We start from the raw sequence: 72,089 nt of genomic DNA, 5'->3' as shown, positions 1-72,089 counted from the left end.
TCCAGTCACGTACCCGTGCTCTTCAAGTGAAAGGATGACCAATTTCTACAGTTATTCTCTTGAAGGTACACAGTTTTCCCACTGCAATGTTTCATTATAGTCTTGAGTGTTGATATTCTCCTCTTGATGTTCTATTGTTGTACTTATATCCATTGAACGTGTGTTGTTGTAGGTTGCTACAAGTGATGTTGGTGTGATGTGGTACCGGATGTGGGCTGCTACTATCTGAACAATATAAAAGAGAGTATGGAAAATGCTTTATATTAATTTATATGTTTTGTAAAATGACGTGTATGGAATATGCAACAAATCAGCCTATCTATGATCAATTGGCTTCACTTCACGAGTGGATTTTTGAAGCTTCATAAAAGAAGACAAGCCAGAGTAATCTACTATGTTTTATTTTTTTACTTATTATTTTTTTTCGATAATCTGAGTGATCTACTATGTAGTATATAATAATACGTAGTATATAATAATTTGAGTTAATGCTTTTTGGCATATATTTAATCTCATATGCGGTGTCAGTATGAACTTTTATGATATAGGCTCATAAAACCAACATCAATAATTAGTTTGACTATGGTCTGAAAACTGAAGCTACAATTTGCCATTTAACTTTTGTCTACATTTACCATTTTTCTATTTGTGTGCGTCATAGATATGTAGAATAAAATAACCAAAGATGTGTATCATGGTGCAAAAGATACACTAAATTTAAACAATGCACGAGAAATTTAGCATGCATTACGAAAAATAATTTAACATGTTGAGATTTTTCAATATTTTTTGGTAACTATTTATCTTTGGACCGTTTGAATGTCAATTTGTTTTAATTATTGATTTATTATTATTATTAAGTTTCTTCTAAATTTATCTCACTAAGCAACTGATTTTTATCATATTTTGTTTTATTAATTTTGGTAGGAACAATAGCTTCTGTATCACCTGATATGGCTATTTAAAAGCAAACTTCACGACCAAATAAATAAAACTCAACAATGTAACAATCCCGGCCATAAGCCGGGCGAAATGCTAGTACTAATAGTCCAAAAGGTGAAACTAATCCTGCCAGTTTCCACGCTGACTTTGCACAGTAAGGGCGTTGCAATGTAAATAGTCCGACGTGAGATCACTGTCTTCAGCGTCCCTTGGGCATGCAAGTTAGCGTAGTAGTCTTAATTAGTACAACAATATATTAGATCTTGACCATCTTGATTACAAGAAGAGTGTTATTGCGTGACTCAAGTATGGAGACGGGGAGGGGAGAGTAGGCAGGAAAAATTGGGTCGCGTCCGAAGGCCGGATTCGGTTAAATTTTCATACCCAATTTTATTCAGATTAATTTTACTAATCTGATGAGGTTCAGATAGGTAGCTTAAAACCGCAACTCCAAATGTATATCCAAATATTTTTTTTCTTTTCTTTTATTTTTCCCTTGTTGTGTATTACATAAACAACCTATCTAATCAATATTTGACTTGGGAATCTCAATACAATACAACTGTGCTACTGCTGTCACGAGAAAAAAAAATTAGGTGAAATATCAAAACCAAATAGATCGATAATAATGAGATGTGTTTCGACCAAATATGATAAGAACACAAAATGGTGATGAAAGAGATGAATAATGTAGAAAAGTAGTGAGAAAAATGATGATGATCGAGAGAATTATAAGATTGTACATTTTTTGTTTTCTTATGGTGAAGTCCCGTGAGGAATTCACAAGCTCTATAATTCATTCATTATTTAGAAATTAGTTTAAAAAACTATTACAAACTTCCAGTTCAATAGTAAACTCTCTATACCATGCCCATTTTGCAAGTTTATGAGCAGAAACATTACAAGTTTTGAGAGTAAATCTAAACAAAAGAGAATTGAAAACTACTTGAAACAGAAGAAATATATAGCAGAGTTTGGTTTCAGGTTCAAGAGGATGCTTCTGTTATGTCTCCACAAGCTTGGATTACAGTTTTGGCATCACCTTCTAAAATGGCTTCCTTCTATTGCTTCTGCATTGCAAACTTTACTGCTAACTCTACTGCAAGAACTTCTACTTCACCAGGAGAAGTTGCTTTGACTTTGCTGACCATTCCTCCCAAAAGAAAACCTTCACTATTCCTGCCAACCATAACTAAACAAGCATGAGAACTCTCTCTATTAAAGATAGCATCAAAGTTTAGTTTCACCCATCTAGGGGGTGGCTTTATCCAACTCAAATCAGAAGTAGTAGGATTAGTATCATCTTCCATGATATATGGGTATATCATCTTCTTCAGAGAAAGCTAGATTCCAATCCTGATAAGTATAATAAGCTTGATGCAAAACTGGCTGTTTACTAAGCATAGCTCCTTGAAATCTCTTCTTATTTATGGCTTGCCATATAGCATCCAAGATGGCACAGAAAAGCACTGAAGGATTAAAATGGGTTTATCACATATATGAGTGGGTTTCTTTAAATCCATGCAGAAGGATAACCAGTTTATCACATCAAAAATCTTCCACTTCACTTCTAAGACCAAAACTAGATAAAACCCATATTCCTCTAGACCATGAACACAAGAAGAAAAAGTGGTATAGATCCTCTGAAGTATTGTTACAAAAACAACACATGGGTTCAATATTTAAGTGGTGAGCCACAAGGACTTCACCTGTAGGAGGGATGTTATGAGAAGCTTTCCATATAAAATTTTGAACTCTCAAAGGGACTTTGAGCTTCCAAATCTGAGTATATATCTTAGGATTGAAATCACTGGAAGAGGCGTTTGATGCCTTATTCCTGATGGTGAGGGCAGTCTGATAAGCTGACTTCATTGTAAAATTGCCCTTTTTAGTGAATTGTCATATAAGGTTATCTGGGAGACTTGGTCTTGCTTTAATGGATATGATGACACTCTTTATAGGTAGAGGCAGACTTTCGAGAAGAGCTATATTCCAATCACCATCAGGGAGAAGGGCATCCTAAACAATCACAATTGAATAATTAATACTCTCTACCCAATGCTTCAGAGGCTTATACTCTCCCAAGAAGAGCACCCATGGATCATTCCAAAAACTTATAACTCTTCCATTGCCAACTTGCCATGCCATACCTATGGCCAATACTTCCTTAGCCTTAGAGATACTACTGAACATGAAAGAAGAATTATAAGGTCTAGAAGTATCATCTGACATGGGCTTAAGAAATTTCTCATATTTGGCTCGCATCAGTTTTGTCCACAAACAATCCTCTCTTGTTAGAACCTTCCAATACAACTTAGCTAAAAGTGCTAAATTGACTTCCTTGAAAAATCTCAACCCTAGCTCTCCCTCTTCTTTCCTTTAACAAATCTTATCCCATTTACAAGTGTGAATGGCCTTGGAATTTGGGGAGCTCTTCCACCAGAAATCTCTGCAAATCTTATCCAATCTCTCAGAAATTGTAATGGGAATAGCAAAGGTGGACATGGTATAAATGGGAATAGCTTGGGTAACAGATTTGATCAAGGTTGTTCTGCCAGCTTGGGAAAGAAGGCTGGCTTGCCAACCATCTATAGCTTTAGAAACTTTGTCTGCTAGGAAAGAGAAATCTTGAACTTTGGATTTTGAGAAAGATAAAGGAGAACCCAAGTATAAATCCTTCAAACCAACAGAGTTAATACAGAGAATAGATTTAATGATTTTTTGTTGGTGAACATGAGTATTTGGGCTAAAAGAAACACTTGACTTGTCATAATTCACTAGTTGCCCAGATGCTTCACAATACTCATCTATAATATCACTCACAACCTCCACATCTTTAATACAAGTTTGACAAAAGATTATCAAATTATCAGCATAGGCCATATGGGTAATACCAGGAGCCCCTCTAGAGACTTTCAAACTTGTCATGAGGTCAGTTTGTTCAGCTTTAAAGAAAATTCTTGACAAAAATTTCGATACCAAAATGAAGAGGTAGGGTGACAAAGGATCCCCTTATCTGATGCCACGAGAGGGAATAATGGTTTTTAAGGGAATCCTATTAACAATAATGTTATATTGGGCAGTGGAGAGGCAAAAATTAATGAGTTTTATCCATTTGGTAGAGAAACCTAGGCTGTGAAAGATTTGGGCAATAAAAGTCCACTCAACCCTGTCATAGGCCTTGGCCATATCCAGTTTGATGGCACACCAACATTTTTTTTGTTTTCTCATAGACTTGATCTTATAAAGGACCTCATGAACAACCCCAACATTGTCTCCAATATCTCTTTTAGGTGCAAAGGCTCCTTGGTGAGGGGAAATGATCAGTGAAAGGAGAGGTTTGAGTCTATTTGCTAATATCTTAGAGAGAATCTTATATATAACATTGCAAAGACTTGTGGGTATGAAGTGTTGGATTTTGGTTGGATTTGAGATTTTGGGGATGAGAGAAATGAAAGTCTTATTGAGAATAGTTCCAAACTGCTCTGCCCTAAAAAAGGTTTGAACTATCTCTATAATATCTGTTTTGACCACATTCCAAAATTTCTTATAGAAAAAAATGAAAGCGATCGAGTCCCTGGAGCCTTTAGATTACTCATTTTTTATGACTTCAAAAAATCTCAAAGGGAGAGGGAATGGAGATAAGATTATCATTTTGTGACTCATAAATGCATGGATTAAAAAGAAAGATAATGTTTTGGTTGGGAGAAGGTTTAGAAGAAGTAAACATCTCAATATAATACTCATTAACAGCCTTCTCAATGATATTATGATCACTATACCAAGTTCCATTATCTAGAAGAAGCCTATCTATATAATTCTTACTCCTCCTATATGAAGTATAGGTATGAAAGAACCTTGTATTTTTATCCCCACACTTAATGTCACACTCCGAATTTCAACAAAATCAAAAAAACAATATTTGTTCCCGACTCTTCGATTTTCGAGGTGTGATGCACTCTCCACTTCCAAAAACCCATCATCTATTTAATTATTTTAATAATTTGAAACCAATAAAATTTTTAAATAAACAAAAGTCATCTTCATTACAAAAATTCACAAATATGATTAAGTTACAAATCTCCTTTCAACAACTCTTTAATTATAATTACAACTGAAAATACAAAAACATTGTCTTAATTAAAAATCTATTGCACCTCAAGGGAAAACCAAAAATATCTTGTAATGAGACGATACGCGAACCACAAGCAGCACCCAACCTTCTTCCACACTAATCCTGTCAAGACTTATCAACTATGTTCATTTAATGAATACACCCGATAAGCAAACATGCAAATCGGGTCAGCATTATAAACAATGTTGGTATGAGTAGCCCTAAAATACAAAATATATTTATACATATACATACGCAATTAATAAGGCAGTTAGTTCATCCACCGATGCGCCTGAACTTTCAACAACTAATACAGCGTTCTTAAATACAATAATTAAGGCAGGTAGTTCCTCCACCGAGGCACCTTAGCTCCCAATCCAATAATAACAAGGCATTTAGTTCTTCCACCGAGGCGCCTTAGCTTCAAACCGTACTATATCAACTACATTTAATAATAAAATAACAAAACTAAAACTTACTCTATACTTATACGGGTGTAAGCTTAATCACAGAGTGGGTCACACCTATATAAATAATCAATCTAACCCACCCTTCTGCCAACCCATTGTGAATACAAAATAAATTACAATAGAACAAGCATATCATAAACTTAATTCCAAACAACTCATTCGAACCAACAAGAACCGTCTCAAAGACCAATTTCACAACCACAATAAATCATTTATTATCAATTTAGCATACGCTTCGATATATCATCACAATTATTGTTTAGAGTTTCTTCAAGTGTCTCTAGAATCATGTCGTCTCTATGTCTTACCTAGTTTCCCTGACTACCACAATCGCTTCCCATCGCCGAACATGTACATCCACATGCCTCCCCTCACATAATGAACCACTCCGTGCGTAGCTACCTTAAGCGGGATATCGCATACCAGGTAACCCTCACACGAAAGTCATTATGTGAGTACTGTGACTATTCAGCATAAAATATCGTGCGTCTCGTTCTAATTTTGCAAACGGAATAATCAAGCCACTATTCAGCTACGCCAGAAGGGTCATTCAGATTCACTGAAATGCCAGAAGGGCCAATCAAATTACACATGCCCTACACAGGGGCTAATCACATGAGTTGTGGTAGCTAAGTTCTAGGATTTTCATTACATAATTTATTTAGGTGTCACACATTCATGTCTCATAATAATTCTTGTTCTATCTCATGCCATTATACTTAATTGTATTGAAGCTCAACGTTTCTCGTTAATACTACAATTCATTACATGATATCAATTGTTCCATATTATCATGTTCCAATACTATTCATTACATGATATCCAAGCATCTCTATATCAAATCTCAAAACTTATTATTTCCGCGTGCCAATCATATATTGCACTACACCATATGGAATATATCAAGCCTTCATAAATACTACAATTCATTTAAGTAGCAACTCATAATAGTAATCAATCATGTAATGTATTCATTCAATATATTTATGTGAACTCAATTCACCATCAAAGGCACGCATTATTTCCATTTGTGCACAATATAAATAGTAAATAAATAATCAAAATATATGTCCATTCTACCAATGTCAAAATGAAATGACTTTAAAAAGAAAGAATAACTCAAGTCCAAATATCATGTATAATTATTCGAGTCCAAATCACAAGTCAAGTCAAACTGATCAACCGTCAAAAGCCCAATACTAAAGTCCATAAATCTAAGTCCGTATGTAGTTTAATTCTCATAAAAACGTATATATCTAAGTCTTATAAGAATTTCACTCTTGTTACGTGCCAATATTTATATGTTTTACACACTACTCACGTCAAATCTTAATTAGATAATGACAAACAAGGTTATACAATTTTTCGACAACATTTTATTATTACAATTGTCCATAAAATTAAATATGTGAAAATCTGGAAAAAGTCAACATTCCACAGTCAACGGTCAACGGTCAATGTCAAAGTCAACATGTCATTTCCATGTTCAACAGGTTCATGGTCATAGCTATGGTTTATGGCTAAGGTCATAGTTCATGTCATGGCTAAGGTAAAGATGCATGGCTCATGGGCTCATGGCTAAGGTCATGGTTCGGACCCAACTAGCCAAGCCCATGACTCAAACAAAAGATTCAAATAATGTTAGCCAGACACATAACTAAACATAAAGCCCAAACCAGAAACCGGCCTAAAAACAGATTTAGCCCAACTAGAAATATCTAACAGAAACAGATCCACTTAAAACAATAATAACCCCCACAAAAATAAAAGGAAACCCGCCCATGCTCAAAAGAATAGAATCCGGCCCAACAACTTAAACCAAACTGACTCAAAGAAAACTAATCTAAACTGGCCCAACCCAAACAAACCAACTTAGGTCTGGCCCAAGGCCCAACAGAGAGGTCATCTTCCTCCCCTCACCACCAGCCTCTCCTCCACCACTAGCCACCACGAATTCCACCTACCACCACTCCAAACCTAACCGAAATTACTCCAAATCAAAACCCCTACCACTTTAATTAAGGCAAAAACTCTAATTAATAAACTCGAAATCACTGTACAAGATCTCGACCTCCATTCACCACCGTCCGACTGCTTCCCACAACCCCACTCGACAGCTAACAACCAAACATCCATCCCTAAACAATCAAATCTCTATTCACCAAACACAGTTCAATCAACACACACTTCACCCATACACCCCGACAGTTAAACCACCGATTTTTAAACCCGACAATCCCCCATAAACTAATAACCCACAATCAATACAATATACCCAACACTTCACAACAATAGGAATTTAAAACCACAACAAAAAGAGTTAAAAACTATGCAGGACGATTTCTTTCTCCTGGGCTTGCGCTACCATTAACGAGCCCAATCAAGCTTCGACAGTTCAAAATAATATACAGTAAGATGTTTGGCTCGCGTCGCTATTAACACACATATCCGAGTTTCAGCAGTTCAAAATTCAGAGTTTCAATCAGGTTTAGTTTCGGTAAATCGAAATAGCAATAGTGAACCATTTTTAACTATTCGAAAGTATTGCAGAATGACTACAGAAGAAATAAACATAGAAAAATACAAAGCAAAAACCTTTGACAGTAAAACTATTTCTGTACACACGTGAAATAGAAAAACAAAATAACTACTCACATTAATTAAAAGCTCAATGAATCCTTCATAGTCTGAATCATTGCGCTCCAACTCTCTATCAAGCGAGTTTTTTTTTATCTCCGCCTCCATTTTATTTTATTTTTATCCAAAAACCCTATTCTCTGGAAAAATATGAATATATATACCTGGGTTTGAAACCTAAGCCCAACACAGACTCGGGCCCAGAAATCAGGCCCACACATCCCAAATCCAATCCAACAAATTTTAAATAAATAAAATTAATTAATTAATAAATAAATAAATAAATACATATTACAAATATGGGCGTTACACTTAATACTGGTAGTCCTAGAATTATGTCTCCAATAATGCTCTTCTCAGAGCAAAAGTTCTTCCAAGGTTGCCCTAATGCTAATGGTGGACAGATGAATAGCATCGAAAGGATTAAGATCATTGAGTGAAGCTAGAATTTTGTCTATATAATTCTAGAAAAAGCCTATCTATATAATTCTTACTCCTCCTATATGAAGCATAGGTATTGTTCCGGCCCCCACAAATGTGGCCCAATAAAAGCCCAATTCAATACAAGCCCATGCTCAGAGCCTATCTATAAAAAAGCCCACGCTCAGAGCCCATGCTCAAAGCTTATCTACAAAAAAGTCCATGCTCAGAGCTCATCTATAAAAAAGCTCATGCTCAGAGCCCATCTATAAAAAGCCCACGCCGAGCCCATGCTCAAAGCTTATCTACAAAAAGTCCATGCTCGAGCTCATCTATAAAAGCCCATGCTTTCGAGCCCATACTTTCGAAGCTTATCTACAAAAAGTCCACGCCAGAGCCCATGCTCTTATCTATGAAAAAGCCCACGCCAAAGCCTACATCCCACGCGGTTCTCCAACTTCATCCCACGGTGACGGATGTCCCGCCAGGTTCTCCAACTTCATTCCACGAAATGAGATATCCCGCCCGGTTCTCCAACTTCATCCCATCGAAATGCCGTTTGTCCCGCCATTCTCGACTTCATCCCACGAGTGACGGTTGTCCCGCCATTCTCGAACTTCATTCCACGAAATGGCGGATATCCGCCAGGTTCTCCAACTTCATCCCACGAAATGACGGTTCTCCCGCCCAGTTCTCAACTTCATCCCACGAAATGACGGTTGTCCCGCCAGTTCTCAACTTCATCCCATTTAGGTGACAATTTGTCCGCCAGGCTCTCCAACTTCATCCCATGATTGGACAGTTCTCCCACCAGTTCTCCAACTTCATCCCACGATTGGAATATTGGAGAACGAGGAAGTAACTATCACCAATGCTACCTATAAAATCCAACCTTCGTCATTTTTCCAAAACTACGCAATCGAGACTTGATCCCAAGCAATATCTTTGGGTACGTAGGCAACTTCAAAACCGAAGTCTAGTCTCATCTTTCCCCAATCACCATGTCACAGCCCGAATTTCTAAACAATTAAAAAAAATGAATATTTGAAATATAAATATCTCAAACATCACTCGGTTCAATTGTCTAAAAACCCAGGCAACGACGGGGGATACAACACATGTCAAAACCTAAAACCCACATCACAACAGGATCAACTTAACAACAAAAATCTCCAAATCCTCAACTATCACTTTATTAAAAACTTTCTTCCATCCCAATACAAACCTAAACAAACTTTAAGAATAACAATTTCCAACATCGTATTCTCATGTCATATAAAAATGTAACCTACGTTATTACATCCTTCCAATAAGATCAGGCCTAAAAGAAAACTAACGGACTGCTCCAGGCACGAATCCCAATCACACGCCGTGGTTCCACTCCCTTTCACCTATGTTCCCAAGAACACACCCACGTTGCCAAAACAAAGCAAACATGGGTCAGCAAAATGGAATTTACTGGTATGAGTAGACTAACCACATATAAACATTATCATACTTTAATTATCCAAACAATCACTTTATATTTTTCCATAACTTAATCATTCACAGCTTGGAAGATAGGTAGTTCCGTCATTTCAACCGGCATAGCTTCTTCCCAAGCAAGACTTCCATCTTATTAACTCATTCCAATAACTTGTTTTAATACTAAGTCATTTAATTTAAAACTTACTGATATCCACTGCTGTATAAGGGTAGAACCGCGTCCCTGCGTCTCTGCACAAAATGTTATTAAGTCCTACCCTCCTGCAAAAGAAAGTTAGAACTTCTAACATTTGTCGATATCCTATAGGTATTCAAAAGTAAATCCAAGCACACTCGCACAATCAAAGAAATTTCTCTTATTAATTAATCAATTACTTTTCTTATACACATATTTCACAACCTATGTACCTCAGGTCATTCCCGCCACATTCAAGGAATACCCAACCCTACATTCCAATACACTCAAGGAATACAACTAACCCGCAAGGCGAATACCTTAGTTCCTCTTTAGGGTAGTCCAAACAATCTGGTCATTCATGGCACATTCAATGAATGAATACCCATATATAACGCTAATGGGCCATTTATGGCACATTCAATAAATGCCCACCTAACCTATGACATCAACAGTCATAAAACTCAATTCCAAACTTTGGTGGAGAGTTCTAAAAGAGTCGGTAACTTTATTTTACGCGTTATTGAACTTTTATTTTATATATCATTTCAGAGAACGAATGAGTATCTTGATTCCTGTATTTTTTTATTTACGCGTTATTAATTTCAGGGATGTCTCAGTATCATAACGTTGCACATCATAAAATACTGCAAAATCACATAGTAGTTAATATACATACACACGTATATATAGAGGTCTTAGCCTAAAGTCAAGTATGCTAAAAATCCCTAGACCCATCCTAATAACCCAAATCATAATCCAAGTTAAAAAGTCAAATTGGGTCAACTGGTCAAAGTCAACCCTGGTCAACAGTCAACTCTGGTCAAAGTCAACACCTCATTGTCAAAGTCAAACTGTCGTTTCTATATTCAACAGGTTCAGGGTCATAGTCATAGTTCATGGCTAAGGTCAAAAGTGCATGGCTCAGCTCATGACTAAGATAATGGTTCGGACGCAACTAGCCAAGCCCAAACCTTAGAACCCGGAAGTCTAAACATTTAAAGACCCAATTAGATCTATTTTAAGTCCTATGGACTGGCCCCAAGCAATATTAGAAACTGGCCCAAAACAGTTAAGTGGTTCGGTCCAAAAATTGAACTGAAACCGGCCCAAAACTTTAAATTAAACTGGTCCACAAATTTAAAACAAAACCGGACCCAACATCAAGTGAACTGGCCCATAGACTAAGCCAAATTAGTCTAGCCCAAACAAAACTTAATTAAACTGGTCCAAAGCTTAAAAGATTAATATCGGCCCAAAACAAAATTGGATTTATTGACAACCAACTAAACAAGTTAGGCCCCAACCAAAACTAAAACATTTCGGCCCAACTAACCAACCCAAAGCCCAACCATCTAAACCGGCCCAAAGGCCAAACCCGAAATTTACTGTTCATCATCTTCTCACCAGCAGCTCCACCACCAGCCACCAAAACGCCGGCCACCACTAATCCCTTCTCCCTCATATCGGTTTGACTCATATGCACAAACCATACAACTTTAATAAAAACAATAACTCTAATATCAGTGATTCAATACTCTTCTTCAAACTAGATCTAAGGTTTCGACCTCCATTAAAGCTTGTTTCAAGCTCCAATCGACAGCCCTCACTACCCCACTTCAACCCATTATCAACACTCCATTCAAATCCACAACCCAAAATCACAACAATACCTTAACCAATTCAATCGGATTTCGTTCATCTGTTCTGGCGATTCTCTGGCCGCCATTAATGGTTATCCCAAGCTCCCAACAGCCCAGTAAACCAACCACTCGATCCCCTTCACACACCCTCACTAGCTACCAAACCTAACCTAACACCACCACATTCAAGCGGACAAATCTGAAAACCAAAATGACAGGCGACACCATTAGTGCCGACAGCACCGACCAAATTTCTATTGCCGACAGCACCGACCAAACTTCCACTAGCACCAATCTTCAAACCATAAAACAACAACAATAACAGTCTATACATAAAGGTTTACTGGCGAGTTCTCAGCGCCGCCAGTAAAAACCTCCAGAGTTCGAACAGATTTTAATCAGTTTTAAAATAACGACAGTTTTATCAACGACAGGACGAATATTAATAACAGAATAATTCACATATTTAGGTGAAATAGAAAAACTAATCTACTCACCAGAAGGCCCCGACTATCATTCTAGCTCTCAAAAATCTTCCTTTTCTTCTCTCAGTAAAACCCCTCCTTTTCTGTATAAATTTTTTCTGTGTTTTTCTCCAAAAACTCTACGTGAGAAAACTCACCGAAAAACAAGGACCACCCTTATCTATTACTTACGGGACTTTTATCCCTAAGTTGATAGTTATCCTATATTATTTTATCTATTATCTATTTTTATTATCTTTATTATTATTATAGAAAAAAACAAATAATAAAAACACGGGGTGTTATACACCATCTCCTTCACCATCTCCAAAAAAAATATTACTTCCAACCCTCAACTGGTGTGTTTTGGCAAATTTTGCTAAAACATATTTGGCGCCGTCTGTGGGCCTACCCTCAACCACAAAACAAAAGTTACGTCAATGGCTTCTCGAAAAACAAACAACGGTGAAAGTATCCCTTTTACCGCACAAGTTCAGCATTCACCTTCTGCTGGGAATTCACTTTCCAAGTCCGATGGTCCTCGGCCATCTGCGACTGAGAGAGTGGGTATTCATGCATCCGATCCATCAACTCAGGTAGACCGTCGTCTCCGACAATTGGAGAGCAAGAATAACAATCTGAAAAAACAGCTGCGTCAACTTCTCGAAGATGATTCAGGGTCCATGGCAAAAAGTGTTTGGGATCGTTTGAACACTGAAGCATCTCTGTCAAAGACTCCGAGTACAAACTCCCATACCAAGAGAAACCGCGGCGCGAAGTAAACTACGAAGGCTTCGCAAGAACAAAATGTGCAACGCCGAAAGCCTACACTTTCCAGTGTAATCGTAAGCGAATCCACAAACTCCTCTGCCGGCCTTGATGCCGACCACCCTGTCAGGGATCACCAACTCACAAAAGATCTCATGACAAAAACCGGTTTTACCGATTCGAATCGTACTAAGGGAGATCGGCAAAATATTCATATAGGTCGGCAAGATAGACTACCCAACCAACGAAAAACCAATGAAATTCCTAGAAGGGGTAGGCAAGCCACTGCAAGTCCTCGTCGCAACAGCAGTATGCGCCGATCTTGACAGCAGCACTATTCACCAAGCAGTTCCAGTTCACAACCTAGTCGCTCAAGTTGTAGTCCCAATCCAAGAGCTCATTGTCGGCCAAAGTATGTTGACAATGGTAGCCATGGAGATGGAGACTCACTTGCATCAGGTCAAGAAAATGGTTGTGACAGTCCAGCACTCCGTCCGTATTCTCCCGATGTTCACCATAGGAGACGAAGGAACCGAACTCCTCTACTGGCTCGGTCACCTTCACCTACATGGATGGATCGACGAGAACTCACTCCACTTCCTCCGAAGAAATCTTGGCCAAAACGTCCACAGTTCGGTCGTGACCATCGTCAAGAGAATGTTCCATTTTCTGAACGACGTCTACACAAAATGATACTGAAGGCTGTTAATGATAAGGAGTCACGAGAAAATAAAATACGAAATCTCGCTATCGAGAGTGGTATCGATTCTCCCTTCTCTCTCCAAATCCAAACAACTGTTCATCACGAGGACTTCAAGCAGCTAGAATTCGAAAAGTATGATGAGATTGATGGAGATCCTTTGATGCATCTTGTTAATTACAAAAACAAGATGATCTTATGGACTTTCGACAATGCTCTTCTTTGCAAGTTATTCCCGTCCACACTCATTGGAATTGAGTCGATGAGATGGTTTAACATGCTTCCAGAAAAGATCCATCCACAATTTTACCGATCCGCTTACAAGTTTGCCGAGCATTTTCGTCCATGGCGGAAAGAACCGAAACATATTGATTCTCTATTCAGTATTATGCAACAAAAAGAAGAAAAGCTCAGTAAGTTTGTTGCGAGATTTCGGAAAGCGGCTGTTGAAATCCCAGATGCATCTGATATTCTTGTCATTTATGCCTTCAAGGAAGACATTAATTATGATAGGGACGGCATTTACAACTCTATTGTAAAAGACGTCCCAACAACTCATTATGAACTTTTTTCTCGAACTCAATAGTTTATTCGAGTTGAAGATGATGCATCGGCACGAGTTCACAGAGATAGGGATCGAATAAGCAAGTCGCAGGAACATAGTCAAAAACCGAAGTTTCAACAAACAATCGATCAAAAGTCCAAGAGTGATGGTAGGCCACAACAATGGAACGGCAAAGAACAAAAGAAACTTCCGAGTTAAAGCTTACATACCTCAACGAAAGTACGTTGTTATCTATGAGAAGATTAAGGGGAAAGAATATCTTATCTCCACCTTTTCCTCTCTCAAGATACCAAGGCTACACGTGACAAATCCACAATGGTGCAAATTTCACGATGATTTTGGTCATGAAACTGAATAATGCCGATCTCTAAGGGGTAGAATCCAAGGTTTGATCGAGAAGGGTATGCTCCAGGATTACGTGCTGGGTAAAACGAAACAAGCTTTAGTCGTTACCGCACACAATGTAATCAAAGTCGGACATGCCGAGTTGATTCAATGTCTAACACCCAAAAGAAAGAATTTCAATCACTCCAAGATCACTGATCTCAGCCACCACTATGTTTATAGTGGATATGATTTTCTCCACGAAATGGGTACTGAAACTTATGAGGAAGGACCTCTCTGTTGGACTGACAATGACCTGATAGGAGTGCACCATCCTCATTATGATGCCGTTGTAATACAAGCTTTTGTTGGAATTCATCGTGTGCAGAAAATCATGATCGATACAGGTAGTTCGGCAAGTGTGATCTACAAGCGTTGTTACAAAGGACTCAACCTCCCCGAGAAAATGATAGTTCCCGATCCAAATCCTATCATTGGCTTCGATGGGACAGCAGCAACATCAGTTGGTAGATGCTCTCTTCCGGTGACATTAATGAACAAGGAAGTTACAATTGATTTTCTTAATCCCACGAGCATTTTGAGTAAGGTCGTTAATCTATTCCGATCCATTTTGAGCATTTTCTTAATGAACAGTTTGAATAAGGTCAGGCTAGACTAATGGAATAAGGATTGATCGACATACTCTTATTGTTTGGAGGCAAATTCAAAGGGATCAGCAAAAGAACTGCAACAGTATGCAGTGGCAATGCAAAAGGATCGGCAATGCAAAAGAAGACGCATTCGAAAAAATAGCAGATTGTTCGAACTTTTTCAGCGGCAATTCAATTCGAAATCGACAGTACAGCGGTAACTTAAAGTGATCGGCAGTACCAGCGACAATTCAATTCAAAATCGGCAGTACAACGACAATTCAATTAGAAAGGATCGGCAGTACCAGCGGCAATTCAATTCGAAATCGACAATACAGCGGTAATTCAAAGTGATCAGTAGTACCAGCAACAGTTTAATTCGAAATTGGCAGTACAGCGGCACTTTAATTAGAAAAGATCTGCAGTACCAGCGGCAATTTTCATAGTAGATTTTATAAGGGTTTGGGGTAGACTATGGACAAATCGGTGTAAGGATGGACAACATGATTGATCGGTCAAATTGATTGACTTAGGAATAAGTTTCAAACCGATTTGTATATAAAACTGATTTGGCCAAGTATCAAACTGATATGTACATTAACTGTAATAATACCCATATAAAACTGATTTGGCCAAGTATCAAACTGATATGTACATTAACCGTAATAATACCCATCGAAACTAAAGTTCAAATTGAATAAGGATTGGACTTGTCATAACATCAAGAGCGCAAGATTGTATTGAGACCAAACCAATGAATTTTATTGTTTGTGAAACAAATGGAAACCTATTGGTTTACATTTCTTCTGAGTCCTTGGATATAAAAAGAAAGCAAGTCGGCTCTTCATCACCATAAAACCGAGAAAAAGTTCGGTTAATCAAAAAGTTCTAATCGGCAACTTGATCGAAATTCATTTTTCAAAACCGATCGGCTTAAATGTTTGATCGGCAATAGTATTGAGCGGCAATTTGTATCGACAACTTGATGATACGCTTGTATGATCGGTGTTTATATGTTGAATCACTCTATTGATCGATTTGGATATAATTCATCATTGATCGGCAACTTAAAGTGGTCGGTCAAGTCTTTTTTAGAGGTCTGCACTTGAAGTGGGCTTTTCTAACATCATTGAATAGCTAAAATAGATTAGAGGATCGGCAAAAATGAGTTATACAAATTGCAAGACTCAAAAAGAAAAAGTCAGTTCTCTATTGCCTATGGTCGAGATATATATAACTACAGGGAAGTCGATAGTAATAGGGGATTGGGTAGAAAACAGAGCAATTGGAATTCAAATTTAATTTGAACAGATTGATTGAAATAGTGATGTGGGTACTTTGTTGAAATTTTTTGTTTCAATCGGGATTGGTTATTAAGTTCAATCGGTATCTCATGGAACTTGATCGATTGTGTACGAAAAAACATAGAGATTTTAAATTGGATTAATTGACAATATTCAGCTAGATTGGAAAGTTTTCTTTATACTGTGATTTGATTGGTTTTGTTGAGATTAATCGGCAACTTACAAACTCATCGACAAGTTCTCGATCAATTATACAAACTGGGCCATAGGTATATAGAGATTGATCGGCAATGATACAAACTAATTGGATTGGATAAACTGATTGGATTGCACTTTATAGGCAATTTGATTGGGAACTGGATTTTTATTGTTGGTTTATTGAAACACAAACTGGATAGATCGGCATAATAAAATTTGGGGTGTCGCCGCCCCCAAAGTATAATGATAACGTAATAGAATTTGGGGTATCGCTGCCCCCATAATGTAATGATAACATAATGGAAATTGGGGTGTTGCCGCCCCCATAATGTAATGATAACGTAATGGAATTTGGGGTGTCGTCACCCCCATAATGTAATGATAACGTAATTAAATTTGGGGTGTTGCCGCCCTCAAAGTGTAATGATAACATAATGAAATTTGGGGTGTCACCGCCCCCATAATATAATGATAACGTAATGAAATTTGGGGTGTCACCGCCACCAAAGTGTAATGATAACGTAATGAAATTTGGGGTGTCACCGCCTCCAAAGTGTAATGATAACGTAATGAAATTTGGGATATTACCGCCCCCAAAATGTAATGATAACGTAATGAAAATTGGGGTGTCACCGCCCCCATAGTACAATGATTAAAGTACTTTGAATGAAATGCTATTTATGAATGCTAATTTAAATGTATGCATGTATGAATAATTGATAAATTATAAATGTAAAATGATATTTAAGATGCCCCTATGTATATATGGTCTTTCATTTTGACTATGTGAGACTCAGTCCCACTTTTGTAATAAAGTGAATGTCGTCATTCTTATAAATTGCAATATTTTTTACAGTGAATTAATATGACTTTGAGGCAGAAGAATTGTAAGTATCATCATTTTTTGAGTAGTGGTAAAACACTTCTTGTTGTATAGCTGATCCATTCTTTATTTAGGCTACAAATAGAAGAATATCGATATTATCATATTGGATTGATCAGCATGTCGATGAGCCATAGGCTTGGCATGTTATCAATTGTGCGAGTTCTTTGACAAGATCAATCACTTCTTGTTGTATATCAATCCATTATTCGGTGAGACTATAGACAGAAGAATATCGACATCATCATATTGGACTGGTCAACATGTCGATGAGCCATAAACTTAGACGACCACTGTGCCATGACGAGGTTAATCACTTCAACTATATGCCGATCCATTCTTCAGTGAGGCAACAAATAACTATACGCCGATCCATTCTTCAGTGAGGCAACAAATAGAAGGCTATCGACATCATCATATATATGGACGGATCAACATATCGATGAGCCCTAAGGTTTGGGCTACTATCGACTGTGCGAGTTCCATGACGAGGTCAATCACTTCTAGCTGCTTTGATCCTTTTTTCAGTGAGGCAACAAATAGAAGGCTATCAACATCATCATATAAACAGATCAGCATGTCGATGAGCCCTAAGGTTATGGGCTACTATCAACTGTGCGAGTTCCATGACAAGGTCAATCACGTACTTCTAGCTGTATGCTAATCCATTATTCGGTGAAGCTACAAATAGAAGGTTATCGACCTCATCATATTGGACAGATCAGCACATCGATAAGTCCTAAAATTTGGGTTGTTATCAATTGTGCAAGTTCCATGATGAGATCATCCACTTCTAGTTGTATGCTGAGCTATTCTTTAGTGAGGCTACAAATAGAACGATATCGACATCATCATATGGAACAAATCAGCCGCGTCGATGAGCCCTAAGATTTGGGCTACTATCAACTGTGTGAGTTCCATGACGAGGTCAACTCATCGTCCTTGTTATATGCCAATTTCTCATAGTTATATCTTGATGATCGAGTTAGTCAATATGAATTGATGGCAAATAGATCGGAATTGTTCAACTAGTGTACATTGGTCATCAAATTGAGTCTTTTTTCTTGACGACCAAATTGAAAGAGCTTTTCGAAATAAAATTATTGGAGCACCAAAATTGAAAAAAATCAATTATGACAATTTTTTTTTCTTGCCAATCATTTGGATCAGCAAAATATTCTCTGAAACATTTGGTTGGAAAGTTTTTTTTTTTTAAGGTGCGTAAAATTAGATATTGCAAATTGGCAATGAAAAAGACTGAGGCAATTATGAAGATCGGTTATTTCTTCACCTAGGGTGAACATTTGGAGTATATGGATGGAAGGTTAGGATCCAATCATTTTTTTTTTTTGGTCCTCTGTAAGTGAGTCACCATTTACATAACTACTATTGTCAACTGACATGTAATGTGAAACATGCATTGGTCGACAATGAGCTTGAGGGTTGGGACCACGACTTGTAGAGGGACCTTTCATAGAGGTTGAACTACTAAAGCATGGTAAGTGATACATTCAAATAATTTCTTCTAGGAGAGAGCCGATCTCTTATAGCCTTTTGGCTAGGATTGGCTACACCAACATTGTTTTTATTCATATCTTTGATGAGTTGTCTACCTCTCCATGAGTGGTCAACAGTAATGCGTTAGTTAACCACGATTATTTTTGAATGCGTGAATTAGTGCTTTGATTATGTAGTTACTTAAGCCCGGCTATACATGTATCTGTTTCTTCAATTTTTGGAGACGACAATCGACTTGAGTTGTTGGATCTGCAATATGAATACTCACTCTCTCACGCAGATAGCTGAGAACCATCGGACTTGGAAAGGAATTCTCATTCGCGAGAAGTTGAATGTTGAACTTGAGCGGCAAGAGGAGAGCCTTCACCATTGCTTGTTCTTTGAGAAGCTATTGATGCAATTTTTTATGGTTAAGGGTAGAACACAGGGCGACTCCAAATATGTTTCAAACAAGATTTGCTAAAACACACCCGATTGAGGGTCGGAAGTAATGTTTTTGGAGATGGTGAAGGAGATGGTGGTTGGGAAAAGATGAGACTAGACTTCAGTTTTGAAGTTGCCTCACGTACCAAATGTATTGCTTGGGATTAAGTCTCGATCGTAACTTCCTTGTTCATTAATGTATTGCAAGGAACTTACAATTGAAAGAACCTTGTGTTTTTATCCCCATACTTATCTTGGTAGTCCTAGAATTCTGTCTCCAATAATGCTCTTCTGAGGAAAAAGTTCTTCCAAGGTTGCCCTAATGCTAATGGTGGACGATGAATAGCATCGGAAGGATTAAGATCATCGAGAGAAGCTAGTTTATTTTCACATACCCTTATTTGATGAAAAACATTACCAAAAATTTCTTTATTCCAAAGAGAGAGATTTTTGTAGATTAGAAAATCGTAGAGTGAAGAATGAAAAAAGGGAGAGCCAAAAGCGAGATTCGAGGCTTCCTTAATAACTTGAGCACAAGAAGGTTCTCTAACCCACATCTCTTGGAACTTGAAAAGGTTTTTCCTGATTTTTAGTTTGAGAAAGAAGTTAAAAGTAAAATGAGATGATCAGATGCAACATTAGGTAGATGATGGATTTTAGCTTGTGGGAAGAGGTTAAAACCAATCGTATTAGCTAATCCTTGGTCAAGTCTCTCCTTAATATTAGTTATACCTTTTCTATTTTTACACCAGGGTATATTTAGGACCAGGAGAAACTAAGATCAACAAGGTTTAAATCAGAAACTTAAGTCTTGAAACTCTTATGCGGCTTTTAAGTTCACTTTACTACCATCTAATTTCTCATCCATGCTGAGAATAACATTAAAATCACCCCATAATAGCCAAGGACCCACACAACTAGTAGCAACAGTATGTAAATGATCCCAGACTAAAATGCATTTGTGAGAAATGGGATGACCATATACTAAAGTAATAAACCAGTCACCTTTAAGAAGATAGTTTGAAATTTTACACCGTGATAGCATGTATCCCAACTCCAATGATTTCCAGGATCAATCTTGTCCTTGTATAGCAAAGCCAAACCGCCACTATGACCTTCAAAGATCTACCACAAAAGCATTCGGATACCTTAAGGATTTTTGTAAACTCTTTATTTTAATATTGCTAGCTTTAGTTTCTACTAGAAATATAACATCCGGTTGTGTCTCCTAATAATTTCCATTAGAGTATGAGCTACGATTAGAGGTTCCCATACCCCAACAATTCAACATCAACATTATATCGTGAGTGGCGGTATCCTCTAGGATGCTTCCAAAACCCAACTAACTCACCCGATCTTTCAAGCAACTACTCACACAATCCAACTCCAGTCCATGAAGAAAGAAACAGACTAAACCAATCAAACTCGAGAATAAATCGATGGAATCAAATCAAAGCGTAAATTTGTTAACTGTTTACGCAAACCCGAACATAAAACATTCAATCACTTTCTAACCACCATCCAGAAAGCTCATCAAAACTAGGAAAAAAAATAAATAATAAATAAATACTGAATCTGAACCACTGTCTCTAAGAGTGGCAGTTTTGTACACGACCCACTAACCCGACACGAAATTAGCGGGTTTGGATTGAAAAAAAGACTTTTGGGTCATTTAAGGGTTTACCACCGAACCATAAAATAAATCGGTTGGGTTAGGGTCACATATGTTTACCCGAGTAACCCATTAGTAGACCCGATTTAGTCTCAGGTCTAATGGGTCGGATCATCAACCCGTGACCAGTATAACCTGTTTTAAGATAAGTTTATTTATTTTTTAAAATCTCATCATCTCAACTATCTAAAATAAACGACTAAAATAAGAAGTATTAGCCGTCATATTGATTCATTCGATAAAATATGTTTCGTTATTCAATTTTCATTAATATGTAATTGAATTATGGATGGTTTTTGAGAATATATATATATATATATATATATGATAAATAAAATCGTGAAATACTAAATATTTTGTATACAAATTATCTGTGAATCCGATCCGAAATTGACCCAGGGGGTCACCCGTTGGGTAACCTGTTATATAGGGGGTTGGGTTTGGGTCTTACAAACTTCGACCGCGATTAGTAATTGGGTCGGGTTTGGGTTTGCTCTCCTAACACGAGACCCGGATATGACACGACACGAACCCGACCCAACACGACCCATTGTCACCCCTAACTGTCTCTGAATAGAAACTCAGTAAGATCATCCATAAAATGATATTCCACTAGCTCAAAAAGACATGTTAAAAAAAGGACATACACTCCACCACAAGAAAAATCCAGCTATCAATGGAAAAATTCTCTCCAAAGACAATTCATCCCTAACTAATAAACAGAAATCAATGGATCAAGACCTAGTTTCCTTTTCAAAAATTAAACAATCATCATCGAATTATCGTCACTTTTAACCCAATTGGCGATGTAAATACCAACAACGGATGCACCTCCACTGCAAACTTTATTCCGGAAGAAACCGGACAAGAAACTTGAAATCTGATAAGAAAAACAATTTTGGAGAAGGTCTTGCGGGGAAAGTGATTGAAATAAATTAGGCTGGCTGGGAACTGAAATCATCATCTTATACAACTAGGAATTGGCACGAAGATGGTGAGTGAGTCGACACGGATCTCACCGAATCACTTTCAACGAAACATGGCGTAACATTAGGATAAACTATCACCTTAAATGGGGCACCGCCATCAAGTGGGAGCAAAAACTAGACAGATTCAAGCGTAAAGATAACGTGATGAGAAGAAACACACTAACAAATTTAGTTGCCTCAAATAAGATTATGCTCGGTGTCTTCTTCCCAAAGCTCATTCTTTTTCACCTCTCAAACCGGCTATCCCGAGCATGAACCAGTTAATGAAGTTGACCTTCTTCTCCACCTCTCAATTGATGAATTACACTAAAAAAACAATGTCAATCGGTTCGGATCTATAAAACTTCGGTCGTGACTCGATTACGATTCGATACGACTTCGGCCTTATTTCGACCCTAACTTCGGTCCGGTTACCATACTTGTGATTCTAAATTATGCGGTAGCGCTTTGTGAATTATGTAGTAAGCCCTAAGATTGTACATTTCGGTTACATACATACCAAAATATCATAAGGGATCAAGTCTCAAGAAGCGTAGTTCTTTGTCAAAAAATTGATTTTGTATTTATGTGTTGAGTAGAGATTTTTGTAGCTCAAATAACCGTGTAATTAAATATGACTCTAAATTGATAATTATCTTTGTGATAAGCATAATCTGGCATAAATTAATGTACATAAATAGTAAATCATGTGGCTAAGGCTTAGCCGTAAATACACATGAGTTAATAGGCCTTATCTTGTACATTGATCTATGATAATGTAAATTTGGCGTTAAGTGAAAACCCTAGCAATGGACATTTGCCACGTAAGTGGGAATTCGATACAAGATGAAAATCTAATTTCGTTTGAATGATTCAAAATAAACCAAAATGAAGCACAAAAAACTTGAGAGTCTGGTTCTATTCTAAAAATAATAGAGAGGTGGTTCTAAATTTTAGTGGCGTACTGGAGATGGTTCTGAATTATTACATAGTGCTAAAAAAAAAAACAAAACAATCATATAGTTTAGGGAGGGTTTGGGAAGTACGGCAATCATATATCGTAGAGCAAACAAGTAGAGCAAAAAAATTGGGAAGAAATCGCTTTATTAATTAATTTAGGTATTTCATAATCTTTTGTTGAAATTCGGGTTTGATTTCGATTATCTATTTCGAATTCGGATTCGGTATCATTTACTCAACCCGGGTCGGGTTCAGATACAGACAAAAAATTCCGATTAAGATACGATATTACATCAATCTGAGCTGCCCCGAAACCGACCAGTTCCTGCCATAGGGAGGGGTCATGTAGTCTCCTCCGCCGGTTTGACAAAATCCATGTCCTATATGTGTTATCAGTATGAAAACTTTTGAAAGTATTGAAGATCGTTACTGCCCCAATATCTCCCTCAAAGTCCAATTCCTGGCTTTTTCTTCTTTGGCTACGGCAAATAATTATTGTTTACAATTTTACATTACACATAGAAAATAATGTTAGCTCAGATAGCAGTCAAGAGTTAGGACTTAGGAGCCTTCAATAATTCGTTCCTAAATAACCATCTTCTTTAATTTAGACGATAATATGCAGTTTGATTATATAACTCGATTGAGCTTCTCTTCCAATTCAAAGTTGCAATGAGCACAGTCATTTGACCATAAAGAGGTTTCTCCTTGTGTTATTTTATGTTTTAACTAAAGCAAACAAATCCCGTGGGTCAATTTGTGCACGCAAATTTCAAGTTCAAATATAAAATCTAGTTTAACCGGCCTATCTCTACACTATATGATATGATAGCCGGATCTTTAGGAAGAAATTTTTTCAACCGTGTATTTGTAATCTTTCTATTTTATGATTTTAGAACCACCTCTCTTAATTATTCTAATCAGCTCCCTCCTTTTTAAATAATTTACCAAAAACTCTCTCACTTTATTGAAATTAGAATTAGCTTCATATTATTTAAAATAATTTAGAAAATCTCATTCACGTTACTCAAATTATATTCAACCCCTCTTAATGTTTTTATATTATTTTTTAAATTATAACTGACATGTTTAAAGATTTGAAAAAACACCGATGCGTAGCACGGTTCGCATACTAAATTATAACTATCTGACCTATACTCTAGTAATCTAGTTACGCTCTGTTTATTTTGCTAGGCAAGCAAGAAATATGCTATAAATAGTGAAATACAATCAGAAATGCAATTTATAGGTTGCCACCACTTCACCAGGAATTTGTTTATATTTACATGAAAACCCCTTTACAAATGTCGCATTCTTTCAAACCTGATGCTCTAGGGTCCTCCTGTTTATAGAGACCCGCGAGTCTTCACACATCAATTTTTCACTAGGGTTAGACACTCTTGGAATTGATCGGGAAGCCTCCAGTCCAAGCCCACCAACAAAGCCCAACAACAATTGCCCAATACACCCCCCATCCCTCCACCTCAACGCATACCGGCTACTATTTTTTCAAACCGTTTTAGCCGGTATCATCTCTCTCACGAAACTGAACCCAAAAAAACAAAATAAAGAAAAAGTTTTTACTGTCGTGTTCATACTTTGAGTGTTGAGTTATGAATCAACAATAGGAATTGAAGTTGGTGACTTCACCCAATTCGAGTCGTATTTTTTAAAGTAAACTTGAATAAATTAGACCTTCACTCTTGTCACACTCGAATTTGGTAAAATCGAAAAAATAATATTTGTTCCGACTCTTGATTTTTTCGGGTGTGATGCACTCTCTCAACTTCCAAAAAACCCATTATCCATTTAATTATTCTAATAATTGGAAACCAATAAAATTTTTAAGTAAACAAAAGTTATTTTCGTTACAAAAATTCACAAATATGATTAAGTTACAAATCTCCTTTCAATAACTCTTTAATTATAATTACAACTGAAAATACAAAAACATTGTCTCAATTAAAATCTATTGCACCTCAAGGGAAAACAAAACATATCATGTAATGAGATACTAGCGCAAACCACAAGCAACAACCAACCTTCTTCAACACTAATCCTGTCAAGACTTATCAACTGGGTTCATTTTATAAACACACCGATAAGCAAACATGCAAATCGGTTGACATTATAAGCAATCTTTGGTATGAGTAGCCCTAAAATACAATATATATATATATATATATATATATATATATATATATACAATCAATAAGGCAGTAAGTTCCTCCACCGAGACACCTTAACATCCAACGAATAATATAACTTTCTTAAGTACAATAATTAAGACAGGTAGTTCCTCCACTGATGCGCCTTAGCTTCCAATTCAATAATTAATAAGGCATTTAGTTCCTCTACTGAGGTGCCTTAGCTTCAAACCGTACTAAATCAACTGCACCTAATAATAAAATAACAAAACTAAAACTTACTCTATAGTTATATTGGTGTAAGCCTAATCACAGAGTGGGTCACACCTGCATAAATAATCAATACAATCTACCCTTCTGCAAAACCATTGTGAATGCAACATAACTTACAATAAATCATTTATTATAGATTTAACATACACTTTGATATATCATCACAATTATTGTTTAAAGTTTCTTCAAGTGTCCCTAGAATCACATCGTCTCTATGTTTTACCTAGTTTTCCGGCTAACTTGCACAATCCATGCAATCTCTCTCTCCGTTCTTCTTTTCTTTTTAGGCTGTTTTAGTTCTTGTTTTAAAGAAACCTCCTTTTTTTCTTTCCGGATACCTTTCTAAATAATATTACCTATCATATATTATGTTTAACCTTTTAGAAACTTCCTATTTTACCAAATATTTCTATTCCTAATATAGAATATTATTTTCTATTAAAATATTCTATTTATTACATACCTTATATTAACATCTCTTTTGAAAACTTTTCAACTATTAAAATCTCTACACAAAATTCAAAATTTAAAATACTTGTTTTCCCTCTTTTCTATTTTCTATCAAAAGTCAAGCCCACATTTATTAGCCCGTTGACCAAGAAATAAATATCAAATTCTAAAATACTAAATATTGTTCTGAAAATAATGTAAAAATAATTTGGAGTCTTACAACTGCTAATTGACTTGTTTGAGATTGTGTTTTTAAAGTAAACTTCAAGTAAAATTCAATTGATTGAACTTCACTTCGAGTAAACTTCACCCACCGACTTGTTTGAGATCGTGTTTTGGAATTGATCATTTTTAGTCTAAGCGACCCGACCATGTAAGCTGAGAGAGTCCCCAAAGCGACCCCACCATGTCGTCTTGGAAACTGCCTAACGACCTAGCCATATCGTCTAGTTAAAAACCGAAAACTTTGTCTCAAACGACACCGCTTGCTTGTTTTGAGTGTACACTAAAAGCGACATGGCGAGACCGCTTGAGTGACTCAAAGCGACATGGCTGGTGAGACCATTTGAGTATATACTGCTACGACATGTCGAAACCGTTTGAATGTACACTCAAACGACCATGGGGGTTCGTTATGGCGAGACCAGTTGAATTGGTTGTTGGGCCTAGGCTTTAATGGCAAACTTGTAATATAGCAAACTTATAATATATTTTTTTTTTTTGGGGTTGCCCAATCCAATTTGATGAGTGCCAATTAAATCACCTTTCACTATTATCGTTATGTATGTTCACACCAGGAAAAAACAAAAAACAAAAAATAAATAAAAAATAAAAATAAAAAAAAAATAATGTCGACGAGAATTTTCCCCCGGACTCCAAGTGTTTAAAATAAGGCAAGTGTAGAGATAGTATTTGTTAGACTGAATTCGGTTATGTCGAGCTGCCTACGTATCGAATTATTTAGTGAACTTGAATCAAGTCGGATGTAGTTTGAGTTTTCGATTGGTTGATTGGAGGGGAGATGGAGATAGATGATCGATAAGATGGAGAATTTGCCTCCCCTGATAATGGAGAAGACGCCTCCTTTTATAGCGTAGATCCCCATTTTGCGATGTTTTGATGATTGTTTTACTTGATACATTACAAAGTAATGATCTCTTATTAATGATCACGGTTGACTAACTTGCGGCGGTTACATTTCTTAAATCGCTTTGAAGATCGACCTTGGTCATATGCATGATCTGTTTATAGTCTGGACCGTAGTATGCCACGAGTGGTTGAGAGTGGAAGTAAGGACAACAAAACTAGTGACTACAGCTTCTATTGGCATAACACCCCATTGAGTACACATACGAACAGTTTTCCACAATCAAGTTAAATCTCCACATGCTACTACACCTAGTGCACATTTGTAAGTTAGCTTGCAAGCGGCCGTTTTGAGAATCCGAATTGCGGGGTTCACAATTCTTCTTTATTCTCTTTCTTTATTTCCACCTTGTACCTTTTTCCCCCTTAATATAGATTATTTTTTTAGCACGAAAAAAACAACGGACAAGAAGTAGTTCAAAGGCGCTAGTGGACTTTAACGACTTAAAACCTTAAACTCAAAATAGTTGAATTATTCAAGTCAGAACTATCCCCAATGAGTCAAGACACCGTGGTTTTCACCAAAATTAGAAATTTGGACTTTGATAAAATTTGAGTCGAATGGCTCTCTATCCACTTTAAAAGTAGTGTTAAAATTGATAAAGTGGAAATTTAAAAGTCAATAAAATGAAGAGGTAAAATAGAAGTAAAGTAAATTTAAAAGTCGATAAAGTAAATTTAAAAGTCAACATTTTTAAGCTCTACATTTTTACTCTCACATTATAGAAATTAAAATAGAGATAGAGAGTGAAAATGTCGACTTTAAACTACTAAATCGACTTTTAACTATTAAACCTAAATTGACTTTTAGCTTTTTAACTTTTAACTAACAAAGGATAGAGAACCGTTGAACTCAACTAAATAAGTTTAAATTCTAGGGAAACTTATTCTAAAGTCATAGATAGTTGATTGACGGCCTATGGCAAAAATGTGTGCAAAGAAATCTACATAACAATTGACTTTATACCTTTACCAAAAAAAAAAACAATTGACTTTATACATACAATTTCAATACCAACAGTAATTATATTTGACTAATCTCAAATGCAATACTTAGTTCTGAATGTACCCGGGGACTCGTAACAGTGCAAGTATGAATTAGGAAGCAAGAGCATGGAAAATTCCTTATTATTCATTTCTAGTAACAACTCAACCTGCCGTTAAATACACTCTAAATTTTCATGGAAGTCTAGTGTTGGCTTCGTCTTCAACCAAACATGTTTATGCTCTATGTTGACCACTAGCTGTGATTTCTGAATCTCTCGTTATTTTTCAGAATAATATACATAGTTAGTTCAGTAGTTCCATTTGACAAAAGTTTTTTAATGGGTTCTTTGCAGAAACCATGTGTTATATATGGAAGTCAATGAAATTGTTCAAATCACTTGAGTTGTTAATTGGTAATTTCTAAGGAAGGATCTCTTGAGTGAGGCTCCTCTCAAGTATTAGATGAAAAAAAATATTGTTGACAACTGAGATAAGTCAAAATTACCCAATAACGGGTATTTTTATGTTAAAAAATTACATGAACTATATACAAAGAAAACAGAGTAACTAAAGAACAGTAACAAATCAATATATCGATAATGAAATTATATTAGATCAAATCAATCAGTAACTCGATAGAATTATTGTATAGAAAAACTAGCTTTCGATTTGCGCAAGATTTTGAAATTCATTTGTTCTCTCCGGTTTAGAAATCTGTAAATTTTGCGTGTATAATAGACGGTTCTGGGGGGATTTCAACCAACTTAAAGCCCCTTCAGAATTCAGATCCCTTTTATGAAGAAATACGGACCGGTGTACGTGGATAATCCACAATCTATGTATATTATTATCTCTTTTCTAATTAATTCCTTGTGTGCGTACATACTACCGTCCACTCATTTTAGTTCGAATCCGGTTTGGTGGTGATGATATAATATGATATTTGACTGATCAATTAGTGATTTGATCTAATATAATTTTTTTATATGTATTATTTATCTCTATAAAAATTAATTTCATTTGGAAATCTAGTCTCTTACCGTCTAATCTAATTAAAAATTGTTGTTTAATTTTGAATTTTATTTAACATTAAATATTATCTATTAAGTTGAAATTTTATAGAGATAGCTTTATTAAAGTGATAAAAAAAAGAGATATAACAAATAAAATAAATATTAAATATGACATGAATTATCACTAATTTATTTAACCAAATATTAAAAATTAAGAGCATGTCTTCCGTGCGCAGGTAATATTGGGCCTTTGGATCACTACTTTGCCATTAAATACACACGCACACCTTAGTATGAGTGGCCGAGATATAATGGCGCACCATACATCTCCCGCACCATAGATTTAGCCTAAAATTAATTATATGTGATTGTAAACATTAGCAAAATAAAACTTGTTATCTTTTAGTACAATCTAGTTCAACTTCAATAAATTAAAAAAGTAAACCAATCGAATTGAGTCAAAAGACTGAAAGGAGTTATTATTGGGTTTTTTTTCTTGTAAAATATAATTAGAAGATCGCTATTGTTCACGATCAACATTTTCAAGACTTTATTGTTCACTATTTTAGTGTATTGCTTCCTTTGACCAGTATACTCCTTAGATGCCTATATAAACTATCCACATACATTTAGTGCAATCACATTCATATAGATATAAAGGAACTCTTTTCTCGATTGGAGAGCTTAAAAGCTACCGCAGTTCACTCACGGCGAGCGGCTATGAAGTGATATAATAATGTCCAACTAGATGGGAAGTTTATGAATCCAATTCAACAATGGAAAAGGATCGGCAATGCAAAAGAAGACGCATTCGAAAAAATAGCAGATTGTTCGAAATTTTTCAGCGGCAATTCAATTCGAAAGGATCGGCAGTACCAGCGGCAATTTTCATAATAGATTTTATAAGGGTTCGGGGTAGACTATGGACAAATCCGCGTAAGGATGGACAACATGATTGATTAGGCTGTAAATTGATTGACTTAGGAATGAGTTTCAAACTGATCTGTATATAAAACTGATTTGGCCAAGTATCAAACTGATTTGTATATTAACTTTAATAATACCCATAGGAAACTAAAGTTCAAATTGAAGAAAGTTTGGACTTGCCATATCATTAGGAGCGGCAAATGGAAACCTATTGTTTGTGAAACAAATGGAAACCTATTGGTTTACGTTTCTTATGAGTCCTTGGATATAAAAAGAAAGCAAGTCCGCTCTTTAAAGTTCTGATAATAATAAATAATAAAAAGGACCGGCAACAGTTTCGAGCGGCAATTCAAAGTATCGATTTTAGTTTGATTGAGTGATTAATCGGTTTGATTGGCAATAAATTCAGTGGCAATTCTTTCCAGTGGTAATTCAAAGGCTAGAATAGATTTTCTTGTTCTTTTGAATAGGGTGGTCGGCAAAATATTAGTGGGTTACTAATGGGATGATTATATATCAGGCTTGCTTTCACTAATAGGATCGGCAAAATAAAAAAGAACGTCACATGGGCGGCAAAACATAGATCGGCAGGGAGTGCTTGGCTAGATCAGTTCATTCAATTGCTATATAGTTGGTCGGCAAACAAGTTACTTGGTTTACCAAAATATTTGGAAATTGGGTATTAGACAATAGTGATTGAGCGACAAATAATTTGATTGGCAAAGGATAGAGATCATCAAGTTCAAAAGGATAATTGTTTGCCCTTGACTGATCAATTTTGACAAAATTTGGGGTGGTAAACAATTTGACTGATCAAGCTCAAAATTTAGAGTGCTGCCACCCCCAGTGTAATGATAATGTAAAGAAATGTGGGGTGTCACCCCCTACTGTAATGATAATGTAACGAGATTTACGGTGTCGCCGCCCCTATAGTGTAATGATAACATAATGAAATTTGGGGTGTTGCCGCCCCCACAGTGTAATGAAAATGAAAGTTGAGGTGACGCCCCCAAATTGTAACGATTATATATTGAAAGTTGGGGTGACGCTGGCCCCATAGTGTAATGATAATATAATGAAATTTGGGGTGTTGCCGCCCCCACAGTGTAATGATAATGAAAGTTGAGGTGACGCCCCCAAATTGTAACAATTATATATTGAAAGTTGGGGTGACGCTGCCCCCATAATGTAATGATAGTGACAGTTGAGGTGACGCCCCCAAATTGTAACGATTATATATTGAAAGTTGGAGTGATGTCGCACCCATAGTGTAATGATAACGTAATGAAATTTGGAGTATTGCCGCCCCCAAAGTGTAATGATAACGTAATGAAATTTGGGGTATCGCCGCCCCCAAAGTGTAATGATAATATAATGATTTAATTTAATGGTTAAAATGTATGAATATAATGAAATGTTATCAATGCTAATTTAAATGTATGCATGTATGTATGAATGACAAATGAATTATAAATGTAAAAGATATTTAAGACGCCCCATGTATGAATGGAAGGTCTTTTATTTGATGGCAAAGTGATACTCGTTATTGCAAGATTTTTTATTTTTTTATTTTTTTTATTATTTTTTTTTGTAATGAATCAATATGACTTTGAGACATAATGATTGTAAGTATCAGCAATTGGTAAAGCGCTTCTTGTCGTATGGCTGATCCATTCTTTAGTGAGATAACAAATAGAAAGTTATCGACATCATCATATGGACATATCAGCATGTCGATGAGCCCTAAGGTTTGGACTACTATCAACTTTGTGAGTTCCATTATAAGGCCAAACATTCTTTGTTATATGTCGATCCCTTCTTTAGTGAGGCAACAAATAGAAAGTTATCGACATCATCATATGGACATATCAGCATGTCGATCAGCCCTAAGATTTGGGCTACTATCGACTGTGCGAGTTCCATTATGAGGTCAAACACTCCTTGTTATATGTCGATCCTTTCTTTAGTGAGGCAACAAATAGAAAATTATCAACATCATCATATGGACATATCAGCATGTTGACCAGCCCTAAGATTTGGGCTACTATCGACTGTGCGAGTTCCATTATGAGGTCAAACACTCCTTGTTATATGTCGATCATTTCTTTAGTGAGGCAACAAATAGAAAGTTATCGACATTATCATATGGACATATCAACATGTCGATCAGCCCTAAGGTTTGGGCTACTATCGACTATGTGAGTTCCATTATGAGGTCAAACATTCCTTGTTATATGTCGATCCCTTCTTCAGTGAGGCAACAAATTAAACAGAAGGGTTATCGACCATCATATGGACAGATCAGCATGTTGATGAGCCCTAAGGTTTGGGCTACTATCAACTGTGCGAGTTCCATGACAAGTCAACCACTCCTTGTTATATGCCGATCCATTCTTCAGTGAGGCAACAACTAGAAGGGTTATCGACCATCATATGGACAGATCAGCATGTTGATAAGCCCTAAGGTTTGGGCTACTATCAACTGTACGAGTTCCATGACAAGTCAACCACTCCTTGTTATATTCTAATCCATTCTTCAGTGAGGCAACAAATAGAAGGGTTATTGACCATCATATGGACAGATCAGCATGTTGATGAGCCCTAAGGTTTGGGCTACTATCAACTGTGCGAGTTCCATGACAAGTCAACCACTCCTTGTTATATGCCGATCCATTCTTCAATGAGGCTACAATTTGAACTCTATCGACATCATCATATGAAACAGATCAGCACGTCGATGAGCCCTAAGGTTTGGGCTACTATCAACTGTGCGAGTTCCATGACGAGGTCAACTACTGTCCTTGTTGTATACCAATTTTTCGTAGTTATATCTTGATGATCGAGCTAAATATGAATTGATGGCAAACAGATCGGAATTGTTGAACTAGTGTACTGGTCATCAAATTGAATCTTTTTGCTTGATGCCCAAATTGAAAGAGCTTTTAGAAATAAAATTCTTGGAGCGCCAAAATTGAAAAAAAAAAAAAAATTAGATTTTTTTTTTTTTTTTTTTTTCTTGCCGATCATTTGGATCAGCAAAATATTCTCTGAAACATTTGGTCGGAAAGTTTTTTTTTTTTTTATTTTTTTTAAGGTAGGTAAAATTAGATATTGCAAATTGGCAATGGAAAAGACCGAGCCAATTATGAAGATTGGTTCTTTCTTAGCCTAGGGTGAACATTTGGAGTATATGGACGAAGGTTGGGATCCAATCACTCTTTTAAGTAGTCCTCTGTAAGTGAGTCACCATCTGAGAACTACTATTGTCAACTCCACCATGTAATGTGAAATATGCATTGGTCGACAATGAACTGTGAAACATGCATTGGTCGACAATGAGCTCGAGGGTTGGGACCAAGACTTGGAGAGGGACCTTTCAAACAGGTTGGACTACTAAAGCATGGTAAGTGATACATACATATAATTTCTTCTAGGAGAGAACCGATCTCTTATAGCCTTTTGGCTAGGATTGGCTACACTAACATTATTTTTCTTCATATCTTCGATAAGTTGTCTACCCCTCCATGAGTGGTCGACATTAAAGTTAGCAGAAGAGTTTTTGAACTCACTCACGATCACACTTCAAACTATGCATCTTCATATTGTAGTTTTGTTTGCTTCCTTTAATCGCACGATTCTTTTTGGTGCATGAGGAAGTGCTTTGATTCTGTAGTTACTTCGCCCGACAACTATACATGTATATGTTTCTTTAATTTTCGGAGACGACGGTCGACTTGAGTTATTAGATCTGCAATATGAATACTCACTCTCCCAGTTGCAGATGGCTGATGAGAACCATCAGACTTGGAAAGGGAATTCTCATTCGGCAGAAGTTAAGTGTTGAACTTGAGCGGCAAGAGGAGAGCCTTCACAGTTGTTTGTTCTTTGTGAAGCTATTGATGCAACTTTTTTGTGGTTGAGGGTAGGAGCATAGACGGTGCCAAAGTAACAAAAGTCTGATCCCATCGCTGAAAAACACCAATAGCTTTTATCTATGAAACTGAAAAACACGTAGTAATAAAAGCTCCTACGTAGTAATAAAAGCTGAAAAACACCAAAAAAATGCAAGATCTTCCTTGGATGCTGCTTCCTACTTGATCCCATCGCTCTGAAAATTATTAGGCAGTTATAAACATATTAACCACACACCTTAAGCTCATTCTATAGTATTTTAGTGGTCACTTCACTTTCATAGTTGTAAGAGGTAAAAGGCAAATAACTCAAGGTTGTAAACATGAAACTCACCATGTCAAGTCGTGATGCTTTCACGTGGGATTCACTCTATCTGCCCAACACATATAGATATCAGTTGTATGTTAACGGATTCGATCAATGTGCGTGTTTATATATAAATTCTAAATTAACCAAAATCAGATTTGGAAATGAGAACAATGATATTGTGAATTTTAACTACATTAATAATTGACTTACAGAGAACACCATCAACAACAAAATGCTTCAATAATATGAGAATAACGACTCTTAGGAAGCACTTTCAGTGGTGGCTGGTGAACTGAACAGAGAATTATTGTGATTAAATGAATTAAATAGTGCACATGGTTTTATTTCCAAATAGATATGAATATCATTCAAGATCCTAGAATTCTTTCAAAATATGGCTTGAGAAAGGTTGTAATTTTCCATCACCAATTTAGGAAATCCCCTTTAACAACATTAGTGCACCTAATGTGATGAAGTGGATTAACATGGTAAACATATATATCAGAGCTAGGTTAATTATAAAGAATGCATCCAGCCGAACATTTCGTAGTATATACATACAAATAACCACATTAGCCTACTTCGATAAGTTAATTAATCATTTTGACAAATTGCAATAGACCCCACTCATGTAAGCCACAGATAATTACAAATAACCACATTAGCTTACTTAGATAAGTTAATTAATCATTTTGACAAATTGCAATAGACCCCACTCATGTAAACAACAAATAATTATATATTATACCATAATCCCTTGCATAGTAGAGTGTATAGTAATCCCCACAAACCCAAAAAATAAATGTAGACTTGAAATTATAAAAATAAAAATTGGAAAAAAAGAAAGAAAGAAAAAGGATCTTATGCTTTTTAAATTTTAATTTCATGAACAGATGGACATTCAATAGTATGTCCTCGACTTTGTGCATCTTTAAGATAAAACATTATTCCCAAATAGAAGTAATGGACATGGACTGTGGACAACAAAAGACAGTTTATTCACCTTGTCTTAATAAACAATATAATGTAAATGTATATAGACATTAAGACTGGACCTGTAAAGTGATGTCTTTAACTGCCTTGTATGCCACATTGTCCATGAACAACCATAAGCTATCTATCGTCCAGTCCATGTATGATGGTGACTGCATCCTATGCAGTAGTTGCTACATTGTCTTTATTATCCATGAGGAAATTGATCAAAGGCAACAATTAATCACAATCAAAATCTAAAAATCTAAAAAAAAAATTGGTCGAAGATGGTGCTGAAGCTAAATAAAACTTAGAATCACAACTGACCCATGACCCATGACCCATGAATGATTAACATTTAACAGCGAATAAGTAAGAAAATAATACATTTCTTCTACTTATTGAACAGAGTTTTGATGATTCAAGCGAGTAGAACTAGCTTGTAGAATTGTAAACCCGTAGAATCATGCTCATTTAATCAATTCAGCATATCTCCTTAAAACCCTATAAGGCTAATCTTTTTCTTGAATAGAGGTCTCTCAATCAAGGACTTTTTAGATTTGTGAGGTTGCAAAATATGCACCTTGAAGTAAGTCCAATGGAAAAAAAAAGTTTAAGATTGAAAAAGAACGAAGCTATATATATGGTTCTCAATCACTCTGAGCAAAACTACATTCAAAGAGTTAAGCTTTGTCAGAAAGACGACAAAATCAGTTATTTATAACCATGACCAAGTTAGAATCAGAAAATCAAAGAGCTCAACAAAGAATAGTCAATCAAGATTAGATTACAGTCGTTCGATCCCAAATAAAGACCTCATTTACCAAGACTGAAACCAAGCAAGCCAAGTAATATTGACTCAGATGATTAATATGAATTCACTAAAAGAAGTTTATTCTAACCTTTGTAACTTGTAATTGTTCCTCAAGTTATTTGCATGTGGCCAAAGCATCCCAGTGGTTTTGTTTTTCTTTTTGAAGTTCAACATCTAAAGTCTCAACTTTTGCACGCAAACTGCTCACTTCACCACCCAACTCCTGTGCCTATGTTTCGAGTTTATTATAAGATTCTGCCATATATTTCAGCTATGTTTCCGCCCGTCTGATTCGACTTATGAGAAGATACCGACTATCAAAACTTCTCAAATTTTTATAAAATGCCAAATACATTGCATTTGGTTGTTGAGAGAAAATCAATTAGCAAGAAATTATTAGTGCAAAAACGATAAAAGCTTACCAAAAGTCCATAACACATATGACCATTGCCATGATGTATGGATGCAGCGCAACAGATGAGATTGAAACCTGTTTTAACACGAAAATAACATTAGAGAAACCAAAACCCATAGCCAAACAGGGGGGGAAAAAATGAAACACAAAACACAAAAGTTTCAATAAACATTGTAATTATGTAGGTAATCAACTGATTATTGATCTAAAATGATCAACTGATTAAAAAAACATTTCAATAGAAAATAAATGTAAGGAAAAAAGAGGAATCAAAATGACTTGTACACGTACTAACATGTTATTGGAAGTGTAGTCGTGAATCAATAGCTCATAGTTCATATGTCAAACCAAACCAACTGCTTTACCTTCACTTTAAAACATGATGAAATTACCATACGGTATATTAAAATATGATTTCAATAGAAATTATGAAGTGTTTAACAAAGCCCACTCTGGAGCATACGTTTCTTCAACAACAACAATTTAGAGTATTAATATGACGTTCTTTATAATAAAAGGAGTGAACAACAATTTAAAGTGTTACTCACCTAAGTGCAACAGCCATGCCGAAAGTTAAGGTTGTAATAACAATCCTAGCAAGTAGAATCCTTGATTTGCAGTTATTCTAGAATCAAATAACTCAATTCATTAAGTTAATATAACAAATCTTTTTTTTTGGGTAGCATTTTGTTTTCATGAAAAATCGAGCTTACCCAATGAGAGCAAGGCAGAAGAACTGAATGAGAAAATAGACAGTCATTCCTGGAAGAAGAAAAACTCATTAGTATCAAAATGCATATCATTAGATTTAAAATCGTTGAAATCCAAAATGGGGTAAAGGTTCAATAAAAATAAACCCAATCCAATAAATTAAGTGGAAAGAATTTGGAGAAATTGATTAAGAGTTTAAGACATACCTGGTTGCGAGTTCTTAATTTTGTTGGATATCCAAAGTGTCGATTAGAGAAAATGCACACCTTGGAGAGGCGGGCTCAATTCTTAATTTGGTATTGTAATGTTTACTTTTTTTTTACTCATGCAAAATCCGGATAAAAAACTGCATCAGGGGTGTTAATTTTTGGTCTTAGAGTTTTAGCTGTGCTTTTCTATGTGAATTTAGAGGTGGAGAAAGAAGGTTTTGGGGACTCGTGGGGTTTAGAATCTTATTTGTGGGGTACTCAACGTATAATTCCTTTGTTCTCTCCTTATTTGATATGGTCTCTATACTGGCATCTAAGATTACACTACAGTTCATACCACATAACTACAAACTGGCCAGTAATATTTTTTTTAACATAATTAGGAAACAATAGAATTTACCTTGGCTAGAATGCCTCTCAGAATGAATTCATCTCAAGACAATAGGTCGGTCTTTTCACCGCAGTACCATAAGGCTCCTCAAATGCAGTAGATGGTGATAACGACTTCACCCTCAGTTCCTCCAGCTGATCTTTATTCATACAAAGCATCCCTTGCCCATCCGCATCAGTTAAAAACTAAACTATTAAAAGCGTCGATGCTTTCAAAGAATAGGTCAGTAGCAAATAATGCCTAGTCGAAGCAGCAATCAAAGAGCTAATAGTCCAAACCACTCGCAATTTCAAACCCCCATGTGTATAAAACGATTAAGGAATACTCCCATTATCATCTGAACTATTACCAACAGCCCCAATAACATTATTCTCCTTAGGAATAACTGACGACACGCCTAAAATGAAACAGTTATCAAGCGATGAACCAAAATCAGCTCACCATTTCAATAAAATAGCATCCCCTATCCCCAATTTCCCATTGGGCAGCTCAATTCGAAGACTACGAATCTCGTTAAAATTCTTCAACACCTGTGTGGGTGAATGATGAATCACACAACTTGATGATGATCCAATCCCATCATCCGACATGGAAGCAGTAGTCAAATTTATAGACCCACCACTTGATCTTTTCGACTAACCAAGAAATTGTCCAATAGATTGTAGTGGCTTAACAATCCCACCATAAACGAATCTAACAAAACTCGAGAACACCCCTCGAACTAAAGTTGAGGTTGAAGAAAAAGAAGCTATGAAAGTTTTTGAGTTTATGTTAAGGTAATGAGGAGAAAATCGGTCATGGAAGTACTTTTTTTTTTCTCCTGATTTGAAATCTCTCACTTATTAATAACTTCGAAGCTTTTTCGATTTTTTTTAACGAATTTATAAGTCAAATTTGGAGAACTCCCGTCCAGTACTTTAGCACTTTAGTACATTATACTTAAATAGTGTAGATCAAATGTCAATACCTTCTAGATATACATTAAAGATATAAAAACCAATAATTTACCTAAGATATACCTCAGTACATTATGTACATATCAAAAAGAAAATTCTCTAATTTACTTCATAAGTACTTGAGTGAAACTGTATTTTTGTTTTCCTTTCTCTTAAAATGTAAGGACAATAAAACTTTAAATGACATCGTACCCCTAAATGACACCCCTTATACATATGCTTTCACTGAATCATGCATGCACACATCCCTTCGTGGATGATCAAATAATGGGACTATCTAATGTGATAGCCGGATACCCAGTTATAGACCTGACATGGGCTTCCAATTGACAATTTTGATATAGAATCCTAAATAGATATAGATGCCAATCCAAATCCTAACATATTGCTATGCCATCACTTATGCAACATCTTTTGATAGGGAATGTGCATTAATTATAAGGCATACCTCGATTGACATTCAAAATAAAAAAGTTAGCATATGCCATATGGTGTCGCCACACCTAGCATATGATTTTAGCCTAGAAAGAATACCATAAATGACTCCTTTGTCATAGAACTGTGATCCACGTTCATGGATTGAATAAAACTTATGAGATCCCCTTCAAATAACCGTTATATGGTACCTTCTGCAATAGTTCCCTGCCTCAATAAACAAATATCTCATACTACCTCACAAAACCCCCAACACCCCCCAAGGCCACAATAACACCTCAAAGCAACTTGGACCACCTCAAACATGCCCTCAGCATAAAACCACAATACAATACCTTCATTTTGTCTTCAAGCTTTTTAAAAAAGAACCCTATTGAGTTATTGCACGTCATGTTTGCATGGAAGAATCATCGTATCCCATCAAAAAGATTTGGTTAGCTCTTACATTGACGCCTATTCTCGGCACATGCTTATTATGTGTGGCACTCGATGGAGGGTATTATTATAACAAAAAAGCTAATATTTGTCTTAGAGAAAAAAAAAAACAAAACCTGTTAAAAAAAAAACTCAGCCATAAGTTACCTCTGTAATAGAACACAGAAAGCAACATGGTTGTAATGGGACTTTCGGGCTCAAGCATGTCCTCCCATGTTAAGGAAATGTGTGCTACATATGCCATTTCAATATCCCGGCAGGGTCATCTTCTTTGTAGGAGCTCATCATTGTCTTGAAATTTGGTTCTCCACGCTTTTAAAAGAAAGGCTATGTAGTGTAGATGCCGGCTTCTTCGATCAGATCGTGGTGATGGAGTTGAAGATAATCGAGAACCCACAAACGGTTACAAAAGAAAAGTGAAGAGTGGGGTTGCTAGAATACCCTTCCCAACATCGGAACCGACAAAAAAGCTCTATTCGATTCAATCAAGTAAAAGAATCGGGCATAGTATGAAACACAAAAGCGTGTGGCAAAATTGACAGATCATATATGCCACCACCCGATCGGTTGATATCATACAAAACAATGATTAGCACACAGTCTAAGTTCAAAAGATATATTTTTTCTATCTTCAATACTTGATGATGTAAAAGCACCATCGAAAAATCCATTAATTAAGTAATCGAACCCTTTTGGTAACAAACCGGTTTTGCACAACAATCGGCCGACCAATACTTACCCGCCATGTGCTATTGAAAATGAACCAATCCATTTTGCTTAGCTTTTTAATGATTCTTACTGCTTTCGATTGGCTTCTTGTGGTAGCAAGTGAGGGACCACTTCCGCGATACAAAAAATAGTTTGGATATCCAATACAACCGCGGGGTATTTGATTGATGGAGCAGAATTCACTGTTTGAATACGAAGAAGAAAACAATTGATGAGATAGATAATAAAATATATAGAATTGACAAAGAGTCTTTGGAGAAGATAAAAAGAACGAAACTTCTTCTGTTTTCTCTGTTGTTGTTGAGGTTAGGCTGGTGTTGTTGAGGAGAACAAACGATCCAAATGAGATTGATCTTGGAAGAAGAGAAGAATAAAAGAGAGAGTTTGAAGAGATGAATTTTTTTTTGGAGAATGCTTTCATCACTCTATCATTCTTTTTGACCTCCTTTAATTTTGGAAGAAGAGATGAATAAGAGAGAGAGATTGAAGAGACGATTTTTTTTTTTGAAGAGTTGGGAGTGTTTTGTAGAATTGAAAAAAAAAGTTTGGAAAGAGGTTTTTATCTATTTTGAGTGACGAACAATTGAAATTGCCAAAAAAGGGCGTAGAATTCATTTTTTTTATGAAAAATTTGATGTGTCACTCTCAGAGAAAAAAGGAGACTGACGTGGAGTCACTGGGAGCATTCTTAACTACTCAGTATTAATGGTCTTTGATTATCAAAGTTTTTCAACAATTTAAAATTGTCAAAAAGGTACTAATTAGTAATCACTCTCCACCACTATATCTCAAGGCACATGAAGTACTTCACATGCACCGCAGACTAGCAAAGTTGGTAAAACCTTTGGGTGATGATACTAGAGGTTTGGGGCTCGAACCCCGCCAGCATCAAATAGTTACTGATCTCATTTAAAACAGGCTTGCCAATAAAATAATAAAAAAAAAGTACTTCACATGCACAGCGCCCATCCTATTTCCCAGATACACAACTTATGTCCTTGCCTTCTAACAGGTGCCAAACTACTTGAGAAATAACAATGAAAGAGCTGCAAAGACTACAAATAGGTTCCACGTTCCTGGACTAACATGATTTCCTTTTACCAATTTGTTTTTAGAGATCTCTTGTTTTTAATGGATAAAAAGAAAATGTGATTTTATTCTGGTGCCTCTGACTTGCTCTAATGACCACTGACACTGTCTCTCACATTTAGATACTATATACTAAAGAGCCCAACTATCCCAGGGATATCCTCATGAGGACGCCTGGTGGACACCGTAGGATGCTAACACATCTCGAAAAAAAAGACCAAGCCCAAAAAATAAACTATTAACCGATAGAAAAGTCTAATAGTAAAAAAATAAAACCCAAATCTCTCAATTTTGAAACAAGATAAAACCCTTGGTCACTTCTCGATCATCTTCTTCTCACCCACTTCTTCTAGAAATCGGAAGGGTCATTAATTCTTATAATATTTTTACAATTTATTTTCCTCCTCTTATATATATATGGGTTTTTAGTTCAAAAGGTAGAGCACTTGAGATGGAGAATAAATCTCTAATATATCTCAAAGAGATGGTGGTTCAAATCCACCAAAACCCTTCAATGGTTTGTATTCTACTCTTACCTTTATTATTCTAGATTATTCTATTTCCAACTTCTCAAAAAAAAAAAAAAAAAAAAAATGTTTGCTTCTAAATTGTGTTCATCTGTTTTTTTTTTTTTTTTTTTGATAACATGATTTACTTTGAGGATGTGTGTGTTTTGTGTCTACCAAACTTTTGAAGGAACTTTTACACTTAATTCTCGATTTGTTACATTGTTTCTAATGGTCTATTTGCTTCTTCTAAATTATTGGTCGAGATGTCTCACGGTGAGTGTGGTGAGTTTGGGTTGTATGAGAGCTGCATTGGGATCGAACAAATCGATATTGATTTACCTTACGGTGGGTGGCTCTACGATTCCAATGCATGTATTGGAGTCTAATATGATTCGATTGCTTCTGTGAAGCTTCGGGTCCAGACACGTAAAGGGTTTGTTGTTAGGAAGCAGAAGTTGGTTTATGGAGGTCGAGAGCTTGCACGAAATGATTCTCGTGATCGAGACTATGGTGTCGGAGATGAGAATGTCCCACATTTGGTCTTACGGCTGTCTAAGCTTCAGAGGATCACTATTAAGTGGGAAGGAGTATGAGTTTCATGTTGAAAGGAATAGGAATGTTGGGTATGTTAAGGAACATATTGCAAAAAAAGGGGAAAGGTTTTGTTAATGCTAAGGATCAAGAGCTAATTTATAATGGTGAAAAGCTGGATGATAAATGGTTCATTGATGGCATCTATGGAATTAACGATGCACAATTCACTTACTGGTTCAGAAATCTGCGAAAGTTAGAGCTAAGCCTGTTGACAAAAAATTCAAGTTCTCTTTTGATGCACAATATTCCTCGACAAAAATTTACTTCAAGAATTCAGCCTTCATAATTTTGACATCAAAATGTGTTCACAAAACTAGATGTCTCATTCATAATTGATCACCAATGACTCAAATACTTGTGTTGTATTCACAAAAACACAAAAAATTCTTGACTACCCTTTGCAAGACCTGAATGTTGTGTTGCAATACCGATGAACGCCTAAGAATGAATGGTGTCCATCAAGAATATCAACATATTTGAACATCCAAATAACCCCAAAAGAGAACGATTGGTCGCTTCATTTATACTTTTACTAGTCCATTTGCAGAGGCCATTCCAGATAGCTAGTGAGAAAATCCTATAATAAGAAAATTAAATGGTCAAGAAACTAGCCATTCCGGAATAGCTAGTCCAAAGTTCAAAAGCACCGGAATAGTCAAAATATTTATAGATACATTTAGCATAAAACAAAACTAAGTTGTACATAGAATCGACATATTTGGGAAGAAACCAAACCTCATACCAAACAATCTCAATTCTTGAATCCTTACAAGATTACATAAATCCCACATCTTCTTATGCCTCCGCTGATAGTTGCAAGACACGACATAGTGAAAGCAATTCCTAGTCCCCGTGCTTTTACTCATTACCATCGGTTTATCTCATCTTCTATTATAAAACCAATCAATTACTAGTTTGACTCAATTTCATCAAGCCTATCATCTCAATTGAATTTAAGATTATAAGTTTCAGTTGTTTTTAGGTGCCGGTATTTGGACCTTGATACTTAGTTCCTCAAAGTTTGGGTTTGTCCTCATTCTCCTCTCCATATCCGGCATGAAAGTATTGAATTACTTTAGTTAACCTTGAAAATCTGAAATGCTAACCGCTCTCGAGAAAATCAGAATGTGAACCTATCTATAGTTAAGATTTTACTATATTAACACATCGTTTGTGATGTGTACCAAAACGATCAAATGAATTTTCTTCGAGATTAGTATATAGACATGAGGCTAACAACATTTAGTTTAAAGCGTAAGTAATCACCAAAAGAGGTTATTAAGGTCGATTTTTCGATGAGTCGAACTTCCATGAAGTTGACGAGGCTCTAATTGGAAAAAAATAATAAGGTATATGATTACGATACCATGGAGAGATCATTGATCAGTAGGCATAAAGTAACCCTACAAGAAAAAAAAAAAAATCAACAAATAAGCCATGCCAAAGTACTTTCGGCCTTATAATAACAACATTATATAATAAGAATACAAACCTGATTCAAGAATGGAGGTTGAAACCCATAAGTTGGATTCACATTATATGGATGAAGAGAATGACCCGTAACACTTCTAGCTTGAGACATTTGTGTCTCATAATCTATCTCATTGCTAGCATGTTTATCTGTAGCTTGCACTCTACTAGACCAGAAAAAAAACAGAATGGGTAAGAAACATATAAGTATATAGCAATTTAGATATAATGCAATGCAAGAAATTATGCAAAAAAATACCTGGCTCTTTTATCGGGCTTCTGTTGTCGAGTAGTTGGCTTGTTCGAATTGTCATTATTCTTCCTCACTGGTCCCTTATCAGCCCATGACTTTATTCTTTTACCAGATGGTCTCCCTTTACGCCTACGAACTGGAGGATCAAGCAATGTCTTCTGAATACCTAGAGGAGTACATGTTGCACTTGTTTCACCCTTACGTTCACTTCCACTTCTTTCACCATGCACTTGATCAAATTTTAATGTCATGTTTTTCAAAGCATCTTCCACTTCTCTTAAAGTTCTTTCCATACCTTTGATTGCCACATTGTATACTTCACCACAAGCAGAAGCCTTCGAAGCAATATTTACCCCCTCTCGACATATTGTACAATATCGACTTGTAGAGTTATCTTCAAAGTCATGTTGAATGCTTTCATCTTCACTAGAAACCATAGAACCAAACTTTGCTTCTTTCGTCCATCTCTTTAGTAATGCGTCGTTCTTGAAGGCTCAACATCTTCAACCACAAATATCTTCAAAATGTGCCTACAAAAAACCTGCAAAAATCAAACAATCGACAAATTTCTGGTTGGCACTTTGGGTAGAAGGTTTAAATGTGACGGTCGGCGCTACATGCTCATGTCCTTCCATCCACACATTGTACACGATCTAATTTCATTCTCCTCGACTTTTTCTATGGCGGTAGGACAGGCCTTCAAATAACTGTTCTTGAAATTTTTTAAAAAGCGATCTTGTGTAAAGTACTCCTTGTTTCTCAATTTTCATAAAAACTCTCAAAAACAGGGCTTTTGATAATTGGTTTCATAATCTTCTCTTTTCAAACGCCTCATCGACCACAAATCTTTGATATTGTTTTACAAACTCATAGAGGGACATACCTTTCTTAAGATACTTATCAAAGTAAGAATTTATACTTTCACTTCATGGGTGGTTAACATTCCTCCACAAAAAGTGCCTCTAATATAAACCGACGCCCATTTTTCTCGTTTCTCATACAACTTGTTTAGCCACTTGTTCTCTTTCAAATTGTAATTTACAAGCATCTCATTCCATTTAGCTTCAAATTCTTCAACTGTCTCATATCCATACATACATTTTTGAAAGTCACGAGCAAAATTTTCATGTGCATTTATTTCATGACCCAAGTGTGACATGACATTTTTCCATATATGCCACAAACAAAACCTATGTCGGCTGGTCGGTAAAACTTGCTCGATTGCCCCTCCAATTGCTGATTCTTGGTCGGTTAAAATTACCTTCGGTTGCTTGTCATTCATTGCCATCATCCATGACTTCATTAACCAAACAAAAGACTCTTCTGTTTCGGAAAAAAGTAGTGCACCACCGAATAATATTGTTTGAGCATGGTGGTTGATCCCTACTATCGGCACAAATGGCATATCATACTTATTTACCCCATATGTAGGATCAAAAGAAACAACATCACCGAAGAAATGGTAGTCCATCCTTGACCTAGCATCTGTCCAGAAAAAGTTTGTCATACGACCTTCTAAATCAAGTTGTATTGAGTAGTAAAACGACGGATTCACTGACTGTTGATGTTGCAGAAGATCTAATAAAGTTTGTGCATCTCCATTCGCGAGCTCCTTTTGTCGTTTTGAAGACAAATAGTTACTTGCATCCTTTCTTGTAAAGCCAAGGTTTCTAATTCCTCCAGCTTCACTAGCCATGAAGTCAACCATCAGATTTGTCCGAATTCCCACTCCACGCATGTCATTGGCAAATTTCTGTTGGGTAGGATCCATCTTTCGTTGAGATTTCAGCATGTATCTCTTGCTTGGAGTTACTGTAGAATGGTTATGCACTTCAACAAAGTGAGAAATGATCCATGTATCTCCTTTTCTTCTCCGGATAGCGATCATTGCCTTACAACCCGTCCTTGAATCAGCTTTATTTCTTGATCTTTCTTCAAAAGGTTTTGATCTAGGATCTCTAACCCCTTCAAGTGAACAACAAAATATCCGACCAATCAACTCGTTCGATGGTTTTGATTTACATGTAGAACTCTTTCGAACACTAAATCCAACTTGACCAGCGTAACGGTTGTAAAATTCATAAGCATCATCATGAGAATCAAATTCCATCCCAACACATGGACAATGCAAATTTATATTCTCAAAATTGTTTGTATCATTGTTGTTCACTGCAATATTTTCTTCAAAGTTATCATTGATGACATCCTCAGTATATATTTCCTCAACTCCATCAGTTGTAACTTCATCCATAATGTCTTCTATGCCACTTGAAAAGGTACACATCACAAAGTTATAACATTAAAACCCACCATTATCAAGTTCACTCAAATATACACAGACCCAACGACAATGCCATGAGAAAAAAAAAATAATAAGCCCAAAATCGTATTATACAAAAAGGAAGCAAACATTTTATATTCAAATAATAATAAGACCCTTACATTTGTTTTTTTTTATTCCGTCGAGATTTTGAGAAAAAGGAGGTGAGAAGAAGATGATCGGAGAAGTGGTGAAGGGTTACTCTATGAGAGTTTTAGTTCGCTGGGTTTTTATTTTTTTTACTGTTAGACTTTTCTATCGGTTAATAGTTTATTTTTTGGGCTTGGTCTTTTTTTTCGAGATGTGTTAGCATCCTACGGTGTCCACCAGGCGTCCTCATGAGGATATCCCTGGGATAGCCGGGCTCTATACTAAATATGATCAATGTTTCCTTGCTTACCACACCCAAAAAACCATCATTGTTTCTCAACAATTTAGAGTAGCCTAAAAGATTAATTACTCACCATCTCGTAATGCATTACTGATGCTTTCCCATGCACAACAGACATGCATTACCTTCTGTTCTTAGGGATAGGTCCCTTTTAAGAATCGAAATCCAGCAATCCCCAAGTAAGTATAGTGGGTTCCAACTTCTAAGGGACAGAGGAGCAACTTTCCGGGGGGGCTGGACATATACATCAAAATTTTGGCATTGATATACAACCAATAAGTCTTAGAATCTATGTCGAACTCTACCCGTATAAGAAAGGAAAAAAGACAAGGAAATCACTGCTCTAACATGCATAATACCTATCCTCCAAATTACCGTGCTTACTATGATGGAGCCCTCTCTCTTATCGTAATGGTACAATATTCCCCTATTCCTATTTACACTAACCAGGAAGAGAATCCCTTCAAAACTATATCAACTCTTAAACCTATCATTTTAACCAGCACATTCAAATTTTAGAATTCCTTAACTTGTATGTTTTTCATCTGAGTCACTCTAACAGAACGAAAATGCAGCGCTGGCAACGCCTAATAATAATAATAATTCTTGTGTTTGTTGGAAATGAATTATCAAGCCACCGCACCTTCCCCTGTCTCCCAAACATCCGTTTAACCCTTTTAATGAAATAATGAACCCTTTCCTTTTCTTCTGACAGATAATAGCGCAAAAGAAAACAAGGCACTACGACATCCCAAATGGGACAGGGAAAACAGCCTTAACAGAACACGCAAGTGATCCAATACCAGTCTATATAATATACTCCCTAGGGAAACCAAGACTTTCTAAAGAGATGCCTGTTTTTATACATCGGTGGACAATCAACCCCATAAAAGACACTGGATGATGGTTTTAATGAAATAAAGCATCTCCGACTCTAAATATAATCTTGGAAGAGGAAAGGGGGGATTGAACAACAGAGGCTCGTTAAATCCACCAAAATTTCTTGTGAGTGGAACAGAAGACCATCTCATCAGAAGTAGAAGAACTCTTTTGTAACTTTCAAAGAGCACATCGATTCGGCAGATTGAACCTTTAACCTACTATTATCCACCTATCCATTTTATCTAGCACTGTGCACCAATAAAAGAACTTGATCTTTGAGGACAAAGGGACTCCAAAATGATTTTCAACGCAAAAGAAGTATCTAGACCACCAACCGATATGCTTTCACCTTTTATGTTGGAGTAAAATGACTTCACTTAAAGTGTCATCCTAGTCCAGTTCTGGTAACCATTCCTCTTCAACCTTCCACATTGACTTGCCTTAAAGCACAGAAAAATTCATTTAATTTGAAAGACTTCCCAATCACTGACATGATCCTGATTTCAAGAGAAATTATCGCATGCTAGTCAGTGGACATGGTCTTAACTAACTCTCTTGAAAGTCTACAAATGGTTCATATCCAATCAAGTCCTAATAGGTAGTTTTGTTACCATCACACACCTGGAAACATGTCTTCCAAAAGCTTGTTCTGGTAGTGATGCCCCTCAACCAGGAAACTGTCTTAGTAGTCCAAAGCAACTTGGAGCTACCGTCAAACTTTTCTTCCATAGCTCCTGGTTTGTGGCCATCAGTATCAATTTTACCACCAATACATGCAAATGATGACTGTGTTAAATCCTTTGATACGAAGATCCAATTCCAGAAGTGGCAGCTAACGATGTTCTTGACAATTTAAGGTTGTTAAAAAGGTATTAGCCACTCTGGACCGCTATATCTCATTGCACATGCCCAAAATCCATCCTATTTCCCCCATGCACAACTTATCTCCTTGCCTTCTCTTGTAACAGATGACAAACTACTCAGAAATTAACAACCCGCGATCAGCTAGACATAATAGGATAATACAGTGTAGAGTTATAAAGTTCACTCCTCTTGCCCTGGAAAGATATCAAGTACAGACTGACAAAAGATTGTACCTTGAACTTTATAAAGAGTACATACAGTTCCTATAACTCCTTGCTTAACAGGTGGGTAGTCTTTTAATGGATCCAAAAAATAAGTTTTACTCTGAAGCCTCTGACTTGCTCTAGTGACCACTATCTCTGAAATTTAGGTACTACATTCCAAATATCCTCAATATTTCCTTGCTTACAAGATTAATCACTCACTATCGATCACCATCTTAATGCTTTACTAATGTGGCACTCTTCCCATGCCCAACAGACATGCATTACCTTCTGTTGTTAAGAATAAAGTCCCCTTTATTAGAAATAGAAAATTAGCAAACCCCGGGTGAACTAATTCTACACTTGCAGAAAGCATTCTCAATCAATCAGTTGTACAATCAGAAAACAAAACCTGACATGACATGTTGAATAAGAGACTGAAACTCATGGGCCTGTTACCCATGGGCTTAGACTAACAGTGTAAAAACCCAATAGAAATCCAACCCGCCAAAATGACAAGCGTAATACCCAAACTTCCCCTATATATATATCCGAAATGTTTTCAGTTTTCTGTTGCTTCTCTTCCTTGTTTCTCTCTTGTCTCTCTCATTTTTTTTTCTCTCTCCTACAATTTTCTCTTCCACATTTCTCTCTTTCTCTTTTCTTCCAATGAAACCCTAACCCTAAAAGGTAAACTCTTAACTCCTCCATTTTCATCACTATATATTCATTCAAAATTGAACCATCATATAATTTTTTTTTTTTTTTATAAATTCTTTCCAATTTTTATATTCTCTTGTCCACTTTTCATTTTGACACACCCTTTTTTATTTATTTATTATTATTCATAACATTATTTCCATGCAAAAATGTAGCTAGTTTTATTCAACTTATTATGTCTATATATAAGTTATGTTTGGATCACCATTGTTGTTTTATGAAATTGCAAATTTTAGTTTTTGTTATAATTGGATGCATTTGGATATGGTTTGCAGGTGGTGGTTTGTTTTTTGTAACATTGTTATTGCAATGCCCATAGGAAACAAAGCCTTTTCCAGCAGATTTGAAGTAAATTTTTCTTGTGAGTGTTTGTACACCTTTCGTCACGTTTTGTTTTATGTATTTGATATAGTAGAGGTACATTTTTCATATAGGAAAGTCAAATGTGCTTTCGGTTTCAGGTGATTTTTGTTGTATGTCATTGTCATACATTGTTAAATTTAAGGTCGTAGAACTTGTGAGGGCGAAACAGTTGTTTAAGACACTTAGTATAACTACAGTAGTTAAATGTTTGTTACTTAATGTTGTTAGGGGGATTCTTGTTGATTTGAGCTTTTGATCTATTTGGTTTCAGAGGAAGTTCGAAGTTGAAATTGATGTTACGTTACAATAAGAAACAACTTCATCTATGAAGACTGGAGTACCCAAGTCACCACACCTGATGCAGTTATTCCAACTGGGGATGATTCTTCTACAGCTGTTTTTTAGGAATTCTTTCAGATGGAATGGCAGATCCTGCTAGTTATGTGAATGCTGAGCGCGATATCGACCAAGTAAGCATTTCCAGTATAGTATCTTGTTTGATTTATTGACAAATAATAAGTTGAATTAGAACATCGAGGGTGTTTCTTTCTTTATTAGTGTTAGTAGATTCTTATTTTGGCTACAATTAGATGGGATACAGATGTATCTTGTCTAATGCTTGGCTTAGTTAGCCCTTCCCATTGTATGATAACGCTAAATGAAAAATTGTGAGGCTAATATCGTAGATTTTTCATACTATATTTTTCTGATATTCTTGCTTTTAATTTGCTATTTTTTATACCTTTTGTAGGTTTTAGAACAGGTTTAAGTTAGTATGGAAACCAACATAGTCTGTGACCATAACTTGATATGCCTTCATATGATATCTCAACCCCTCCTAGTTCAAAACGTTTCACTGAAGTTTCATGTGTCAACCTTTTACATTTATTGGAAGCAAGTGCTAAAAGCGTGAGGAAATTATGCCCCCTATCTCTCAAACTCTTTGATACTGCTAAAAACATTTCATTGTTTTAAATCACCTGGTTCTTGGACCTGGGAAGTGTTGTTTAAATCACCTCTCACAATGAATTGAACTCATCTTGTATCTTTGGTTCCGACAAAAGTATAAAAAATTCAAGATCTTGATGATTTGAGCTTATAGTTGATATTTTCAGGTTTTCTATAGTCTGTAAGTTACACAAATTTTCATCAAGATTTCTACAATATTTAAATTTGACATGTGGAAAAATCACCATTGGTTGTTTCTTTTTCCTTTTTTCCAAAAAAATCTGTTGTTTTGCTTATTGATTTCTGATTTATACCTGTTTTCAAATGTATACCTTTGAGTTGAGTTCAATTTTTTTCCGGTATTTGTTAGTTGCAGTTGTTTTAGTGACAATCTAGAGTATCACAGTTTCTTGTATGGCGGGTGACTTAATATTTCTCAGATACTGTTAGATAGTCAGTAAAGTATAATTATTGGCGTTCACGTGCTTTGTTGCTTCATGCAATTATCTTGTTGTGTAACCAATTTTTTTTGTTACTACGTTTAACATTTTCTTAACTTGAATAGCATTTTTTCTCTTGTGAAGGCCCTTATCGCTTTGAAGAAAGGAACTCAGTTACTCAAGTATAGTCGGAAAGGGAAGCCTAAGTTTCGCCCTTTTAGAATTTCAGCTGTGAGTTTTATTCTTGCATAGTAATATGCATGTGCAGCTAACTTTTTTGTTTTTAATTTTTTCTTACTCATTCATACATTCAATTCGCCAAAGTCATTTAATGTGGCAGTTCTAGTGTTGTCAAGCATGCTTAAACGTCCATGGCTGTTACCCTCTGTGGTGATGTGATCTACCTAATGTTCATCATGAAACTGAATTTTCTTCCCTACAAAACTCAATGTCTCATCTTTTCTTTCTGTTTTCTTAACTTTTCTTTCCCTTTTAATGAAAGAAAGTCAATTGACCAAATGGAAAGAAGACTGAGCAGTGAAAATTTCACATAGATCAAGCTATGGGACATAAATTGGTGCGCTTAAATACAACCTTCGTAGTTGCAAATAAAACCTAGATAGGAAGACCCCTAGTCCCTATCACCCAATTGCCAGATCTCAGCAGAGACCCTAATCTGCTGGTAGAGAAAGTTTTCCACCTTTTCTAAAGGACCTGCCTAATTTTTTTAGAATGTAACTTTCAGAAAATGGAATGAGGTAGGTGTTTGGTTTTTCTGGTCTAAGGCTCTTTAAGACCTTGTGTCCTCTCTCTCTCTCTATTGTTTTCATTCTTCTTCTTTTTTTGATTTTTGATTTAACATTTTTGGATAATGAATTGATTGTCATTGTAGTAAGTAATAACATGCGAACGAGCTAAGAGTCTTGATAAAGCAAAGCATAAAAATAACTCTTATCAGGAAGGTTACATTAAGACATTTTAAAAGCACAAGATGTTATTAGTTAGGAGTTTGTTATACGAGAAAGTTAGGATTTTAATAATTTACTTCTGCTAATGTGTATCGGTGTGCGTGGCGCGTGTTCCTGAACTAGTACTTTTATTTGCTCTTTCATTTTCTTGTAAAAGTGGTTTGTAATAGTGCTATTATTATATCCATCGTTCCTATAAAGAAGGGTAGGAAGTAAAGTCGGGAAAACCATTTTGCTTTCCAATATCATTGTTGGCACAGATAAGGCATTATCGAGGTTATTAAAATTTAGGAATCGATACATCAAATTTCTTTAATTTGATTGCACGAGTACATTACGTGTTTCTAAGTTTGCAATTGTAGTATAGAGAATAATGTCTCCTGTCAGAATATTTGCACATGAACCACTGTAGGTGATAAAGAACTTCCTCCAGTTTTTGTTGATAATTTTCTTTCTTCCTTCATGATTGAGTCATCTACCAAGTCTGTGGAGCATATTCTTTTAGTGTTTTTGGCCAGATTTACCCATTTGTGATATATCTATACGTTGCGGGTGTTTCATTGCTTACTATCGGTCGGTCTTCACAGGATGAAAAAACATTAATTTGGCTCTCACACGGAGAGGAAAGGAATCTAAAGTTATCTTTAGTCTCAAAGATCGTTCCTGGACAGAGAACTGTGAGTCTACTGTATATAAAGTTATTAACATGCTTTGTCGAACTTTAAATTTGCATGCAGATTATGGAACTTGTACTAATATAGTGCCTTGATTGTTGGTCTCAACAGGCTGTATTTAGGAGATTTCCACGTCCTGAAAAGGACTACTTGTCATTCTCTCTGCTATATAGTAATGGTGAAAGATCACTTGATCTGGTTAGTGTTCGAAGGCAGTTACCATCTTTTCTGTCATTTTCATACGAGGTTGTATGTTGATTTCTAACATAAGTACATAATTTCTTCACTTTTCCTATGGTATAGATTTGCAAGGACAAAGTTGAAACAGAAGCGTGGTTTGCAGGCCTAAGGTCCTTAATTTCTACGGGCCAGTGCAGTAGGCGCACTAGAAGTGATATTTCAGATGTGGGTTGTCATCCTTACTTTAAGTATATGTTTTCTAGTATTTTAAGAGAAAGTTCAATCTATCATTTGGATACATCTCTTAATCTTTTTCTGTGTTTTACCCAATTTAAACATCGCTTCCTTTATAATGCTTCTTTCTTTCAATGAACATGCATGCGTAGAATGAATTTCTTGGCACACTAATATGTAATAACTGTAGTTTTGTTTTTTCTTAAATATGGGGTCAGTTTAAGTTTCCACTTAGCTCCCAATTGAGACCTTTAACAAGGCTAGAAACTTGTTTTTTCAATTAATGTTTTCTCTGAATTAGAAGAACAGGCGGAAATTGACAAAAATGGTGCATGTACCAAAAGACAATATATGTCACTCATATAGCTGCAATATTAATAGTATCTCCGACCATTTTGCATAATGCATTTGAATCCCTTATCTCTAGGGGAGTTACCTCCGTAAACTATTAGTACTGGGTGGACGTAGGTTATGTGGACTTGGCTCAGACATGGCATTTTTAAGGCCTTCCATTTTCTAGGGTCTGTTCGTCATACAGGTGGAGCAACAGCCAATATGTTAATATTAGTGATATATCACAGGTATTATTTTGAGATGAAAGAATATGGACTCAGCTAGTTAAAGGAACTGGATATTTTGTGTGATAGGATCATAGGAATATGTTACACTGATCAATACATTAGTTGTAAGCTTTGATTGGTTTCAGCATTACATTTGCTGTCTGTTGTACTGTCTAAATTTACGTAAATTTTTAGAACGTAATATATTTCTAGAATATACAAAACTTGTGTACTTGGTTTAGATTGGTCATTGATAGGTTAGAATATATTTTTATATTCTATGGCAAGTAATGTTCAAAATAGTAAAATCACTGTTTTTCTCAACATATTGCAGTTAAATGGTGGAGATTTCATCCAAAACAGCTCTCATCCTTTCAGTGCAACACTAGAGGCTACTTCGAGCTTTCTACGAATCGCACGCTCAAAGCCATCCGACTTTTCTTCTCGTGAACCTCCTTCAAATACGACAAGTTCAGATGTGGGGTCAGACCGTGCAAATATGCAACTAAGATCAAGTACAGGGGATGGTTTCCGACTTAGTGTTTCAAGCGCTCCTAGCTCTTCTAGTCAAGGTTCTGGACCAGATGACATTGAATCTTTGGGTGATGTTTATGTCTGGGGGGAGGTTTGGAGTGATGGAAGTCTAGCTGAAGGGTTTCCGAAGTCTTTCCCTTCCAAAGTTGATGTGCTACTTCCTAAACCTTTAGAGTCAGATGTAGTTCTAGATGTTCATCAAATTGCTTGTGGTGTTAGACATGCTGCTCTTGTTACAAGGCAAGGTGAGGTTTTCACGTGGGGTGAAGAATCTGGGGGGCGACTAGGCCATGGAATTGATAAGGATTTCAGTCGCCCTTACCTTGTTGAGTTTTTGGCAGTCAATAATGTGGATTATGTTGCATGTGGTGAGTATCATACTTGTGCTGTATCTATGGCTGGCGATCTATTTACATGGGGGGATGGCACTCACAATGCTGGACTTCTTGGTCATGGAACTAATGTCAGCCACTGGATACCTAAAAGAGTTTCTGGTCCTTTGGAAGGACGTCAAGTTTTATCCGTTGCCTGTGGCACGTGGCATACTGCATTAGTAACTTCCAACGGGAAATTGTTCACATTTGGTGATGGAACATTTGGTGTTTTAGGACACGGTAATCGAGAAACCATTGCATTACCAAGGGAAGTGGAATCATTGACTGGACTAAAAACTATAAAGGTTGCATGTGGAGTATGGCACACTGCAGCAATTGTCGAGGTTATGGGACAGCATGGTGCAAATATTTCACCTAGAAAGTTGTTCACATGGGGTGATGGTGACAAACATCGTTTAGGTCATGGGGACAAGGAAACTCGCCTAGTCCCTACCTGTGTCTCATCACTTATCGACTACAACTTCCACCAGCTGGCCTGTGGACATAATATAACTGTTGCTCTCACAACATCAGGACATGTTTTTACCATGGGAAGTGTCGCATATGGTCAGCTCGGAAATCCGCTGTGTGATGGAAAGAGTCCCTGCTTAGTACAAGATAAATTGGTGGGTGAATCTGTTGAAGTAATTTCATGCGGTTCGTTCCACATTGCTGTTTTGACGTCAAGAAGTGAAGTGTTCACATGGGGAAAAGGTGCCAATGGAAGATTGGGGCATGGAGATGTGGAAGATCGCAAAGCTCCAACTCTTGTTGAAGCACTAAAAGACAGGCTTGTGAAAAGTATTTCATGTGGATCAAACTTCACGACGAGTATATGCATTCACAAGTGGGTATCCGGTGCAGATCAATCAGTTTGTACAGGATGTCGTCAGACATTTGGGTTTACTAGAAAGAGACACAACTGTTATAATTGCGGCTTGGTGCATTGTCATGCTTGTAGTTCCAAAAAGGCATTGAGAGCTGCATTGGCTCCCACTCCAGGAAAACCACACCGTGTATGTGATTCTTGCTATGCCAAACTCAAAGTTAGTGAAGTTGGCAATGCCTCTACGTTTAGTAGGAAAAGTGTAGCACCGCGGCGATCAATAGACAGCAGGGAGAGGTTTGATAGAGGGGAGGTAAGGTCTTCAAGGATTTTATTGTCACCGAGTGCAGAGACTATGAAGTATGTTGATGTTAAGTCAGTTAAGCCTGGGATAAAATCCGAGTCTCTTTCTATGGTTCGGGTTTCCCAAGTACCATCACTTTTTCAGCTGAAAGATATTGGGTTCCCAAGTTCTCTGACTGCACTGCAATATGCTTTAAAACCAGTTATCACATCAGCACCTCAGCCGGTGATGACATCTAGACCTGCATCGCCTTACTCAAGAAAGCCAAGCCCTCCACGGTCCGCAACTCCTGTATTTTCCAAGAGCGTCATTGATAGCCTCAAGAAAACAAATGAACTATTAAACCAAGAAGTTCTGAAACTGCAAAGCCAGGTAAAAAAACATTCGCCTACCACTACTCAACATATTTAAGGTACTCTGTTTATTTTCCTTTTTTCCATTATCAATTATTGGTATAGTAACCTCTAATAATAAGGTGAATGATTGTTAAATGGACCATACACCATGGTCTGGCTTCTAGGTTAAAACTTTGAGTCAGAAGTGTGAAATACAAGATAATGAGCTGCTGAAGTCGCAACAAAAGGCTCAAGAAGCTGTTTCTGTGGCTGCACAAGAATCTTCCAAGAGTATAGTAGCAAAAGAGCTTATCAAGTCCATTGCTTCCCAGGTATACTTATGCATGTTCTACAACTACAATGTATTATCAGCTTTAATACTGATGAATACATCATATTCAGAAGGAATTGCATTTTCTTCTTTGTTATCTGTATACAAGTATTACACACAGTGGAAAATGTCAAGCTTGCAAAACCATCTTCTCCACCACACAGCAGAGACTTGTAATAAGAAAGTGTTACAAAATACCTAGAAGAGTTTCTTAAAAAACACGCACTCTTTCATTGCATTGGTTTTCCAACCCACTGTTGGAAAGGGAAAGCTAGACCTTTTGCATTGTTTACTTTTCCACTAAATCATTTTGGTGTGGAAATTATCTGCCAAAAATTCTAATCTGGTAGAGAATAGGAAAAAAACAACAAAGCAAAAGAAGTGAAGGTCTATTTTAAAAGGTTGTGAAACAGAAGTATACCATCCACCCAAACAATGAGCATCAAGAGAGGAATTAAACCTCCAAATTGGGATACACATCCCATGGGCTCCTATTTTTGCTCAAACTTCAATCAATTGAAGATGTGGGACTGCAAACTTAGAAAGAAATTTGAGGTGCTAAAAAGATAAAGCAAAATGTGAGCAATGAGCAAGTTGGTATTCCCAGAAAGCTAATAGTCAAGGTCTTTCAAATAAGATCAATGATGGATACAAAATATAAAAGAAAATGGGCATGGGTTTTGTTGGAGGCACGCCACAGGTGGGAATTACAGGGATATACTTGTGTCAAAGGATAGCTTTGTGTATTGCGCCTCATTGGCCCACATGTATGTGCAAAAGAGCAGGTCTCCCCGAGGTATGTGAACGTGTTCCAGAGCTTATCTGCATGACAAAACTGTTCGGAGTGCAGCAGGCAGTTGTTAGAGGGTTATGAATCTGTGGAGAGTGCTGCTAGGCATGGAAAATTTCTTGTCTTGATTGTGAAGATTCACTTGGTCAGTGTGGGAGTTTGCACTACATAATAACTTCATGCTAACTACCCTTTTTGTTTTGTTTTACGTGTTATTCAGTTGAAGGACATGACGGAAAACCTATCTCCTGAGATTTGTGACAGTGAAAACTTCAGAGCCATGCACACAGAGATAGAAGTTTTGATGAGAATAGATGGAAATGAAGCTTCTGAAGTTTCTTCTTCCTTTCCAGCAAATAGTCCAGAGCATGGCCAACAAGAAAAAACGGTTGATCCTAGTGATAGTACAGGAGTTGCAGACCTATCACAGAGTGCTGAAGACGATGGAACATCTGTTCCTGATAATAAGGAGGTTGTTCGTCACCAAAGCGTAGAGGATGTTTCAAGATATCCTAGTATTTCAGAATTGAAGGAAGAGACCGAGCAATTTGAGCCTGGTGTTTATATAACTTTCATTCAACTTCGGACTGGAACCAAAGTTTTTAAACGAGTCAGATTCAGGTATATTTACCTGTTTTTATAAATATTATGCTGAATAATTGCATTGTTGTCAAGACAGTCTACAACTCATATTCCATACATGAAACGTCCAAGTTTATACTAGATTGTGTCAAGCTGTGCAACTAAAAGTTATAGGTTTTACACTAGTCAGATTTCATTTGAGTTTTGACCTTGTATTCGGTTCGAATTCTTGTGCTGAGTGTTGCATCTGTATCACCATGGCCATGCTATTAAACATGGTAGGCAAATGTACATATAGTGTTATATGGTTACCAACTCCTAGCATGAGCAATAATCTCACTACCTCTACCGGGAAGGTAATTTGTCCTTGTGCACAGTATTTCATGTTGGAGAAACTATATTTTCTTTCCAAATGGCTGGAAGCCTGGACTGTGAAGCTTTTCCTTTTGGAATAGCAATAGAAACATGCTCAAAATGCATGCGGAGACAGACTGGGCAAAACTGCATATCAGTGTTTACCAGCATCTGGATCTTTATCGGCGGATGATATAATTATCTTGATCAAGGGGTTTCTGTTTCTTTGGTAACAAATCTGGGAGGATGGAGGGGTAACACCTTGGGGAGCTTTGTCTTCATTGGGGTTCCTTTATGGGTAGTCGTATTGTCATCTTTGTCATTGTAGACTCCGTTGTGATTGTTTTCTATCTGTTTTTTTCCGCTTTGTCATTGTCTTTGTAAGATAGGATCATCCGGGTCTTTTTTCTCAGATAGAATATATCTTTACCAGTACCGTGGAAGAAGAAGAAGAATTCTTGCCGTGAAACTAGACCAGATTTCAAATTAATTTTTATTTCTATATACGAACTTTGCTTTTCATTTTGGCTAAAGAGTAAGAGCTTGTGAACCTTTGTTGAGTCTTTTCATTACTTTCTTTTCTCCTTACATATGAATTACTTTCGTGCACTTCCAGCAAGAAAAGGTATTCGGGGCAGCAGGCAGAAGACTGGTGGAGGGAGAACAAAGATAGAGTGTTTGTGAAGTACAGGCCTCCAGGGGTGGAGAATGCTTCAACCAGTTCTTCCAGTAGTGTCGCACCTCCTGAAGTAGAGACATCCCCATCTGAATAACTTCAGCTGATGCAACAAGCAGTCCAGCAGAGGAAGTACGTAGACACAGCACCATGTAAAATGGGTTAATGTAGGGCCAGCTGCGAAATAGAATCAACACCATCTCCACTACTTGGAATGCTGATATAGAGGTGGAATATTGTCAAGTACGAGATCCATCACTGAATATGACTGTGGAGGGATCCTATATTTGGGCTCATTTTTGGTGGATCAAGATATAGTTGAAGCAGCCAAATGGATCTTTAATTCTTTTATTCCTTTATTCCTGTTTGTCCAATATTCATTTTTGGATCTATTTTGCTACCACTTTACTGTACAGAAGATGGAAATTTTAATATAGTTTACATTTGTCACTGTAAATTCTAGGTGTTCTTTTGACATTATAGTTGCTTCATATCAAGCATGGGGACTGATTTCCTTCCCCTACTATATGTGTAAACCTGGGATGGTTCTAGGGACATATTTTATCAAGTAAACAAATTCAAAATCGTTAGGACATTTATAAGTTTTGGATTAGGCTAATTTTTTGTAGATATGATCTCCTAAACATTGTCACAAATAATAAAAAAATTCTAAACTTGCAAAATATAGTATAAAAAATGGGGAAAATGATTTATGACAATATTTAGAATAGTTAGGAGATCATATCTACAAAAAATTAGCCTAATCCAAAACTTATAAATGTTCTACCGATTTTGAGTTTGTTTACGTATCAATATGAAATATGAAATATGTCCCTAGAACCACTCTCTAAATCTATTACCTCTCATCAGTAAGTCTAATATATAAATTATTATTTAGTCAGCTTTCGACCTTTTTTGTGTTGCTTCTGTCTACACTTTTACTGAAGTCGGGAATCAGACTATACCATAATAAATATATTCTCATAGACTTTCACCAATTTTAAATCTTCAATAAATACAAGCCATGAAACTATGAGAGCTCTTGAACTATGATATTATTCACTACTTCATGTGCAAGCAAAAATGCATTAACAAAGCAATAAATTTTTTATGCAATAGGTATGTTCATCGTAAATGCACCCAGTTACCAAAAAAAAAAAAAATGTAAATGCACTTCCCCCATGGGCCATGTCACGTTCAGTTGACAATTTGACATTGGTAAATTTCACGTTGTAAGCTCAAATTCCGTTGCTCTGTAGTATGCTTGTGTTGTCTCAACGCGACTCCACGATGCGATCATCTCATGAACGTACTAAATACATTGTCATCAAAGAAAATATTTAGAGTACGGATTTTTTTGGCAAAATGTTTAGTTTGTAGGATATATGGGGTGGTCCAACGCTATATTTCAGAGAGGATTCAGAATCCCCATCTCTTCATGATTGATTCAGCATCCCAAAACCTCAATAAACCCCTTGCAATATATATATGAGTAAACAAATTTGAATCAACTATACCGAAGGGAATGTGAAACCTGGGAAACTTAGAATCAGAAGAATATATACGAAAAGAGAGGATTTAGGAGAACATGATGACTGAAGTCGGGTTTGGCGCACGGTGCACCTATCTCTATTTTCAGTTATCCAAGAAATGCTAAGTAGCTAAATTTGCGAGAGCAGCTTGGCGCTCAGGGGACGGAGCCTGGAATTTGAGTAAAGATGGTTCCTAACAACCATTGTCTATTCTAGCTCAATTTTTATAAAAAAAAAAATTAGGGTTTTTTAGACCTATTTTGATGTAATTAGTCGAAAAGAGATAAAACAAACTAAGCCAAAGGAAAACAGAATGTAATTAACTGATTATTGTTTCAAGGACTATGGACTAGTCTAATGTAGGTAATTTTTTAATGGAAGAAGGTGTTGGAATCTCTTTGTTGTATTTCAATCTACTTAAGAGCGAGTAAAGTGGAGGTGGAGAACACTGAGTGTTCTCTCCACTTTTATACTTGGAAGATAGTCCCATATTCTTTAAACTTGTTTTGCTTTTGGAAACAGGTTAAGGGTTTCTGTTTCTATTCCCAGTCAGTTTCCTATACTGTTTCTGGGAACCGATCTTACTCCTATATAAGCATTGTTTTGTGTGTCGAGAACACATATAGAGAAAATCAAACTTTTAAAAACAGATCTCACAACCAAACCCTAGCTTCTTTTCTCTTTTTCCTATTAGCCATCAGAGAGAGTTATATCGCCGTTCTAGAGAGAAGTCTGATTAGTGCAAAACTACTCTTCTGTAACCATTGAATCTTGTGAGGAGAAGACGCCATTATTGTAGCCTTTCTCGCACTGGGAAGGGGGCTTAAATTTTTTCCTTAAAAGATGCCTTTATCGACGCCTTGGTTGTTCAATGTCGCCTTCATCGCTTTCTTTCGTTATACTCTAGCTGCTATTTTCATACAACTATTCTAACAATATTAAAAAAAGAATTTCGTAGTAGAACAAAGGAGAGTGCTTTAATATGGCAATCAAAAGATAAGTCTTTTACTTTGAGTTATTGTTTGTGTTATTAGATTATGACTTTAGAAATTTTCTAATAATTTCGTTTTTGTTAGGGAAACCAATTATGGATTGAATCTTTATTAATCTTTTGTGGTTTATCAAACCCTATATGGTTGTAGACCTTTCTCCTACGTTTGTGGGAGTCAAATCTAAGATTTCTATCAAGAAAAACGTCAAGGTTCGTCTTTTTGACAGCTGTGTCATTCGTTACAGAAACTGCTATAACGTTTAGTTCAGATCTTGGTTTTGCAATCCGCCTTTTGTGTTGGATAACTGATTCAAAGAGCTTTATAGTGGTATAAGAATTGATACACAATTCGTCCTGAGCTGGTTCAGTGTTATAGTTCTTTTGAACTATTTTTCTGGAAGGAGGAAAATATAGTAATCCGGTTTTTTAATCGGTTAGGTATCGTATTCTTTCACTTTTTGCAATTCTTTTGGTTTGATTATATGATGATATGATGATATTCTTGGCTTGAGTTGCATGCTAGTTTTTATTCTTAGGAGGGAAATCCCTAAGCTTAAACTTCTTTAATAACCTAGTCAACAAATTATACTTAAATTTTGTTTATCATTAATGATATTATTTGGTTTGACTAGATGTAGTGTGATATTAATTTTCTTTATACATATGAAGATGTATGTAGATGGTCTAAGAGAGACCTTAAGATAGTTAATATAAACCACATTCAAATCTTGGTTAATAATTATAATGTATTCAATGCATAATTGTTTACCTTATCTATTTAGTGTACGTGTTGTTATACGATGGTTATAATTGTAATGTTGTGAGAATACATGTTAGATGAAGTAACTTGTAGCTTATATCCAATATAACATATGTTAAAGTTGTGTAGCATGCTAGTTTTGGATTTAATCATGGATTTACTTTGAACTTGATGATAGTTTATTGGTAAATTTTTTCTAGTTGAAGACATTAATGGGTTGAGCCATTAGATGTTGTGGTTGCACTTGAGGTCTTGTTGATATAATATTCTATCTTACTTGAGCTCATGTATGAAGAGGAGGTGGAGTCCTATGTTGTTTTGCATATTCAGTGGCTGGATTTGTTTAATATCGTATACCTTTTGTTGTGAATGGTGCAGTTAAAGTTTACTTTTCCTGGACCAATTGTATTATATTAAGTATGTTTGGCATGAATGCATTCTTTACCTTTGACATGAAGTTTAACCATGTCATATTTTTTTTTAAGTAATGTGTTGTCTATAAGAGGAAACAATTAATATTCTCCTAAACCTAATTTAGTCAAGGAGATGTAAAGTTATGTATTGTCTTATTAGACAATATCCTCATATGATTATTTTAGACAATGAGATGTAACGCCTGTGGATTGTCTTATTAGGCATTATCCTCTTTTGACTATGAATAAATAGCCAAGGTGATGTACAAATGTGTGGATTGTCTCACTATGTAAGTTGGAATGTTGAATGATAAAAAGAAAAATGATAATGATATTATCTTAGGTAAAACCCTTTTCATCTAATTCTTCTATTCTTTAATATTCATTAGAATCATTTGTGGATTTTCTTTCATATAGATAGCATGAACATAATATGACTGTTTAATATGATCCATAATCATATACTTGAGTAATGTGTATTCTTGTCATAAGAGTGCATATTATTATTATAGTTTCTTTTAGTATTTGCGGTATAATGTGTTTTGTATATAAGTTTGATTAGGTTGAGTAACCATTGAACTGTGGGGGGTTGTGACCCATATGCATGACACTGTTTTACCATAGTTTACCTCACAAGATAACTGGAAAGACACTAACCTACAAAGTATGGAAAGGTCTTGGACCTATCCAAAAATGCGTCAAAATGTGGGGGGTGCCTTGCCAAAGCTATTGTGAATGAATCTAAAAGAAATATTTTTGAGACCTAGAACTATATAGTAGATGTTCATTAGTTAAACTCATAATAATGCTACTTGTTTTTAGTTGTCATGAGTGATAACAATCTTGCAGATACCACAATATTATTGAATGTTTTATATGCTAATTTATTTGAAATTGTGTTTTCTGTGAAATTTTGCAATGAGTGGTTGAATGTTCATAATGAACTACGTAAGAGAATCCCATAATTTCTGAACAAGAAATTTGGAAGACTATCAGTGAGTATATCCACCATTCACAGTGATGATGTTTATATGTTTTTTGAGAAAGATTCATTAACCTATAAGGAAGTTGTCTGTCTATGAGAAGTGTCCTTTTTGAAGGATACAACTCCTCTAAACTGGACTCTTGATTTACACAAATCATTAAGGGGAGGTAGTTAATCTACCTATTGGGGGATCTATAGGTTGGATTGGATCTTCAAGAGAAAACTAAAATGTGATAGTTGTATTACAAAATACAAGGATAATAATAATAGTCAAGGGGTTTCACTCAAAGAAAAGATTTATACTATTTTGGAACCTTGCTCATGTAACTAGAATTTCTTCTTCCGAATTCTCAAGACTCTAGTTGAGTAGTTGTGAGGAACTACAATACCAAGTAGTACCAGGTGATGAGCTTAAGGTATACAATTTAGTTAAATCTTTGTATGAGTTGATTCAAGCGCCTATAAGGCATGAGCAATTCAACAACATATTGGTGTCGTATGGATGTCAAAGTACCGTTATTGATAAAGATGTGTACTTTTTTTTAGAGTAAAGCAAGACATATGTGTTAATCTCTCTTTGTTTAGATGATTTAATATCATGAGTGCTAGCATTGAGAATGTGTATGAGACAGAGAAATTTCTATTTGAAACACATAATAAACCGTCATTGGAAATGATAATTCATTATGTTGTTAAACTCATTTCTGTAATTGCTATATATTCAGTTGTCAAGATGTTGACGTTTGAATATGGTTGAAGCCCACAGTGTACCTTAAGCCAAACTGACCGGATGGTATAGGGGAATTTCAGGCACTACAAAATTGAATGACTGGTGAATATAGGAATTATAACTCTTGGTCTCATTGTGTTGTTTTAGTACTTAGTAGAAATATTTTCATTGAAAAGTATGGGTATTACGTTAGTAAGACTGTGTCAACACTTCTTGTGGCAGATATCCATCTTATGAAAAATAATTTACTGGTGTTTGATAACCCATTGTTCTTATAAGGAACATTAGATGTATATTGTTAGATTATCTAAGTACTATAACGGAGCTATTGATTATGGACTTATATTTAGTAAATTTCCATCATTGATGGAAGGGTAATGTGTTATAAACTGGATCCAGTAATGTTTATGTGTTTACCCTTGGTAGAAATTGAGTGTCTTGGATATCATCAAAGCTAATCGCCTTAGAAAAGGCATGTGATGATGCTAAGTGGGTTAGCAACCTCTTGGCAAATCTTCTCATTTGCTCTAAACAGCCTACTGATGTGTATATGCTTTGCAACTGTCTCATTGCAATAGCTAAAACATAAAGAAATATGTGCAATAGGAAAAAAATACATATAAGTTCGAGATATAACCTAATCAAGCAGCTGCTAGAGATTATGTTAGGTTGGACTTAGTTTGACCACATGTCTGACCACACCACTTTTTGGAGGCAAGTGGTTATACGTCGAGGGGGATGAGACTTACGCCTATATATATGGAGACACTGACGACATGTGATTGGAGACCCCATGAAGTAGGTTCAAAAGGAAAAATAAGTCATTTCGTTGTCTTACAGTACTATCGTTTTATTTTTATGAGATGTCCCACCCTATGGAGAGATGATACTATAGTATACATTGTATAACTAGAATTGCAATGAGTAAGGATGAGTTCTTTAACTCTTAATGGATTTCATAGCCAATATTTTAATGAGGTGGTGTATTTAAACTGCAATGTATACCTGATGGAAATCCACCTATGTGAATGTAAAACTGGGTTGGTTCTTATGAGTATTCGGGAAAGTACTCTAGAGCATTCATGGAACACAGGCAGCGCAGGGCCAAAAAGCGCAACACCGCAGAACTGACATATAATGAAAAAACAATGTGGGTAAATGTCATCTATTTCACTACGAGGGAAGTTGGTTCAAAGATTTTTAATCTACCGCTTTCATGTGAGAAAAGACATGTTACCCTATGACTGGTTTAAGCCCAAAAGACACCAATATCTTAGGCAATGCAATTTCGTTTATCTCTGGCATTTCATAAACCCTTTCTTTTGTAATATCCTATTCCAAAATAATGGGGGACTATAAGTATTTTGAAAGAGTGGGAGATTGTTGGAATCTCTTTGTTGTATTTCAATCTATTTAAGAGTGAGCAAAGTGGAGGTGGAGAACATTGAGTGTTCTCTCCACTTTTATACTTGGAAGATAGTCTCATATTGCCTAAACTTGTTTTGCTTTTGGAAACAGGTTAAGGGTTTCTGTTTCTATTCCCAGTCAGTTTCCTATACTGTTTATGGGAACCGACTTTACTCCTATATAAGCATTGTTTTGTGCGTCCAGAACACATACAGAGAAAATCAAACTTTTAGAAACAGATCTCACAACCAAACCCTAGCTTCTTTTCTCTTCTTCCTATTAGCCGTTAGAGAGAGTTATATCGCCGTTCTAGAGAGAAGTTTGATTAGTGCAAAACTAGCCTTCTATAACCATTGAATCTTGTGAGGAGAAGACGCCATTGTAACCTTTTTGCACCAGTGGAAGGGGCGAAATCTTTCCTTAAAGACAGTCTTATCGACGCCTTGGTTGTTCACTGTTCATCTACTGTTTCTTCTATTCTACTCTACTTGCTGTTTTCATATAACTATTCTAACATAAGGTCATATGCACATAAATATGACAAAACCTTTGGCTTTTTAATGTTGCTGAAATGTTGGTCTAGTAAAGATCGTCAATGTCTCGAAATGGCACCAATGCAACTCTCCATATGCGCTAGCTATTTGCTTGCTCATCACAATCTTATTTTCTACACATAACCTCGACCCGAAAATGGTCTGTTTTCTTCACTCGTAACAATTTGTGAATTGAAGAAGTACATTAGTTGGTCCGTATTAAAGAAGAATACAGCTCAAGTTCCCTTCTATACATTTGATGTTGAAACTTTTAAATACACATCATGTGAACTGACTCAAACTGAGTCAGTGACGAATACATTTCTAAAACCAGGTTCGTTTCTCTGAAGATTCATGCGTTTTCATGTCTTTTAACAGTACACGGAATACTGAAAAAAGAGTCTGGAAAGAAGGTGGGTCACATGAATACTCTGTTAACGCTTGTGCATGAAGCTGTACGTAATGTGAAAACGACACACTTAGGTATGTGCTTTAGGTGTGGTGAAGGTGGACCCATGTACTTTGTAAGATCAACTACATCTTCCAGATTCGATTTTGGCTGTGAATCTTTGATCAGTCATCTGACTAGTTTTATTTGATATTTATGGCAAAATTTACCATGGGCTGGATTGGGGTGGGTTCTGACGGGAATGGCAAATGGTATCCTTCTTTTGGTTGCGAAGTATGCGACTATGTGTCTTGTGGGAACATTCTGGGAATCTGGGTCAACAGATGCTGAGGCCTGAGAGTGCCTGACTGCCTGAGGAGTTCAAGCTTCCATGCCAAAACATAGGGGTTCAGGACTTCAACTTAAAAAGCATGCTCAATCCAATATTAATTGGCACTGGCCCTGCTGCTATTAGTCTATTACTAGATTTTGAACCCGGGCATACGCCTAGGCCCGGGATCTTTTAGGTATCTTTCGTGATGTAAAAGAAATACTTTATTATGATAGTTTTTATATTTAAAAAAATTTATGGTCTAATTCAAGCACAAAATGTATATGACTCTTTCGCGTAAGACTTCTAAGAGTATAAGCAACTAACCCAACCAATGAGGCAAACCCAACCAATGAGGCAGTGACCCACTACTAATTTTACTATCATCACTTGAAGTTTCCAAGTTGAAGTAGAGTTTACCAAAAAAAACTTTCAAAACCATTAAACTTATTCTTGTGACTTGCATTGTTTGGAAAGATAGTCTGTAGCCAGATATGTTATCCATCCAAATCCAAAAACATTGCACGTATATATTGTTCCAATTGCAGAGATTAGTAACTCTTTGATGCTGGTGGGATTTGAACCCCAAACCTCTGGTATCATCACCCAAATATTTTACCGACTTTGCAAGTCAGTACTTGCAAGACTATTGAGAGTCATACTGGATTCGACTTACATATAAACCAACTTTAATAGCTGGTACTTTAATGGGTTTTGGGCTTGGCTATTGTAATTGGTTCAAACTTAGTTGTTATTAGAGTGAAGAGTCTCTTGAGTTAGAGCATGTGTCCTGGTGTCTCCTATTTCGACATTTTTTCTTGAAACCTGTGTCCAATTTTTTAGTTGAAACTTGAAACTGAGAATAAAATTATTACTTTCATTTCTCTTTGGATTAATTTGAAATTATTATATTCTTTTTGGATTTTTAAATTCCTTTTATGTTCTTCATCAGTTGCATTCATCTCCTTCAACAATTTTTCTTCGTTCTTGATAGTGTTATTGCAGGTATTTATTTAATATATTTGTTTTTAAATATATTTTTTAGTGCAATGAATAAATCCGTTCTAAAGAATTGGTAATTGATTAAATATGTAGTAATGTATAGTATATTGTTGCATTGTTTATTGTTTTCTTGGAAATATACTACTTCGTTGACCATCCCACCTCAGTACCTCTTTAACCTGTCCAGTATTTTAGTACATAGTAATGTGATATAAGTAACGGTTCGGTTGTTAAATTGTTTAAGTAACCCTGATGCTATGGGATGTTCTGAGAAGCCCATTCTTTTTTTGTTGAGATTTTTAAACTAATAGGCCATATAAGTTATTTATGTTCTTGTGTGGGCCTATTATATCAGTGAAAGAAAATTTTGTTATCCAATCTTTATTGTACTTGGTCATGTGTAATTGTGTATTACTATATTAGTGTATATCATTGCATATTTGCATGTATGTTGCTTTGAGTAATCAGTACACATGCTCCAGTTTCTACATCCAAAATAAGGCCAAATTATTAGTTAGGTCTTATTCTCACATTTTAATGATTCAACTACATTGTATATATATATATATATATACATCTCAATCTATGTCTAGATGTTGTTCTTAAAACCGCCGCATATAATTGCCCATGTGTGAAAACTACAATAGATTCACATAAATTTCCAACCTGAATTTCCTAGTACCTTGGAAAGCAGTGGAGGATTTTTATGATTTTGGTAAGTCTCGTGCTATTGGTATTAGAATTTTTTTGTCAAAAAAGTTGGGAGAGCTTTTGGAAGTTTCAAGTGTCCTTGCTGCTGTCAATCAGGTGGAATGCCACCCAGCTTGGCAATAGTCTCAGTTGCGTGCCTTTTGCCAATTGAACGGAGTACACCTATCCGTGAGTTATAAGTTTTAAGGAACTTAAGCTTTTAACTTTTCCTTCTTTGCAGAGTTTTTCTCCATATCTCATGGCCGTTACTTTGCAGGGATATTAACCATTAGGTTCCATTAGTTCAGCATGGCTAAAGAGTATTGTGCATAAGCATCTAAGATTAAGTATGGTGTCAGAGAAATTGTTGAAGACTCCTGCACAAATTGCTCTTAGTTGGGGACTCCAAATGGGTAACAGTGTGCTGCCTAAGAGGCATGGATGATGGAGAATCTTTACTGCTTCGATTGGTCGATTCCTGAGGACTCTTTTGTGAAGTTCTCTGAAATTGAACAGGCAATAACTGATCTCTTGTAATATTTTTCTGGAATTGTAGGTAGATTTTGTTCTTTGCGTGCTCTGACTACACTTAATCAATCATTGCATGTTGTCCACTTATGCATCTGAAGCCATTTATTATTTCTTATTATTCAGAAAATAGGATCCCAACATGTTAGTTATTCACTTGTGCTTATTGACTCGTCTTCTATTTGTTTGGTTGTGCTTTTGGTGGTGTTATTCATAAAATTAATCTATAATTTTTAGACATCAAAATTACGTATGTCGTAGTAGGTAGTACTATTTATGTCTTGATGTGGTGGTCAAACACTATATATTAACTTTGTTTTTTGTTTCGAAGTAACTGTAAACTTACCAAATGGTTACATGACAATATTTTGATGCATTGAGTGAGAAGGTGTTGCAAAAGATTGGTTTGGGAATTGATACGCAAGGTAATGTCCATAAGGAGTCGCGTCCAATTCAACAACCGACTTAATTTATAACTTAGTTATCATTAAAAATGATTAAAAGTTTGGCTTTTTGTGAACGACCTACCACGATCCTCGGTTGACTCTTCTTCAGTTTCTAGTTCTTCAAAATCATTAACTAATTTGTATAACTACCGAGTCGGGTTCTTCTCCTACCCGTATCAAATAGAACATGCTGAGCAAAATCTTCTTTATTTCATATAAAATGAGCAAAATCTGTAGTCATCTGTCTCCCTTGTTCGATTTCTTTTCTATTTTATTGCATTTCATATATTAGAGGACCTATATTTGTATTTAGTCCACTAAAAATGACTCTATCATTGATGTATCTACAATTCATTATAGATGGATATATACGACATATATATGCCTCTCTTACTCTCATTTTTCCCTATAATTTTTTTACTCTCATTTTTTCCTATAATTTAATTTTTTATTACTTGAACGGCCGATTTTTTTTTTTTTTTGTCTTATCCTTAAGGCTAATAAGATTTAAACTTCCCTTATAGATCGAGAGTTTCATAATAGGAAATGCTTCATTTTGATAGATTTTACATTTAAAATTTTTACGATCTAATATAATTCAAGCACAAAATGTGATGTTTTAGTTAAACCCTTCAATATACAAAAGGTTTTAACTACGCATTTGGTAGCAAATCCTGACACCACACGTGAACACCCCAACTAATACATCACAATTAATCTATGTAGGTACAAACTGTAGCAAACACTTATAGTGGTAAGAACTTATAAGTTATAAGTTATAAGTACAAAATATTCAAGTTTTTTTTATCTCCCCCATGTCCCTTTAATATTAAACTTGATAGTTTAATTCAAAATTTTTTGGCCATCTCAACAATTAAGAGTCTCCTTGTGTATTTGCCCTACTTAATTTATCTTCTTCTTTATTTCCTTCTTATAGATTTTGAATAAATTATGGTATTTTTCCAAGTTATAGTTGGTCGATCTCATCCCTAGCAGTATTCTGGCCACCTGTCAATATTTTCAAAATAGGTATTTATTTGGACTAAGAGTGTTCTATATATGCTCCAATGCGCCTATAATTAGTCTATCCCATATGTCCTATTCCCCAAGCCCCTTTGACGTCCAAGCAAAAGCCCTATTTCTAGTCAAGGTTTTTGAAATGTTATGTTTCCGAGTCAATTAGAGAAATTATATAATAGGAAAACATAAAACGGGACTCAATTATACGCTAGGCAACACAACTTTGTTTGCTTAATTTTTGGTTCCAATCAAAAGGTTACTTAACTGGCAATAAGGTTACTTGGCCACAACAATAATTGATCTTTTTTTATTTAATTCCAACATGAAAGATCAAAATCTATTCACAGGGGCGGATGGAGATGTCTTGGTGCCAAGTCTTGCTTAATTCAATGCAATGGTCATTCTTTTACAACTTTGAATTTAATGAGTGTGTTTCATTTCAAGTCCCATTATGCACATTTATTTTGGTGGTGTCAATGCCTACCATTTTATGACGACATCCTTTTTGATAGTTAAACGTAATTATTTTTGTGGAATTTGTGGGGTAATTTCTTTCCTATTTTTGAGGAAATAATAGCTAGTTAAAAATAATTATGTTTTAGTAAATAATTGTACATACTAATTTGAATTGCACTTAAGTTGGGAGAGTTGTACTAAAATAGTACGTCTTGTTAAATGGCTGATGTTGATCTTTAATTCCAACATTGAAGAAAAATCTATACGTACATAATTTATTTTGGGGTAATAAGATCATGTTTCCTATTTTCTAGGAAATAATTGATATATTCTTTATACATGCAGAATTTGTGTGGTAATTTCTTTCCTATTTTTGAGAAAATAATTGCTAGTTAAATATAATTATGTTTGCGGAATTTGTGGGGACTAATTTGAATTGCACTTAAGTTGGTGGTAGAACTACATTAATTGTAAGACACTCTTTTGGAAAGTGGAAATTGAATCAAACTCTCTCAAGAGTCCACGTGGCATGGTAGAAAGTATTGTAGAAAGCCACGTAGGAGAGAGAAAAAGTTATCTCTCATATTAGAGTGCA

At 36.0% G+C, this 72,089-nt stretch overlaps 1 protein-coding gene, 1 long non-coding RNA gene and 2 pseudogenes across 3 annotated transcripts; 1 reads left to right on the top strand and 3 right to left on the bottom strand.

Annotated features, from left to right (window-relative positions):
- Positions 1 to 34,181: 34,181 nt before the first annotated feature.
- Positions 34,182 to 36,309, bottom strand: LOC147498818 (uncharacterized). Its single transcript, XR_015194371.1, has 3 exons — positions 35,503 to 36,309; positions 34,472 to 34,511; positions 34,182 to 34,334 (listed from the first exon to the last, which is right to left on the bottom strand). It is a non-coding gene; the product is annotated as an uncharacterized LOC147498818 (long non-coding RNA).
- Positions 36,310 to 36,868: 559 nt separating this feature from the next.
- LOC147498817 (F-box protein At5g46170 pseudogene) lies at positions 36,869 to 40,029 on the bottom strand (annotated as a pseudogene). Its single transcript, XR_015196964.1, has 5 exons — positions 39,933 to 40,029; positions 37,969 to 38,797; positions 37,362 to 37,384; positions 37,197 to 37,273; positions 36,869 to 37,013 (listed from the first exon to the last, which is right to left on the bottom strand). The product of XR_015196964.1 is annotated as an F-box protein At5g46170 pseudogene (transcript).
- A 5,313-nt stretch (positions 40,030 to 45,342) lies between these two features.
- On the bottom strand, positions 45,343 to 46,680 carry LOC147498816 (protein FAR1-RELATED SEQUENCE 5 pseudogene; annotated as a pseudogene).
- Positions 46,681 to 49,661: 2,981 nt separating this feature from the next.
- Positions 49,662 to 59,739, top strand: LOC147498815 (PH, RCC1 and FYVE domains-containing protein 1-like). The gene is made up of 11 exons (XM_086560702.1): positions 49,662 to 49,779; positions 50,085 to 50,170; positions 50,444 to 50,642; positions 51,705 to 51,791; positions 53,116 to 53,205; positions 53,314 to 53,400; positions 53,506 to 53,607; positions 54,511 to 56,586; positions 56,735 to 56,881; positions 57,891 to 58,291; positions 59,223 to 59,739. The coding sequence occupies exons 3-11, from the start codon at positions 50,595 to 50,597 to the stop codon at positions 59,377 to 59,379; spliced, it is 3,195 nt and encodes a 1,064-aa protein (XP_086416828.1). The 5' UTR covers positions 49,662 to 49,779; positions 50,085 to 50,170; positions 50,444 to 50,594; the 3' UTR covers positions 59,380 to 59,739.
- Positions 59,740 to 72,089: the final 12,350 nt, after the last annotated feature.

This window comes from Coptis chinensis, chromosome 5 (genome assembly GCF_015680905.1).
Source record: "Coptis chinensis isolate HL-2020 chromosome 5, ASM1568090v1, whole genome shotgun sequence".
Taxonomy (NCBI): Eukaryota; Viridiplantae; Streptophyta; class Magnoliopsida; order Ranunculales; family Ranunculaceae; genus Coptis; species Coptis chinensis.
This window is presented reverse-complemented; position numbering and strand designations above follow the sequence as displayed.

Bases quoted from the DNA above. Each gene is read 5' to 3' on its own strand.
- LOC147498815 (XM_086560702.1), top strand. From the start codon at position 50,595: ATGGCAGATCCTGCTAGTTATGTGAATGCTGAGCGCGATATCGACCAA. The intron at 50,643-51,704 runs GTAAGCATTTCC...TCTCTTGTGAAG, and splicing joins CTGAGCGCGATATCGACCAA to GCCCTTATCGCTTTGAAGAA. The intron at 56,882-57,890 runs GTATACTTATGC...CGTGTTATTCAG, and splicing joins TCAAGTCCATTGCTTCCCAG to TTGAAGGACATGACGGAAAA.